The following is a 72,089-nucleotide window of genomic DNA, read 5'->3' on the forward strand; positions in this document are numbered from 1 at the left end:
TTTCATAGTTTAATCTATTGTGAGTGTGTGTAGGGTGGTGGGGTGGCAATGATGGCAGAGAGTATTGTTAACTATAATGACACAGGATAAACAGTCAGTTAGGTACAAAGTGCTACTATGGAATGATATACAGCAGTTATGAGAATGAAATGTATTCATGGAAAAATCTCCAGGCAAATTGTTTAAGACAGTGGTTCCCAAAGTATGGTCCCTGGACTAGCAGCTTCAGCTCACCTGAGAGCTTTTTAGAAATGAGAATTCTCAAGTTCCACCCCAGACCTACTGAATCAGAAATCCTGGAGGTGGAAACAAGAAAATCGTGTTTCAAGAATTCCCCTAGGTATTTCTGATGCACACTAACGTTTGAGAACCACTGGTTTAGAAAAAAAAAAAAAACAAACAAGTTGCAGAATGAAATGTACAGCATGATAGTTTTTATATTAAAAAAACACTATATGAGATATACACAAGGTCTGTCCGGAAAGTATCAAGCCATGGTTAATACAATGAGAATGGTTTGTGCAACATTGATGTAACCTGGCAGCCAAGGAGAGTGGACTGGAATGCACATGCATGAACAATGACAACTTCACTGTACTAGTCAGTGGGGCGCTAGACGCCATTGAGTACACATACTGCATGGCAGTCACATTCAAAATGACTGAGCTAGTAGAGCAACAGATCTGCATCAAATTTTGCGTTAAGCTTGAACATTCCTCCATGGAAACTATTCAGATGATTCAGAAGGCTTTCAGGGACGATGCAATGGGTGCAGTGCAAATAAAAGTGTGGCACAAATGTTTCAAAGATGATCGAGAATCTGTTGGAAGTGATCCAAGTTCTGGAAGGTCTGCAACAAGCAGAACACCTGAGAATGTTGAAGGTGTAACAGGTTAGGTTAGGAGATGCTGGGAGAACTGTGTGAGGTCCCAACATGCCTGATTTGAAGGGGACTGAGGAGTCATTGTCCTGTGTATAGTGTTTCTTGTATCTTGTATCATGTTCAATAAATGTCTCTATTTTTCCTAGTACATGGCTGGATACTTTCTGGACAGACCTGGTATATTATATATATATATTTATATACATATATATATATATATACACACACACACACATATATGTCTGCATATACATAGAGGAAGTCTGAAAGGAGATATAGCAAGCTAATAGGGGTTACCTCTGGAGAGGGGATTAGGATTGCAGGGCAAGAGGGTAGGCAAGTGCTCTAGAAACACAAAGGACAAAAACATTAAATCTTCCCAGAGGAGGCAGCCTTTGAACTGGGCTTTGGGGCTGGCCCAGTCCTTGCTCTCCATCCATCCCTACGGCTCTCCTATGTCTAGAACATAGCTCAAATTCTCATATTCTTGTCCTTCCAAATGAAGGAGGCATCTCTAGAGAAGTTGCAATTTGGTTTCTGAAAGAGAAAGGTGGACCACCCACCTTCCCCCAAACCTTAAGCCTCAGAGAAAGTACTAAGCTGAGATCCTGAATTGAAGAGTGAAAGGTCCTGGAAAGAAAATGTGACTGCCTTTCCAACAGAGAGAAACTGCCCTCCACCTCGTGTTTTAACAGTGATGTTGATCTGAGCAACATATTAGGGAGGATGAAAATGATGAAGCAAAGATCATTATTGATTCACCCTGAGCCAGGCTCATTCAAATTCAAGATGGAAAAGCCCTGGAGAGCCATCCATGTCCTTGTCTTCCAGTGTCCAGTGACAAACCATTTTGGGAAAAAAGCCATGCCCTTTAGAAGGCCAAGCCTGCATTCTATTGACCTACTCTCTTTCGCAGTCTGTTTTGGATCTTTTTATCTGATGAGACTGGTGGGAGGTGACAGGGGAGAAATAACAATGGTAAGATTCACCCAGAGCCCCTAGCATGAACATGGCCTTTTCAAGTTATAAAGACAAATAACTCTCTAAGCAGCATTCTGGGGAGTTTGTTTCCAGTAAAGTGAATCTGAGGAGAGAAAAAAATAGTCACATTAACCTCTGACATAGCTTTCCAGGCAAAAGCTTTTATGACTAAGGGCCAATAATATGATGGCAGGAAGAAGCCCTATAGAATGGGCCAGGTTGCCCTATATAATCAAGAGGGGTAAAGAAACTAACAGGCTAGGGAAGTATCCCTGTCATTAATGATCACTACCTGACAGCCTGGATACTGGAGGGGTAGGCTGATGTGTCCCAGACATAACTGACTTGATAGGCTGTGGAGGAATGGGCAAGTCCAAAGTTTCTGCTGATTTTTGAAAAGTCTTAGTTGGAGAATCAACACTCATTATGCTAGGCTGTTTGACTTTGGGCAGTTTGACTTTGACTCCAGGGTTGTTTGGGCTAAAAGAGCTTCCAGAGCTTTTGATATAACAAGAAGTAGCTTTGGATTAACAGAGAACATTAGGACTTGGGGACAGAAAGGTTCTCTCTGAAAGAGAATTTCTTTGATTTAGGCTAAGAATTTTACTTTGTTTTGAGTATTATATAGGACCCTTGCTCTCTGCTGAAGCATATTGAAGCTTATAGCTGAACTCAGAGAACTAATTATCACTCAAATGAGTTGCATTGATATGGAGATGCTAGAAGAATTCCATCTATTTTTTTGAGATAGAGGCTTTTATCATGCTAAAAATTTTTCAAAAAATGTTTATTGGATACCAACCATGTGCACAGCACTATGTTGAGTGTCATAACAAACACAATAAAACACATGCCAAAACACACTCTCAAGGAGGTTACAGTACAATTAGGGAGGGACAGTGGAGGATGAGTTCAGTTGGCATGCATGAAAAGTTAACATTACAATAGTATAAGAGCAATTTATGATTTAATGCCAAATAGTGACACAAACAAAAAATCAGATTAGTGATAGAAAAAAATCTTTGTTAATTGGACAAGTCAGAAAAGTTTTGAAGAGAAGGTAGGAAATTGTGCAGACTTAATAAGTAAAAAGTATCTTGGGCTTTTTGGGCATGTGTGTATGTTTGTGTGTGTGTGTTTGAGAGGCTTTCAGTGGAACTAAGCCTTAAGTGATGGCCACTGGTGATTGATCTAGGACAAAATTACAGTGTAAAAAGTTGTTTTTCCCACTTTCTCATCTGACCCCTGTCCCTAGGGAGTGTAATACTGCTCAAGTTGCCTAGGAGATAAGGAATATCACCCAAGTTGCTCTCCTCTGCTTAATCGAATTTACTTGTTCTGTGTCATATTTTCTCAAGGTCTGCCTTCCCCTCAGAAATGAATTACAGTTAAGATGATAATGATTCAAAATGATTTAGCATGATCTACTAGACTGAACTGTTTAATTTCACAAAAACCTAGTGGGATAAGTTCTATTCTTCCTACTTAACAGATGAGTAAACTGAGAGAGGCAAAGTAAATTGGACAATTCAAATGAAGGCACTGGGATTGGTGTTAAGGTTTGTCATATGATATTATTATTCCAATAATTTATACAACTTGAAAAATTGCATACATGTAAAGATTTATAATTCCCTTTCAAATTAAAGATTCAGGTAATAACAGTGAAAATGCCAAAGTAGAAAATTCCAAGGGTCCATCCCTCCACAAAAGAGTGAATAAATGAGCGCAAACTCTCATTTACTTTATTGGAAGTCTGGAAACTAATTAAAGATTTATAGCAACCAGGTCAATGTTTAACCAAGATAAAGGTGTCTGAATATTGAAAAGAGAGCATTGTGACATTTTTACCCACAGTCTGACCCCTAAGCTAACTTAACTGAAACTTTAATTGTCACACACAATAAAGAATATAGACTTTAAAAATTAATTTAGAAAAGTCACTAAACAAATAAACAAAAGTAGACCTACCATTAGATCCAGCAGCCCCTGACTTCTCCCACAGGGGAAAGGGAGAGTAAAGTGCTCATTCAATATCCCACCTTTTAGGGTACTAGCTGAGAGACCTGTTTCTGTCCTGCCTCCCCAGGGTACTGCGGGAAATGGCATAGTTTAAATGCCTGGGGCAGTTAAGAGCAACGAAAAGGGGCAAGTGGGTTATTGCAGGCAGCATGGCTCTACAAGATTGGAAGAAGAAACACAACTGTTGTGATTTTTATTGTTATGATTTCTTTCTCATTTGGTCTTGAGGTCTCTCTGTCAAGAGTGGCCATAAGCCAAGATAGCCAATCTCTAGAAGAGTCCTGACTAAGGAGAAGCTAGGTTCAAGTATGTCAGTCAGAAAAGACACAATGAGGAGGTGAAACACAATTGCATGAAACAGAAGAAATTTATTACTCACAAGTGTCAGAGAGGTTAGAGTACTGCTGTGAGGCAGATGGGAAATCTAGAGGCAGCAGGAAGCTCAATTAGCGGGTGGGAAGCAGGAGGAAGAGAGAGGACCTGTGGGGCTATGCTTTTATTAAGGTCCATGGGCATTATTACTTAAGCTTTCCCATGAGGGTTCTGAATTGAGTGGTTTAAAGAAAACACAAGTGAAGGGGGGACCTTGTTTGCATGACTCTGGTTTTGACCATTAGGTTTTATCATGGTCAGCAGCTATGGCAATGTGCTAAATTTTGGGTCAGTGAGATGAGGAACAAGCAGACTATATCACAAACAACCATATAGGGAGAGGAAAGGAAGTAATAAAGATTAGAGCAGAAATAAACAAAAAGAATAGAAAAATAGAAAAAAATTCAACAAAACTATAAGCTGGATTTTTTAAAAGAAAATTTAAAAAACTAACTAAGAAAGAAGACTCAAATAAAATCAGAAATAAAAGAAGAGGTATCACAATACTGTATTGTTCACTTAAAAATTTCAGGAGGGTAGGTCTCATGTTATGTGTTTTTACCACAATAAAAGGGGGGAGCATGAAGAAATTTTTGGAGATGATATATATATTTATTACCTTGATTGTGGTGATGATTTGATGGGTGTATGCATATGTCCACACTCATCAAATAGTATACATTAAATATTTGCAGTTTTTGTGTATCAATTAGACCTCAATAAATATGTTTAAAAAACCCAAAACTAACATCATACTTAATTATGAAAGACTAAAAGCTTTTACCCTAAAATCAGGAACAACATAAGAATGTCTGCTCTCACCACTCCTATTCAATATTATACTAGAGGTTCTAGCCAGAGCAATTAGGCACAAAAAAGATAAAACTCATCCAAATTAGAAAGAAAGATGTAAAACCATCTCTATTTGCAGATTACATGATCTAATATCTGGAAAACCCTAAAAAGTCCATACACAAAAAAACTATTAGATCTAATAAATGAATTCATCAAAGTCTCAGGATACAAGATAAATATACAAAAATCAGTTGTTTCTCAATACACTAGGAACAAACATACTGAAAAGTAAATTAAGAAAATTATTTTATTTATAAAAACATCAAAAAGAATAAAATACTTAGAAATAAATTTAACCAAAGAGGTGCAAGATTTACACTGAACATTGCAAAATATTGTTGAAAGAAATTAAAGAATACCTAAATAAATGGAAAGACATTTCATGGGCATGTACTAGAACACTTAATATTGTTAAGATGGTAATACTACTCAACTGAGTCTAAAGATTCAATATAATATTCTAACTGCCTTTTTGCAAAGATGGATAAGCAGATCCTAAAATTCATATTGAATTGCCAGAGACTCCAAATAACCAAAACAGTCTTGGAAAAGAAAACTTGGAGAACTCACACTTTCATATTTCAAACTTACTATAAACTACAGTAATCAAAACACTGTGGTATTGGCATAAGGAAAGCTATATAGGTCTTCATAATAGAATTGAGAGTCCAGAAATAAACCCATACATCTATTGCCAATTGATTTACAACAATGGTACCAAGATCCTTCAATGGGGAAAGAAGTGTCTTTTCAACAAATGGCACTAGGACAATTGAATATTCACATGCCAAAAAATGAAGTTGGACCCTTACTTCACATAATACTTATTAGTCATGGTTCTCCAGAGAAACAGAACTACTATGATGTATACATGTGTAGATAGAAAGAGATTTATTATAAAGAGTTGGGTCATGAGATTATGGAAGCTGACAAATTCCAAGATCTGCAGGGTGAGTTAGCAATCTGGAGACCCAAGATGGTGATGGTGTAGTTGCAGTCTGAGTCTGAAAACTTGAGAACCAGGAGAATAGATAGTGTAGGTCCATTCTGAAAGCTGAAAGGCTCTAGACCCAGGAAGAGCCAATGTTTCAGTTAGAGTCTAAAGGCAGGTAAAAGCCTATGCCCCAGTTTGAAGGCAGTCAGGCAGGATGAATTCTCTCTCATTCAGGGGAGGGTCAGTATGTTTTTTCTATTTGAGTCTTCAACCGATTGGATGAGATCCACTCACATTAGAGGGGGCAATCTGCTTTACTCAGTTTACTGATTTAAATGTTAATCTCATCCAAAAACACCCCCATGTAAACACCCAGAATAATGTTTGACCAAATATCTGGGCACTCTGTGGCTAAGTCAAATTGACTCATAAAATTAACCATCACACTATATAAAAATTAAATCAAAATAGATCAAAGATTTAAATGTAAGAACTAAAATGATAAAACTCTTAGAAGAAAATAAGTATAAATATCTGTGACCTTGGATTTGGCAATGAACTCTTTAATATGACACCAAAATCATAAGCAACAAAATTAAAAAAACTCGATAAATGGGATTTCATCAAAATTAAAAACTTTTGGTCATCAAAGGAGATTATCAAGAAAGTTAAAAGACAACCCATAGAATGTGAAAAATATTTACAAATCACATATGCAATAAAGATCTAGTATCCAGAATACATAAAAGCATGCTTACAACTCAACCACAAAAATGTAAACAACCCAATTTAAAACTGGGCAAAGGATTTGAGTAGACATTTGAGTAGACATTGGAAGATACACTAATGGCCAATAAGCACCTAACATCATTAGTCATTTGGGAAATGCAAAGCAAAACCACAATAAGATACCATTTCACACCCACTAGGATGGCTACAATTTTAAAAAACAAAATTAACAAGTGTTAGTGAGGATGTGGAGAAATTGGAACTCTCGTACATTGCTGGTGGAAATATAAAATGATATAGTCACTATGGAAAACAGTTGGATAATTCCTCAAAATGTTAAACACACATCGCCAAGTGATGGAAAAAAATGTTAAACATACAATTACCACACAACCCAGCAATTCCACTCTTAAGTATATACCCAAGAGAAATGAAAACATATGTCCACACAAAAATCTGTGTATGACTCTTCATAGCGACATTGTTTTAATAGCCAAAAAGTAGAAACAACCCAATGTCCATCAATTGATGAATGAATAAACAAAATGTCCATGCAATGAAATACTATTTAACCATAAAAAGAAATGAAGTACTGACATATGCTACAACATCGATGAACCTTAAAACCATTATGCTAAGTGAAAGAGGCCAGACACAAAAAGCTACATATTGTATGATTCCATTTATATAAAATGTCCAGAATAGGCGAGTCCATAGGTAGTGATAGCAGACTGGTGGTTGCCAGGGGCTTGTGGAAGTGGAAAAAAGGAGTGACTGCTTAGTTGCATGGATTTTTTTATAAGTGATCAAAATATTATGGAATTAGATAGTGTTGGTGAATGTACAACATGTGAATTGTATACTTTAATATGGATAAAATGGAGAATTTTATGTTATATAAATATTACCTCAATTTAAAAATTCAGATAATTCTTATAGTCATACAGTCAAGTTAGTAGACTTTCTAGGGGAGCTTATAAAATATGGAGAGGGTGGATCATCATCCACAAGGCATGTCAATAATCTAGGACAGGCGTTGGCAATCTGCAACCTACAGCCCAAATCTCACCAGTGGCCTGTTTTCACAAGGCCTATAAGCCAAAATTGCTTTTTTTTATATGTTTTTAAAAGTGGTTAAAAGCAACAAGATCAAAGAAGGCTATGGGACAGAGACCTTTTAAGGGCAACAAAGCCTGAAATATTTACTATTTGCACTTTACTGGAAAAGATTATTGGCACTTACCTATGGCGATGATGAACAATAAGCCCTTACACTTACAGTGTACATTTCAGTTTACAAGGCACATACATCCATTTTTCTCTCAGCTGACTTTCAAAACAACCTTGTGAGGTAGATGAGGTGTTATTCCTCTATATGGTGGGTGTAGCGGCCCGATTATAGAACGGAGGATGAACACAGACACACAAAGACGGTGCAAGACTGCAGTGCCGAAAAGCACCAGTCACTTTATTTTTATACTCCTTTTGTCCAGCAGCTACTTTCTGGTACGTGACTATCTTTAGAGTCCTGAGGTGATATGTTCCATTTCTTATGGAAATTGCTCAAGGAAGGTAGACATTTGCATGTTAACCTTTGGACCTCATTACTGCGTGCAGGACAATGAGACATGCCTTGGCTTGCATGCAGGACCTAAGGCCCTTGGCTATTTTCCATAGGGAACAGTTTGTCTGTTCAATAGGCCATTCACCTTTAGCTCCAGGGAGCATTCAGCAGTCAATAGGCTGCGTCCCGGCCCTATTGACTTCTGGCGTCAAGGAGTGTTCTGGACCTATTGACCTTTGGACCCAAGAAGCACATACAGCTTCGCTGACTCTGGGCTCAAGCCAATTCTTGCCCAGGGATGGTCCCTACAGTGGGAGGGGGTACTTGGCGAGGTTAAGCCACTCATACCCTTGCTCTATCACTTGATAGAACTCAGATGGTCTGAATGTTATTCTGTGTTTTACGCCTGCAGCCCACTGCCTCACCCAACAACTACAGGCTCTGTGAAAATGCAATATGTTTTCGACTTAACAGATCAACCCAAGGTTCAAAAAAAGGCCAAGAGAGCTTTCGCTAACTCTTGCTGGGATCTCTCTTTCAGCTTTATATCTCCTCTGGCAATGGTCATATATTTTTCTAAATGAAATGCCACCCATATTGAAAGGCTCAGGAACTGTCATGCCAAAATCTTTCAAGTGCCATAGAGTTGGACAGTTTGCTATATTTCAAGCACATCAGGGAAAACAATATAATAAAAATTGACTCGTTTGTGATATGTCCCTTTATAGAAGCTGTGACATTCACTCCTTCTCCTAATATCCTGCAACTGATCTTCAGCTTCAGCTGTCTTCTGGACAGCATATCATTCAGTGGATATTCTGTCTTCCCACCAATTTACCAGGTGTCTTATTTCCCCAGCCTGAGGGAGCTCTGCAATACATGTGTTGGAAGGAGGCAGGTTGCAATTGATACAATTATTTCCTAATATCCCTTCAGTCTGGCCTTTGGTGCATAAGAAAAGTCCCTTGGCACCTGAATGGCCAATCAGCAGCTTCAAAGATTGGCTCCTCACCTTGAGGTCATTGTTCTCTCCCTCCACCCTCCATCACACATGGGCCTGGATTAGTACAATTTCATGCACCCCTCATACCTGATTTGTAATCTTCTCCAATTTTGGAGGATAGTCTTATATGAAGGGGAAGGAGCACTGCATGCACTGTTGATTCAGGTGCTCAAGGGCTATGAAGTAAATGGCTGCTCCTACCGGAGTCACTGTAATAGAATTGTGGGGGATTTATAATTATATCCTTCCATACAATTCAGTTAATTAATCAGCTCTTCCCACACACTACCATTAGGTTCCTCTCATTAGGTAGGCCATTTTACTCACAGTATGGAGCTCCTCCATTCAGTTTTCTTCCTGCCCTTTTCTTGGGGCTCCTTTTTGCTCAGGGACTAGCATAACCTCTCCCCAGGTACTCATTTTAAAATTTCAGGTCTTTCCCTTCTTTAGGGCCCCAGATAGATGCCAAATTACCGGTTAAGGTTCTTGTGTTTATAATTTAATCTACATGGCCAAACACCCCTGATTTTTAAGAAGCAACGTCAATTCTGCAGCCTGACATTTCAATTGCATCCATAGACTGTATGTTAGCGTAATTTTGTGCACCTGTTAGGGGAAAGAATTTAAAACCCTTTCCTCACTTTCACTACTGAGCCCTGATCTCCTTGCCTGTAACTCTCTGGATTCTATGAGTCCTTTGGGGACAAACTATTAATAGCCCCCTTTTTCTACCTAGACAGCCCTAATACCTTGGAATTTTTGTTTTCTTCTTTTACATGCAAAAACCTTGTCTTATCAGCATCACTAGTACACCTGGCAGCCCATTACATTAGATTCCTGGCAGTTTAGATCATCCATCTGGACCTCCTCCTTATTGTCTTCTAAATCTCCTTTTTCTTTCTGGGCTCAACTCCCCATGTTTACAGTTCCTAGGCTATGAGTCCTAGTCCTAGGTCTGTCTTCCTCATCCCTGGTCCTGCCTCTGTGGGGGGCTTGAGATTGAAATGGCCTCCATGATTTTGCCCTCTCAAAATTCTCCCAGATTGGTGATGTTGTTCTGTCTTGCTCAGGCTTCAGCAAAAAATAGTCTTCTTGGTTTGCTGTAAGCAAAAAGCATAACTCCTGACAGAGTATTCCAGTGGGACTCTATTCACATATTTGTCCTAAGATTTATTTAAGGAAAATTCCACATACAGAACCTCATAGGGCACACAGATTATGATATGGTAGAATTGTAATTTCACCTATTTTGCTACAAATCCCATACCTCGCAGAGAGGAGCTGAGAATGAGACCAGGTTGCTGTGTGGTTTCTCTGCAGTGATTTATCAAGAAGGGAAAGTAGATGCTCTGTGGACTACTTCCTGCTTAGCCCTTTTCTCTTCCAAACTTCTGAGTCTTAGGGAATTTAGGTGTGGTTTTCAGCACAGATTATTGACCACTAGAAGTGAGCTGAAAGCTAATTATACCTTAATAACAAAAGCTTATTCTAGGCCATTTTGTGTACTACTCTTCTTCCCTCCTCATCTTCCAAGTATACAACTGGGATGAATTCTGCATTCTTTAGTTTAAAAGTCTCCTTTTAAAGAGATACCATTTCCATGACCTGCTCCCACCATCTATAAACTAACTTTCTGGAGGATATATTGGAACCTTAATTTGGTTTTCCACTCTCTGTGTATCAGTGTATCATTAGACTGGGTGCTGCCGGAGTAGCAGAGTTCAGTGATAGCTTTAAGCTTTGTGTTGCTGATGGGAATCTTGGTTTCTATGTTTAATTATCCTGTGACAGGCTAGTGATCTTTTTAAAATGTAAATCAAAACATCACTCTCCTACTGAAAACCCTCCAGTGGCTTTCCATTGTACTTTGAAGAAATTTCAAACAACTTTCCATGGCTTACAAAGTCCTACAGGAGCTGGCCTCTGCCCACCTTTCTGATGTCATCTTGCACCATGCCCCCAGCACTCACATATTCTTCAGCTCCATAGAACTTTCTGTTTTTATAACCACTTATTTCTACCTCGGAAACTTTGCACCTGCTATTCCTTCTGCCTGGCACATTCTTTCCCCAGATCCTTGCATAGTTGGCTCCCTCTCATCAGATACCAGATCAAATGTCACTCTCTCGAAAAGGCTTTCCCTGAACACTCAATCCAAAAGAAAATAACTTTTTCTTCAATTCACTCACTTTCATGTCACCTTGTTTTATTTTCTTCACAATAGTTGCCACAATTGAGAAATGATTTTAAGCGTCTATAGGCATATCGTCTGTCCTCCCCAAGTAAAATATAAGTTCCATGAAAGTAAAGGTCTTGTGTATCTTGCTCACTGCTGTGTCCCCAGTGCTGGGCACACAGTAGGTGATCAATGAATACTTGCTGAATTAATGAATGGATGACACATGACATTAGTTCCTAGCTCACTGTCAACTTTGTTAAATGTCTCAAGACTATGGTTTTTGAAATATAACAGTTCCTGAATGTTTGGCTATAAGACTTTGGATAGTTCATTTATTCAAGCATTTACTGAGGGTCAGGCACTATGCTAAATTCTGGTAATATAAAAATAAATAAGACTATAGCCTCTGTCCTCAAGAACGTATAGTTTAGTGGGGAAAATGGACATATACATGTTGTAGTACAGTGGAATAAGGGCTATAATAGCAGTTTAAATTGTGTTGTGGTAACACTAAGGAGAAGAGGTCCATCTCTTTGGTGTTGCAGTAGAGATGGTGGTGGTTCAAGGAAGGAGTCTTAGAGGAAGTGATAGATATTTGAGCTGAATCTTGAAGAATGAATGAGTTCATTGGGAAATGGGCACAGGAAGACATTCTAGCATTGTGGAATATGGGAAAGAGAGAGCATGGACTATTCTGGGGATGGTAAGTTGGAGGGTGTGCTGCAACACAGAGCGATTGTGGAAGATTAAGCTGGCAGAAATCTGTTGAGTTGAAAGTAGTTCCCATCTCAACAGGAAGGGGACAGCTGTATGGTGCTCCCTATATACACTTTATCCCCTCCCACAAAAAGTAAATAAAGTTCCCAGCTGAGAGTCAAACTAGTAAAATCCACATGCAGGGGATATGGTTAGACATCAAGGGAAATTAAATGTGACACTGGAAATTTTGGGAACTCTCAAAACTCTGCTCAAGGTGATCCAGGACAAATCTTAAGGAGGCAAAACTGAAATGCAATTGCAATTTTGTGAGTGGAAACCAAATTAATTGTATTATACACTGCTTGGAGTGAATAGAAGGTAGTTGGCCAGCTAGACGCAAAGAAATGACAGTTACCAGCCAAGCTCCGTCCAGGAGAATGATCTTGGCCAAGTGAACCCAACATTATGGGTATCTTGGCACAGCTGGCCCTGTAGTTGATGAGAGTGCTTCCAGTTGTCTAAGCTGAAAGACCATTCTTAAGATCAAGTAACTCTCTTTGTTCTGATTTTATGCTCACCAAGCAATCTTTTGATAATTTATTTGGCTCCCCACACAACTTGCTTGCAGGGAAAGAATGCACTGATCTGCCTACTCAAGCATTTTGGCCTGCTTAACAATTGTATTTCTCATCGTAAATTAATAAATTGGCATCCTGGCAAATATATATATTAATATATATACTTCTTTTCTGGTTTTTATATATATATATATATATATATAATCAGAATGCCAATATATATATGGAGGATAGACAGATATAAATATATAAATATAAATGTTTTAAAAATTCTCTATATATCAAACAGGCATATGAGCCTGCTGAAGTTGACTTTGCCTTATTGAATTTACTCAGTCCAGACTCTGGTCTTTATTTAGCCTTGCAGCTCAGAAAGCTAGTTTTGTCTCTGCACTGAGAATCCAGCCATCTCCTGTAAGGTTTTTGGAAGCAACCAACTGGCATTGCCCAGGTGACAGAGGCCTCTGCATCGCTGTGTCCTGCACTCCGAAGTTTACTAAGGGGATAGCATTAATTCTTCTGTGTTTGTTTTCAAATGTGCCATCCATATTGAGGAGTTCAATTTGAGGGAGAATGAGAATTGCTGTAAAAAGATGTGTGGACAGAACATATTCTTGTTTCATTTCATTTTTTTTTTTTTTTTTACTTTCGGTTCCCCAAATCAGACCCTGAGAAAGGATCTGGACAAAGGTGGTTTACTAGAGAGGTGATCTCAGGAAGCAAAGAAGGAAATGAGGAAAGTGAGACAAAGAAGGGAGAAAAGTTTCTAATGACTGTGTTAATAAGCAGGTGACTGTGTGGGCAGCTGGGACTCAGTCCTTCTGTGGACTCTGAGAAACTGTGTGGAACAGTCTTAGAATAGTCCCACTGGAAGATGGAGAGTCTGTGGTATTTATCCATGGACTTCCATCCCCATTGGTGGAAGGCTAGCTGCAGTGGCATTCACGATCCTGCACTTTCAGGTTGCACCTGGCTGTAGAAAAGCAAGCTTCTGCTGTACCTGAGAAAGCCCTCAGGCAAAGAAGAGAGACAGAGCCAGTTGAGGTGGGAACCTATCAGGTTGCTGGAAACTGCAGGAGCAGGTGAAATCAGTGGGCCAGGAGAACATAGGGGGTGGGGCATCAACAGCATTCATAGACCTTGAGACCCCAATAGACAAATGAGCAAAGGACATGAACCAACAAAATGTACACAAAAACTAAAAATGGCCAACAATTATATTTTTAAACATTTAACTTTGGTAGTAATCAAAGAACTGGAAATAAAAATGAGATGCTATCTTTTATGCCCATCGAATTAGCAAAGCCTATTACTTCAATTAATAAAAAACCATGTATTCGATTAGGGTACACGCTCATTCACTGCAGGTAAGATTGGAAGTTGGTACAACTTTTCTGAGAAATAATTTTTCAGCATAACAAGCCATCAAATCATGTTTTCAAATATTCAATGGCACTGAATGCTCGTTATATAATACTTAAAAGCATAATACAGAACTATACATACAGTATGATCCCAATTAGTTTTTTCAATTCAAAGATGATATAGATTGTAAGACACTGGTTTAATAATAGCTTTGAGAGAAAGAAACACTACATGTAATATGCCTACATTTTATTCTGCTGATAGTTACATGCATATCCCTATGATTATACACCATTTCTTCTTCAATAACACTGGCAAAAGTAGAGTCTAAGCTTTCTTCACATTTTAGAGTCTAAAGATTCTTCTGAATTACTTTTGACCATTGGCAGTGATTCAGACTACTATGGTGACATGGCTGCATTTCATAGCCCCAGCTTGTGATGATGTGACAAGATTAAAGCATGTAGAATAATCCTGGGGGTTCATCCACATTTCCTATTTGGTTAAACTCATGGTTCATATTTTTTTCTTTTCTTTGTCTTGCAATTCAATTACATTAGCTAGAAATCAATCAGTTTCTCCTGAAAGTCACCCAGAAGCTTTTGATAGATAGATGTTCAGTGCCTGAGTGATAGTTCCTCACAGTACATGAAATGGTCACACCAACCTTTCCTAGCTTTGAAAATTTTATGATCTATTCAAAGAGATTTGGCAATTTCTACTGCCTTTAATTGCATTGTCTAGCATGTGACAGGCAATCTTCTGCAGACACAATAATTTTTCATTTCAATGATGCATCATAGTGTAATTTTTAGAAGATGTTTTAAGTGACAATTAGGGGGAAAGCCAAATTTAAGTTAAAAATTTAACCATGCATGGTCCTACCAGTGCAAGTAACTCAATTGAAGTGAGAATCAGATGTATAGATACCCTCTTAGTTCAGCTAAGTCTGCACACACATGAGCTATGACAGCAATATCACAGTAGATTCCTCTGTCTGGCAATTTGAAAGTCACTTTCACATTCATTACAAGAGGCATCCTGATTTCAGAAATGAAGAATATGTGTGTTAGAATGCAAGAAAATGATATGAAATATGTATACATATGTGTGTACATACACACACAGAGAAAAGACTAAAAGGAAATGCACCACAATGCCTAGCAGGTTGTGTATATTTTTGCTTATCTTCGGTTTCTAAATGTCTGCAATAAACTTTAATGCCGTTAAATTGTGTAAAATAATATATTTTAAAAAGGACTGGTCTTTGTATTTCGCAGGCTGTTGCTCTCTATTGGGAGAAAAGAGGTTGAAACAGAGAAAAACAAACTTGAATCTGAGTCGGTTGGATACTTGGAGGACCATAGTAATCTTTGGTGGCCCAACAGAACATAAAACGAAGTACTCTCAACTCAGAGATTACTGAAAGGTGAAGAAATAAATCAGAAACTCCAAGACTACATCTGTCATTCTAGTCCAGTGTCTGATTTGTCACACAATTTTGACAAGTCGCTATCTCTTATATTTGTTTTCTCACCTATAAATGAGAGAATGCCTTCTACCCTTCCTCTTCCTGGTAATGGCAGGAATGGGGTTTAAAACATAAGCAAAAAACATTGGTCAAATACTTCACAATCTTGATTGTACCCCCATAAGCAACTCAAATATCTTAGGAGGATCTCACCGTAAAATTTCTTCAGGGTGTGTGTGTGTGTGTGTGTGTGTGTGTGTGTGTTTAGTGCGAGAGGGAGAGGCAGATAGTGAGAAGACAGCCATGGCGCTCACAGGCTGTTTCTGGGGCTCGAGGGAAATGCCAGGGCTTGTGTAATTTGTCACTGGGCACAGGCAAATGAATTCTATACTGATAGTCCTTGGGGACATTATCCAACTGCAACAACTTAATTTCAGCTAATTAATGTGGCCCCAGTTGCCTTCTACCTGTTCATGGGGAGAAGTGTCTGGGGAATTTTCTCTACGTCACACACTCCTGCTAAATCTTACTCCCAGGCCTGACTCCAGAAGCAAAGTGGGTGGCAGGAAGATGAGGCTATCAGTGAGGAGCTCGGGCTACAGGCAGCAGAACTGCAGTGTGATGTGATGTGAAGTAGCAGAGCTCATAGCACCTCACCCAGTGCGGCCTGCAGGAAATATGTGTTGGAGAGTTGCAATACCTTTGTTCATTTAATCTTCCCAATAGCCCAAGGTAGTACACACTGGGGTTTGGAGGGGCCTGGACTGCTTGGTTTATGTCTAGCACAGAATAAACAATCGAAAAGCAGTAGCTGCTATTATTCTCATCACCATCATCATCACCGCAGCCACAGAAAGGGCCCGCTAATCCAAACCTCTTCCATTTCCCTGTCCAGGCAGGATTTCCACCATCACCCCCATCCTCCCGTCTGCACTGTCCTTCTCTGGGGCACTAAAATTACTCCTTGAGCTAAAACAGTGAAGACCTATTATGATACAGGTGTTTTGGGGGAGATGAACTGCCTCAAGCCTTTCTCATCCATCAGTAACTTTCCAGAATAAGGGCAGCTGGGGTGGGGGTCTGGAGAACTGTGTGACTGCAGAAGGAGGGGCTGGGAGATGAGGTTACTGGGGTCTGAGCCTCATAATGTTGCCTCAGATAAGACCAACCTGTACTATAGAAAGCAGGGCAGTGGTGGGGACTGAACCAAGACTGCAACCCAGGCTGGCTCACTGGCCAGGCCCGTAGGGATCAGGGCCGGGGAAGAGGAAAGCAATGTAAGGCAGGAGAAGCCTCACACTTCAGCCTCAAAGCCAAGAGACCCCAGCTTTTGCGAGGGAGAGTTGATCCAGACTGCTAGAAGGAATATAATTTTCCTTTTCCTGGGCTCTCCAACATCATGAGGGGAGGCCCAAGGAAGTGTGTATGTACGACTGGGTGGGGAGGGAGGCTGAGACTCACTAGCAGCAAGCTGGACGCTGTTTTGGACAAGCCGGCAGGGCACAATAATTGATTGCCTTCTTGCTGCAAAATCAAAATGGCTTTTGATGTTCAGCCATTCATTGCCATAACTGGAATAATAACGCAATTCATTTTAGCTGCAGCCCTGCAAATGGATAGCTTTAATAATGGCTAATTTGGGATGATGAATGTGCCATTTGGGGGTGACATTAGTGCTGAATAAGGAGAAGGGCGTGCAAGAGACAAAGGGAGGAAAGGATGAGCTATACAAGACTAGCCATGTTTACTAACTTCTAAGGCTGCCAGCCCTTCAATTCCACTCCAGGAGTATTGATTTAGCATGTACCTACTCCCTACCTAGCACTGGGCTGAGGGTCGGGGAAGATTCTGAAGAGAAATATAATTAGGGTGACCATATGTCCTGGTTTCCCAGGGACAGTCCTGGTTTATGATGCAACCTGATGCAATTATTAATACCACTTCTGTCTCACTCTCAAAAGTGTCTTCATTTGGATGATAAGTTATATTGTCATTCTGTGTTGATCACTCTCTGCTTTTCATGAGAACACAGCTTTTCTGGGAAGACAAATCTTATTTATGCACAAGGAGCAATTAAAGCACATCAGGAGACAGTGTGTAACCAATAGATGAACCAAATAAGCTCAAGCACACAAATCAATGCTTATAATTCCAAAATTGGTGACAGGTATGGATTTAAATAGATTGAAGAGAACTTTCATATGCATAGAAATAAACCCCAATATGCTAACTCACTTGATCTTCACAACAACCCTAATGTTACCCCCCATCTTATAGATGAGAAACCAGAGGCCCAAAGAAAAGAGTTACTTGCTCAAGGTCACAGAGCTAATAAGTGATGGAGTCAGGATTTGAATCCAGGACTGTCATAACTTAAAGCCAACTATATTTCTCCTCTAGAACAGATATTAGTTCTGCCTGGAGTGATCAAGGAAGTCAATGGAGGAACTGAACTGTTTCCAAGGAATGAATCTACAAGTAAAAGTGATTAGAGTTAACAGCTGGGTGCAGTGGCTCATGCCAATAATCCCAGCACCTTGGGAGGCCAAGGCAGAAGGATCACTTGATCCCAGAGTTCGAGGCTATGATCGTGCCACTGCACTCCAGCCTAGGTGACAGTGTGATAACCTGTCTTTAAAAAAAAATTGAATAAAGTTTAAAAAATGAAAGATGTAAAGTTGAGAAAAGACAGTAAAGAAATTAAGTGAGGTGGGGTTAATCAGGGATGATTTGCAAAGGAGGTAGGTGGGTTTATGCACTAGTTTTGAAACACTGATGAATATGGATTAACAGATCAAAGAAAGGGCTTTCACATGTGTAGGAATGATAAATTCTGAAATCAGGGGGCTATTTCCTGGAAATGGTCAAGTGGATGGGGATAAAGTGGATAAGGTAAACAGGAGATGACAATCATTTGTAAGGGTTTATTTCTTAAACACGGTGGTAAATGAATGGGTGTTCATCATACTATTCTGTATACTTTCTATACCTCAATATTTCGTAATAAAATATTTTTAAAAGAGAGAGAGATTGGTCTTTCCAGATGGGGGAAATGCAGCAAGTGGGACACAGAAGCAGGGACAACACACGTCTATTCTGGAGATGTTTCAACCAGCACCCTCATGTCTGGATGGAGCACTCAGAGACTTCCACAAAGCGATCCGCTGCCATTGCTCCCTCCCTAAGCAGAGTGCATTTTGAAAGCCGTCTTAGGCCCTCACTCTTATTTGACTCAAGGCTCAGGACCTCTAGAAATGCCCATTTCCTGCCTTCTTCTAAGATGTGCTCCTGTGGTCTGTCCATCTTGCTTGCTGTCGGACACCAAATGCTGCCCTAAGTATCAGCACGTTTGCTACTTGTGGGATTCGGTGTTTAAACAAAAGCTTTGTGCCCTCCCAAGTGATTGGTCCCCTGACTGGCAGCTGAGGTCCGGGGCCCCCTCCCAGGCCCTCTCCAGCTGCCCATGGCAGGGGCAACCCTGAGGGGCCAAGTGAGCTGCCGAGGTTCAGGGCTTGGCCTCCCCAGGCCTTGCGGCCAGTGCACAACAATAAACAAAAGCAGCAAATGAATCCACGCAAATCCCATCACTGTGGCTGCACAGGGCCATAAAAAGGCCATAACTCGAGGTCCCATGTGCGTCACCAGCAAACGGGGTTTCAGCAGCAGCTGGCACGTTGTGAAGGAGGATCCCAGTGAATAGATCCTGTCAGTTGGCGCAGCCTGGGTGCCAGGTGTGACACCCCGGGTTTTGCTGCAAAATGAGGTGCAGGGAAGTGCTTCGGCAGGGTGTGGTGGAGCCCTCCGAGAACCGCAGCGTGCCTCTGTCTGGGGCCAGAACTTTAGGCCTCCAGGCCAGCCTCGCCCTGGGCCAGGGCCTTGGGTCTGAGGCGCTGCACAGTCTACATTATCTTTTTTATTTCAAGTTGTCCCTTCTCCTGGTCCAGGCTGAGTTCCCTTAGCCGCTCCCCCAGGCACGTGGAGGAGCCACAGAGGCGCCTGGCATTTCCTCCTGGTCAGCTAACCTGCGACAGGTAGCTCTAATTGTTTGACACATGCACATAAACATTACCATGCAGGGCGCTCCAGGGTGTGTGCGCATGTGTGCGTGTGCGTGTGCGTGTGTGTGTGTGTGTGTGTGTGTGTGTGCACGTGCATGTGTTCTGTTTCTCCTAGCATCTTTTGACCCATTCTTTCAGGTCACTTGTCCCAAGTTCCTGGTTGGATGTGATGGAGAGAGCCTAGGAGGTATCCGGGTGGGAGGGCAGCCAGGTGTGGTAGGAAGGCTGAGTCAGGAGGCACAGATTCCTGTCCTGACTTCTCCACTGAATCAGCCTGTGACCTTGGGGAAGGGGCACAGGCCTGTTCCCAGGGAAGCAGACTCTGAGCAGAGCTTTGTGGGCAGGAGGTTGAAAGGGGGGCCCTCTCAGCACCAACACCGGAGGGCAGTGGAGACAGCAGGACTGGGCGGAGGAGGAAGTGGAACTGCGACACAGCCACCACAAAGGGATCCCATGGGAAGCTCAGAGTTGTCCTGAATTGTGACAACAAGGCAGACATGTATGCTCCTGCATCGAGCAGTCTTTGGATGCTGCTCACCACCTGGGAAGGGTGCAGCACCCTACGCATGGCGGCTCTCTTCAGGCAAAGGCAATTCCCAGACACGGACTCAGCTTTGCACTGTTGGCCACCAGCATTCCCCACAGCTGGGGAAATGGAGCTCGGGTGCTAAAGGGGAGGGGTGGAGCCGGGCAGGGCCCCACAGCATCCAATTCAGCAAGTTACTTCCCCTCTCTGGGTCCCAGTTTTCTCACCTGTAAGAGGAGTGACTAGGATGAGCTCTAGGATCCCTTCCAGCTGCAGGGCTGGGATCCCCCCAGCCACCCTCTGCGCCTACCACCACCCCCTTCCTCTTAAGCTACGCCTAGTTCAGCGTCCTGCCCTTCTGAAATGTTTGCAATGACTCCTCATTGACTACGACACAGTACAAACTCCTGAAGGGACTTCAGCCTCCTTCCTCGTGACTTACCCACGGCGAACATGGTGTTTCTGTCTCACTCTCCCCTCCGTTCCTCTGCTCTTGCAATAAGGATGTGTCTGTTATGCACTCATGAGCAGGGTATAGCGGAAAGCGCTTTGGAACCAGACCTGGGTTGGAATCCAGGTCCAGCTCTCATGAACTATGTGACATTAGGCAGGTCACTTCAGCTCTCTGAGGCTATTTCCTCATCTGAGGAAAAAATGTAGTTATTGATGTCTTCTTCCTGTGGTTGCTGTGAGAAGTAAACGAGATAACGTGGGTCAAGTGCCCAGTGCAAAGCTCACTAGAGCTTGATCAGTGTTAGTTCTCTTCCCTCCTCCCTTTGTTGAAATAGCTGAACCTGAACATCATCACCCCATAACTCTGGGGCTGGGCCTGGCAATCTGTGTGTTGCCCCAGGTGATTGTGACGCTGGCTCAGGTTTGAGAACCGCAGCGGATCGGGGCTCATCTTGGACCCAGTGCTCTGGGGTCCCCTCCACTACCCTCTCCCCACCCGAGAAGAGGGAGGCGTGACAGCAGGAGCCAGACGACTCCAGAAGAGGTTGAGCTTTTGCCAGGAGGCCTTGGGAGTGACCTGTGCTCTTTGGCAACTATAGGAGCCCTGGAGCAGGTGGCTGAGTTCTGCCTGGGGCCTGGCCTCACTGAACTAGAACCTCCCCCAGGTCACGGGGTGCAGTCCCTGCCTCTGCGTGAGGCCTCCCAGCACCAGAGACCCCTGAGCTTCAAGCCTACTCAGTGCAGCCCCTAAAGCAGTGGTTCGCAAAGTGTGGATCTCAACAGCACCAGCACCCCCTGGGAACATACTAGAAACACAAATTCTCAGGCCCCACACCAGACCTGCTACAGGTGATTCTGATACAGACTCAAGCTGGAGAACCACTGGCCTAGACTTTGCAAACTAGTTTAACTTCATCTGCTTTTTAAACTTTCCCATCCTCTAGCTACTTCTTCCTTACTACCCAGAAGATAAAAAAGGAAGACAAAAGCATGTTGATGGAAGGACATATAAAGCCACGTTTCCTAAGTAGAGGAAACGCCCTTTCCACTTCGCTGTTTGCATTTATCTGTTCTGAGCAGTCATTTCGAATGGGACCTGTGGCTGGTCTCTCTTGATTTGCACTCAATACCAATTTCTCCAGTGGTTGGTGCTACTGGTAAAAGCTTCAGCCCACAAAACAGAGCATTCATAATTTAATATAAACAAGCATTGTGAACAGAGATTTAAGCCAGCCACTGGTTTAAATTTCATTGCAGCCACTGGCTTGGTGCATTTTACAGCTCTGATTTCAGTTCCAGTCGTGAAGACTCAGGAAAGGCCAACAGATTTCTGAACATAAACAAAGGAAACAAGGGGCAGAGGTGGGGGAGGTCTGCTCCCAACTGGCAGATCAATTAGAGATCTAAATAGATCTAGGGAGTGTTAAAAGAAAAACCTTAGACAAATTATATTTAAGAGAGTTTAACTGAGGAAAGAGTAATTTACAAATCGGGTGCTCCCCCCTCAACCAGAACAGGTTCAGAGAGACTCCGGTGCTGCCACATGGTTGAGGAAGATTTATGGACAGAAAAAGGAAAGCGAGATACAGAAAATGGAGGTGAGGTACAGAGACAGCCGAATTGGTTACATCTACAGCTGCATTTGCCTTATTTGAACAGGTTTGCACAGTTGGCTGCCTGTGATTGGCCGAAACTCGGTGATCGGCAGGAGAGTAGGTTAAGAGTCTGTTGACACATCCACTTAGGTCACAGTTCAGCACGTATGGAGAGCCCTTTAGGCCGAACTTAAAATATGTAAAGAGGCAGCTTTAGGCTAACTTAATTTAACAGGAGCTAACTTAGGCCATTTTATAGCGAGGGGGACCGGGGACTGTGCTAGGACATGACTGAGCTGTGGAGCCCTCACTGGGGAAGGAAGGGCTGGGGCACAACAGGGCTGGCTGAGGGCCTGCACGGGGGAAACTGGACACAGGGGGCTCTGTGGGAGAAGCCCAGGGAGCACAGCGGGGAGTGGGGGGGGTTCAGGCCTAAGGGCTGAGGGTGTGGACTGCTAAAGGACTTCCCTTCCCAGCCAGGGCAGGGTGGGGGTGGGGGTGAGGGGTGCGGGGGTGGGCAAAGGCTTGCCCTGAAAACAGAGGCAAGAGACTTGCTGCCAGTCCCAGGAACAAAGTGTTAAATGAGAGTCTCCTCCACCCCACTCCCAGGGCCCTTGCACCCCAACCAGCCCTGCCTGGGGCTCCTTCCCTCTGCCCAGCAGACAGGGGCCAAGCCGGGCTCCAGACTGCGTTCCTCCAGCTCAATGGCAAGTGCAAGACCTCCCTAAGGAAAGCCTCTCTCCCGCTTGGGTTTTGTTCGTTTTTAAAGGAACTCTCCCTTTCTCTTCCTAGGGTCTCAGTAGGGGCCCAAGTGGAGCTGTCCTGGGGCCTCGGGCCTTGGCTCAGCACAGAGCACGTGGGCTCAGTGGTTTCTGTTTCCCATCTTGTCACGTCTGGGCAGCTGCCTCCTGGCTCCTGCCTGACAAGGATCTCAGAGCATCTCAGGGGGAAGGAGAGGGAAGCTCCAGCCACCCCGAGGCATGAGTGAAGGGAGGGGGGTTGTTGCCGTGGGGGGAGGTGTGCCCCAGACCAGGCAGCAGCCTGCTATTAGCACACCAAAAGCTGGCTGTCCCTGGGAATCCCTTCTCTTGGCGCCAGCCGGCCCAGGTGCCAGCCTTCGGCAGTGAGTCAGGATGTGTTCTCTGGGTATGTGGCGTTCAGAGGGCAGAAGGCGCTTGTCTAACCTACACACAAAGGACTAGATGAGTAGCTTGTTAGTGCACACCGGCCGCAGAGCTCATCCCAAGCGTGCGCGCTCATGCGTGTGTGTGTGTGTGTGTGTGTGTGTGTGTGTGTGTGTGTGTGTTGGTGATGGGAGAGTGGGGGCACTTACATGGTATGATCTCACGGTACTTCTTTCTTTTAAAGTTTTATACAGTTTAATAAGTAGTTCTTTTGATGATTGCAGACATGTAAGGCTATTTGGTGGCATTCAGAAACATCACAGTAATGGTGGTTTTCCCAACTGGTATGTAGTCTTCAGTAAGAAGTTACTTGTATGAAACTGCTATCAAACCAGTAAGATGGCATTTATACATCCATCATTTTCAGGATTGTTGTTAACCTGGGCATATTTCCCTCAGATAACCTTGCCCCCTTGGGTCACAAGGCCCAACTCGCTCACGTTGACCTCAATGACAGTACCTTTGATAACAACGCCCAAAGTTGTATATAATGAGGATGAAGTATTCTTCTTTACACCAAGTATTCATAGGCAAAAGGGAGCTTTCAGTTCAGGATGTGTTACATGGGCCTTCTTGAAACGTAAGCCCATGGGCCTAGTGAATCTTTCATATTTAGGTGGTTTTCTTTATAAAGCCATCTCCAACAAAGCAGACTTTAGTAAACATCCTCTTCCATGCCTTTTTCTCTCTCTTTCCTGTTTGAATAACTTTTAATACTTCTGTTTCTCCCTGGGCACAAACTTTGGGCAGAGGGACTTCCCATTTTCCCACTTTGTCTTTTAGTTTTTGTTTAATCATACTGGAAAGTACTTTGGCTCGGGACTGTCCCTCTCTGTCCAGCAGATAGGTAGGTACTGCTCCCCGTGGCGTTTTTCATCATTCTTTTGTTTGGTGTTTCTCTTTTCGTGCATCTTGATAGTCTTTTTCATTTGTATTTTCTCAGCATGGCACTGCTTATGGTAGAGCTTAGCCTTCAGATCAATCATCTTCTTTGCCTTCTTCAACCATTCATGAGCCTCTCGACTTTCCTTTTTTCTCTTTTTCTCGTGGTAATCCAAATGCTACCCATAGAGTTTACGGTGTAATTCAATATATTCATTTTGTGGCATGGTGACGGCTGCAACCTCCCAGGCATGAAGAAGCTCTCAATCTTCCTCAGGGTACTTCAAAGTAGTTCAGAACGCTAAAACTCCCACACTGGAGTCTATCCTTTGGATTAAGGCATTGAGAATTTAAAGTAGTAGCAATTTCCCAAACTTCCCAGCAAGAATTAGTAAATGAGGTCAGTAGATGGGTTCTCCCCCCTCAACCCCCAACTCCACACATGGAATAGAACCTTAGCAAGAGTTCCTTGTCTGGGCACGGTGGCTCATGCCTATAATCCCAGCATTTTTGGAGCCAGAGTTGGGAATATTGCTTGAGGCCAGGAGTTTGAGATCAACGTGGGCTCCACAACATTTTTTTTTAATTTCAGAGTGTTACAGGGGTACAGATGTTTTGGTACAGAACTGCTTTTATACAGTTTAAAGTTTTAAGTGTGCCCATCACCCAGATAGTGTACATTGTACCCGTTACGAATGATTTCACCCATCCCTTCCTCCCCGCTCCCACCTGCTTGATTACCGTCGGGTTTTACTTCCATATGTGCACATGAGTGCTGATCAGTTAGTTCTGGGTGTGGCAGTGCTCGACTATAGTCCTAGCTACTTGGGAGGCTGAGGCAGGAGGATCACTTGAGCCTGGGAGGTCAAGGTCACAGTGAACTATGACCGTGCCACTGCACTCCAGCCTGGGTGACAGAGCAAGACTCTGTCTCTATGAAAAATTTAAAAAATAAAAATTCCTCTGCGTGAACACATTCTTGAGATAAAAGCTAAATGTGGAGAATGGGCTGTGGCCTAGACCAGGTAGATCTGGAAGAGGGAGGCAAATCAGAAGGTTCCATGGGGTGGATATAAGGAGTGTGGTGCACCAAGGCAGGGAGGAAGCATGGGCAAGTGAGCCGGGGTGGGGGAGGAAGGCTGTTAAAGGCAAGCCTTTCTCCGTGGTGTAGTGGGAAGGGCATGGGCCAGCTCTCCAAGGGCCTAAATTCTAGCTTGGCTGCTCCACATAAGGGCTCTCTGATTTGGCATAAGAACTTTCTGGGCTTTGGTTTCTTCATCTGTTGGGTGAGGATAGCAATCCCTGTACTATCTGCCTCACAGAGTTGTTGTGAGGCTCAGATGAAAAAAATATGAATAACAAAACTTTATGTAGACTACGCAATGCAGTATGAATTTATTTTGCAGTCTTGCCCAGGGCTAGCTCTTACTGAAAGTGAGTTTATGAAAATAAGCAATTCCAGATTGTAAAATATGAGACTAAGTGTGAATTTCTTGCTTGGTTTTTAATAGGCATGAGCCAGGTCTATTAGTATTCCTGGGTCTGAGGTTCTAGAATTCTCCAGCTTTACTTCCTGATAGCCTCTTTCTTCTGTAGCCAGGTCCTAGCACTGTTTCCAGGTCCCGGTGGCAATTTGAAATGCTTTCAGTGGAGGGCTCAGACTCGATCTTTGCAGGAACTTACATGCCCATCCGCACCCGCATCCTTCCTGCCACAGCCCCTTCCTAAAGACCTCTTCTTTGCCTTTAGCATGTGACCTTGCCCACATTCTCAGCCTAATTGTTCAAAGGTTTTCTGGAAAACTGGAAGGCTAACTCCTTTGAGTCACTGAGTAGCACACCTCCAGGGGACACTGTTTACATCATAGACCACAGTGTGAATGGCACCCCCTTGATTTGTGCAACACAATCTCCCTGCTTGCCGCATCTAGTCACTTCCTTAGCCCAGCCTGTCCTTTCTTTGACTCACTAACTTCTACTTCTTCTTCTGGACTGAGCTCTTGCATCTTCTCCTCCTTCTGGGAAGCCTGCTCTAGCCCCCAGGGCCAGCTGAGATGGCTGTCCTCTGCTTGCACAGCTCCCTGTGCCTCCCCCTGCCATAGCACTGGTCCTACTATACTGTCATGGCCTGACTACTTGTCTTCCTCTGCCACTAGACGGTATGCTCTTTGAGGGCAAGAACGATGCCTCGTCTCTGTTCCTACCCCTTGTCCCTGGCCGGTCAGTAGTAGGCACTGAGGAAACAGTCGCTAAATGAACTGGGACTCTGGGACATTGGGAATTGTACAGCTAGAGAACTTGGGGAGTGCAACCATGACTTCCCTGCCTCACACCCAAAGGACACTGTGCTTATTTAATTACTTGGGGGAGGGGGTGGGTCAAACAGATGTTATAACAGCTCACTTAGCAAAGGACAGTGATTAGGGTTTTCTTTTATTAACTAAATAGGCAGCACCCATGTGGAATATTAAAAGCCAGATGGCACAACTTTTATTTTGTGTATATCTGGAAGGGAAGCACAAAGTGCCAGCATTGTCCTGTTTAACCTTAAGTCCAGTCTCAAAGAATACTCTCTACCCACTTCTGGGTTGAGGCAAATGCATGAAGTTACACAGGGCCTTGTTCACGTACCCAGGGAGACTAAGCCTGCTTTGCTCCACGCCCATTTCCCTCCTACCCATATTGGTAGAAAGTAAAAGAAAAGATGAAAGTTGGAGTCGGTGATGGGCTGAATTGTGTGCCCCTAAAATTCATATGTTGAAGCCCTAATCCCCAGGACTTCAGAATGTGACTGTATATGGAGATAGGGCCTTTAAAGAGATAATTAAGTTAAAATGAGGCCCTTAGAGTGAGCCCTAATCCAATCTGACTGTTGTCTCTTATAATGAGGGAATTTGGCCACATGAGAGACAGCAGGAACAGGCAGGTACAGAGAGATGACTCTGTGAAGAGGCAGCAAGAGGGCAGCCACTTACAAACCAAGTAGAGAGGCCTCAGAGGAAACCAACCCTGCCAGCACCACAATCTTGGACATCTACCCTCCAGAACTACCAGAAAATAAATGTCTGTTGTTTAAGCCAGCCAGTCTGTAATATTTTGTTATGGCAGCCCAGCAAACTGAGACAGGGCCCATTCATAGGTAAACCTTGGACTCCAGTTCAGCCTTGGGATGCCTGGGGTAACCTCAGACACATCCCTTGAGCCTGGGTCATCTGGGTCTTAAACATGGAGTTTCACCAGAGTTGTGCTTCTCCTCCCACCCTCACCCCAGGCCCAGTGTTCATTTCTTCATAGTTGAGTTTGTTTGTCTTTTTCCTTCCTTCATTCACTCACCCAACAATTACTAAGGTGCTGCAAGGGATATAGCACACTGCCCTCAAGGAACTTAATGTCTTATAATGGGTACATATCTACCCTGTAAGGTTAGAGATGAACTAGGTGTGTGGCATCACTTCTAGCTGGGGTGATTGGACTGGTTAGTGAAGCGGGAGAAACAGTCTGTATTAAAAAAGGATCCAAGACTCACAGTACAATATGGTATAGCAGTTAAGAGCTTAGACTCTGAAAATCAGGCTGCCTAGATATTGCAGTTAAGAGGATAGACTCTGAAGCTAAATTGTCTGGGTTCAAATATGATACTTCTTATTAGCTATGTGACCTTGGCAAGTTACTAAACCTCTCTGTTCCTCAGTTCCCCCATCTGTAAAATGGGGCTAAATCATAATACCTGTCTCATAGGATGATATTAAGATGAGTTAATGCACACAAAACTCTTAGAACAATGTTCAGCACATAGTAATCACTACATAAATTTTACTGTTAATAGTATTTAGGGACAGAAGACCTGGGTTTCAGCCTGTCACTTACTAGCTATGTATCCTAGGGCAAATAAGCTCTGCCCCAGCTGAGCACCTTTTTCTATGTAACAAAGTGCTTGGGAGGATAAAGTGAGATAATCATTTAAGGGTATTGAAAACTGGGGGGGGGTATTTTTATTGTTATTGAGTTGAAGCTTGAAGAATGGTGGAGATTTAATATGAAAGCTACTATTTTCTGAGCACTTAAACATAGGCAAGGAGCCAGTTTATGTGTGTATACTAGAAGCAGAGGAGGCAGATAGTCCCTCTTCTAGCTCCCTGGCTCCTAGAGCACAGGCACATGCCATATGCTTGGCCAACGTGATGTTCCTTCCCAGGACTTTGAATGTTAAAGGAGTAACAGAAAGACAGAAGGGAGTCAGGAGTCTAGGGACGGTGCCAGTGACATGGTAGCATCAGCATTGGCATTTGACCTAGACTGACCCTGAGGTGGGGGCTAGTTGAGGTCACCCTGTCCAACCTCCCCTGGTCCCTGACCATTCTCTGAACTGGATAGCCAGTCTTTCAGTTGATTCTGTGAGCAGTCTTCTTACCCTTTCTATAAATTCCTCTCTGAACACAGCTCAAGTTGGTTTTTGTTGTTTGTAATAATGAGCACTGAATAATATATTTTTTACAATTTTATTCTTCTCCCAACACCCTGGTATTGGGTTTATCCTTATTTACTGATGAAGAAACTGAAGCTTAGGAGGGCAACATAACTTGCCTAAAATCGCACTGATTGTAAATGCAAGGGCCTGGACTTGACTCTGAGTATGGACTTGCCAGTACTTACCACTGCAGTATTCTGAGGAGAGAGATTGGTGAAGAGCACTCTAGATGGAAGTCAAGCCCAGATGTAGGACAGCAGGAAGGAAATTCAGAGAATTGTGAGTTTCCAAATAGGCAAGAATAAAAGGTTCATGCTGGGGATGGTAAGAAACAATTGGAAAGAGGGCTCAGGATCAGCAGTGTGGACTTGATTTGTTTGGACATCACGGTGCCACTAAAGACTTTGGGCTTTAGGAGGCAACTATGTTAGCCAGCGTGGGAGGTGACAGGAACTCAACTGGCAAAGGAAGAGAGAAATTTTGTAGAAAGAAAGAGCAAGTTTTGACTAATTAATGATAATTAGCGAGGAAGAGTCTGCTCGCTGAAAGGCTGTTGACACCCTTGACAGAAATGGGCAAGCCTGGCCTGGGAGTGGTTTGGGGGTGACAGGAAAATGGAGAAACAGTCTGTACAGGGGGAAGGGTATTCTTTCTGCTTCTACTAGGATTGGGCTTCCTTGAGACAACGCCACACTGTCCTAATTTCTAGCCTTTCAGCCCCTCATTTCAAAGTCATTGCCATTTGTTTTTTCTCTATGGGGTTTAAAAGACAAGGCCCATGGGATAGGTTGATAGGACTCTGGCTTCATTCTGGGAGCTTCACCATAACCCACAGATGCGTGAAGCAACGGCTTGTTTCAAAAGTGGAATCTTAGCCAACTGGAGGCAGTCACATCTCCAGGCCCCCACAGTCTGGTTATGGTTATTAATAACTGATGGTTCCCCATCTCTAGTTCCAGCAGCCCAGCAGGACCTCATCCTCTTACAGTCTGCTGCCCTTTTGCTACAGCTGTCAGCAGTGACCCAGCTGACAGTCCTTTAGCCTCCATTTCCAGCTATCTCCAGGGCTTCTTGTGCGCGGTCCTTAACACAGCTCTGCCAGATTTTGTGATTCTAGGAGAGGGGAACCGGGAATGCGCCAGGTCCCAGCCCTCTGCCTAGTTTCTCTGAGTTAGATCAGAGTAAAGTTGATTTCAACCCAGTGTGGCATGCACGCACTCTCTCTCTCTCTCTCTCTCTCTCTCTCTCTCTCTCTCTCTCTCTCTTCTCTCTCTGTCTCTCTTTCTCTCTCCCTCCCATCTTCACTATCTTCCCTTCCTCTTCATCTCACTGGCCTGCCTATTATTGCCTCAGCTTCCTTTCTTCCTCCTTCTTTCATGCATTTGACAAAATTACACCCTCACTGTGTGCCAGGACATGTGCTAGGTGTTAGAAATACATAGATGTGCAATATACGTAACCTAAACATTTGTACTGCCATAACATGCTGAAATTTTAAAAATTTTAAGTTTAAAATTTAAAGAAAGAAATACATAGACGAATAAGACACAGGCTCTTCCCTCTAGAGAGTTCAAAAATTTATGGGGAAAGATATGCAATGGTAGAAAGCAGACCAGGATGTCATGAGAACCTGCAGAACTGCCTTATTCAGATTGAAAACAGGAGAGGACAGGGAAAGTTTCCTGAAGGAAGTTGTACCTGAGCAGAATCTGAATTATTCTGCAGAGGTTCTGTGGGAAAAGGACTGGGAGGAGGGTGTCGCAAGCAGAGGGGTTCAGCATAAGCAAAAGTGTAGAGGTGACAAGCATCATGCTATGTGAAGGGAACAAGCAATGTGGTGATGTTGGGATGTAAAATGAAAGGCAAATTGTGGGAGCTGATGAGCTGGAGCGGAAGGAAAAGCAGGGCCTTGGATGGTATTTTAAGATCTAAATCTTTATTCAGTAGACAACAGAGGGTCATTGCAAGATCTAAAACAAGGGTGAAGAATGGTCGCGTATGGTTTTAGAAATACAAATCACTCTCTCGGCAATGTGGGAGATGGGTTATAGAGGGACGTGACCAGAAAAAGGGAATCCAGTCGGGAGGCTGCTGCTGCATCCAAGTGAAAGATGATGGTGGCTTAAACTGGAGCAGTGAGTATGGAAAGGAGAGGACTAGATTAAGGCAAAATTCGGCAGAACTTTGGGATTGATTGGATATGGATATGTGTGAAGGAGACATCAACAATGACACCCAGATCTTTAGCCCGGGTAGCTGTGTAGATAGTAATAATAATAGCAGTAATAAAAATAGTAATAGGAATAGCAGTGCCATCAGCTGTGATAGAGAATTCAGGAGGCAGTGCTAGTTTAGTGGAAAATGGAGAATTCCCTTATTAGGCATGTTGAGCTGACAGTGCTTATGGAGCATACAAGAGAAGATACCTAGTAGGCATTTTGAATAGTTTAAAGCTCTGGGGAGGATCTGTGCTAGAGATTTAGATTTGAGATGATACTGGGGATATTAGTCATAGCCTGTCATGATCACACCATTTCTAAGGGAACTTGCTGTATCTGCTGACTACTGTCCAAGTGGCCATGGTTTGTTCTACATGATCCATCCTACCTACTCCCCCCACCTGCCTTGGCTGCAGCCAATGGAACCTAGTAGGCCCCTGATCCAAGGGCAGCCAATCTGTAAATTGACCAGAGCCTGATGACGTAGATCTGGTGAAAAAGATGAGCTGGGCTACTTAGAATCCCTCTCTCGGGATTTTGAACTAAGAGCTACAGAGACTCTAGGCCACTTGACACTGGGAGTCAAAGCTGGAAGATTGGTAAAAAATTGGGACGTGGCAAGCTAAAGCCATTTGACACTGAAATAAGAATGGGATGGAAACAATGGGTAAGCAGAGGATGTTGGATAGTAGAAAGAGAAGAATGAAGAAGACATTGGAGGAAAAAATACAAGAGAGAGTCAAAGAAAGTGAGCACATGGCCTAAGAAAAGGACAAAGGGACTGTCCCATTCTTGAAGCTGCTTCACTATCTGATAACGTTCCCATCTCAGTCAGTGTAGCCTCACATTAAAGCCCAGCCATTTGAGGATAATTTGAGGGAGAGTGTTTTTATTTCCAACCAAAAGAGGAGTTACCAGCATGAGATCACTCAGGAAGAAACTATCACGTGATAAAAGCAGTGGGCTAAGGACAGCATGGGGGAATACTAACAGTGAATGGGTAAGTAGAGGAAGAGGAGACCACACACATACAGACGGATGGACATAGGGTACTACTACCAAGACAACAGGGGGCCATGGACACCAAGAGATCTGGCTTTTTTTTTTTTTTTTTTTTTGAGACAGAGTCTCACTCTGTTGCCCGGACTAGAGTGAGTGTCGTGGCGTCAGCCTAGCTCACAGCAACCTCAAACTCCTGGGCTTAAGTGATCCTCCTGCCTCAGCCTCCCGGGACTACAGGCATGTGCCGCGGTACCTGGCTAGTTTTTTCTATATATATTTTTAGCTGTCCATATAATTGCTTTCTATTTTTTTTTAGTAGAGACGGGGACTCACTCTTGCTCAGGCTGGTCTCGAACTCCTGAGCTCAAACAATCCACCCGCCTCAGCCTCCCAGAGTGCTAGGATTACAGGCATGAGCCACCGCGCCCAGCCCTGCTTTTTTTTTCTTTAAAGAGAAAGTGATCAGAAGGGTCAAGAAAAACAGAGAACTCTGATAAGGACTGAGTAGTGCCCACTGGTTTGGGAATTAGTAGGTAACTGGTGATTTTAATGATGATGTTTAGCAGAGTGGTAGGGGAGAGGCAGAAGGCAGACTGCAGTTGGTTGAGACGTGAATGTAAAGTGAGACTGCAGAGTGAGCCAATGTAGAATACTCTTCCGAGAACATTAGAGAAGATGAAGAGGAGACTGAACATTATTAGCTAGAGGGGACCAAGATCCAAAAGAGGTTTTGCTTTGCTTTTGCTTTGCTGTATTTCCTGTTGTTTTTTTTTTATAAGAAAGGCTTGAATTTTTAGGCTGAGAGGAAGAACACAGTTGAGAGAGGGGGAGAGAGAGAGAGGGAGAGAAGTTATAAGGGGGGAGGAGAGGGAGAGAGAGAGAGAGAAAGAGGGAGAGAGAGAGGGAGAGAGTGAGACAGAAGGAGAGAGGTTATGAGAGAGGAGAGAGAGAGGACATAAGGGAGAGAAGGGTTGTCTGAGAAAGGGCCTGGAGGGAGCAGGAGGCCATAAGTCAAGACCCAGCTAAAGGTGTTGGCCTTAAACAGAAAGAGGGCACCTCACCTTCCGAAACTAGAGGAAAGGAGAGGAGGGATATGGGTAAAGATGAGATTATAGTTGGTGGGAGTGGGAAGATAGATCTATCCTGATGGCCTCCATTTTCTCCATGAAGTAAGAGGCAAAGTTTTCTGCCAAGAGTGAGGGAAGCAGGGTCAAGTAAGGAGCTTGAGGAGAGAAATAAAAAGTTTGGAAAAGTCCTTAAGGGGACTGTGAGAGGGACTGGACCAAGGAGAGGTGACAGGATTGATGAGTGGGGCTATGAGCCCAGCTGAAGTTGCAGAGTAGAAATTTGTAGGGGCAGCGGTCTCCATCTATGGTGGTGGGATTTGTGTCCACTAGGGCTTAGCTGTTCAAATAAATGTAGGGGCAGAGAAGGTAGTGTGCAATCCCACAGCTGGGGCTTGGGTGGGTGGATGTGGCAGAAGGATAGGGTGCCAGCAAAAGGAGGGGGAAGCTGAGCAGGGGTTTGGGTGATTAGCCATGGGGTCCTGCTTGGTAGGGAAGGAAGGGAGGCCAGGAAGGGACTATAAGGCTAGGAGAATGGAAGATTGTGAGTCTGAAGGGCTCTGTGAGGTAGAAGCGTGGGTGTCAGAGGGCTGGGAGAGGTGAAACAGCCTGGCATGTCCCAGGAACTGTTCATAGTCCTCTTGGGATAATAGTGAAAACCCAGAGGGCAAGGAAGCAGGAGCAATAAGCAGGGCTTGATCAGGGAAGCCTTATGTGCCACTATTTAAGTTGGATGTTGCAGAAGAGGCAGAAGCATCACAAGCTCAGAGAGGCAGTTTTATAAAGTGGCTCATGGGAAGAAAGAGACCTCCGGAGCCCTGCAGGGTCTTTCTCTGAATTCTTGTACTCTTCTTCTGATGAGTTTTAAGGTTACTTCCCAATTCTAAAAGTCAGTGGTGCAAATCCTCCCTTCCTCCTCCCTATATAAAATCCAGGTAGCAGCAAAGTTCAATCCATTCTTATCCCAGGGAGAGCCATCTGTTTTGCATAGTTGAAAGAACTCAAGTTGGGAGTCTGGAGCCTTGGATTCTAGTCCCAGGTCTACCACCAACCAGCTGTACATATCTCCATATCTCTGGGCTTCCTTTTCATTATGTATAATGAGGGGGAAATATTACCTGTTCTATCAATATTTCCTAAGGTTGTTAGGGTGAAATGAAGTAGCAGATGAAATCTGCTCTGCAGAGTTAAAAGTGTATGGTGAGCAGAATGGGTCTGGCCAGGTTTGCCTTATGTCCTTCTACATCTTGTGACAGCAGAGTCTACCTCCTATTTCCTTCCCTCATTGCCAGTCCCCACGTGGCTACAAGTTGCCCCAGAAGTCAGGCTGGCCCTGGTGGAAGCTGAAGGAACAGTCTCAGCAGCTCTGTCTGGGATGATGAGCTGAGAAATCAAAGGCTCTTTCTTTGCCAAGGAGAGGGTTTTCTTTGCTTTTTTCCTCCTCTCCAATAAATCTGTCTGCTTCCGCCATTCCATGACGAGGCTGATTGGCCTTGCCCTTGGGACGTGCCAGCTCAGCATGGGAGAGGGAGATGCTGCAAGATTTGATGCCTCCTTTTTCAATACATGTTTAATTCATTGCTGCAAAGACTTGGGTAAGTAAAACACTAAGCTCCCTCTGACTGGGCATCCTGAAGAGAGAGATTCCAACAGCTTTTAAAGGAAATGTCAAACTGTTAAGAGTTCAGGCTTCAAGCAGCTTAATGCTTTATAATGTTTTGGAGTGAATGTCTCATGGATTCTTATTGCCTGGGTTACTTAGAATTGAAAATAACTGATTGGTTAGTCAATCTGATAAACACAAGACAACCATAGTCAACTCTGGAGAAAGGTGAATCCATGTTACTCATTGCTTTATAGCTTCTTCCCCACCAAACCTTTTACCCAAGTTACTAATCAATCAGTATAAATCATGCACGAATTGTATGCTCAGCTCTTGTGCAGAGCAAGAAAACAGAATATGTTTTCCATAGTGTCGTGGGCTGAATTTTGTCCCCCCCCAACATATTCATATGTTGAAACTCCAACTGCTAGTACCTCAGAATGCAACTAATAGGGATTTTAAAGAGGTGATTAAGTTAAAATGGGGTGACTGAGATGGGCCCTAATGCAATATGACTAGTGTCCTTATAAGAAGAGATTAGGACACAGGCAGAGAGAGACACCAGACATACATGCACAGAGATGACCATGTAAAGACACAGGGAGAAGGTGGCCATCTGCAAGCCAAGGAGAAAGGTCTCCGAAGAAACCAACCCTGCTGATACCTCGATCTCAGACTTCTAGATTCCAGAACTGCTAGGAGATACATTTCTATTGTTTAAGCCACCCAGCCTGTGGTATTTTGTTGTGGCAGCCCCAGCAAACTCATACATATACTTCTGTGGAGCTTATAGAAAGATGGAAAAAACCCACACACATGTAACACTTTACTTATGCTAGTAATATCTGGGAGGGTATATAGACTTGACCAAGAAGTCTTTTCTATCACCAATCAATCACCATTAAAATATGGAGCTCAAAGAATATAAAAAATTCCTTGACTTTTCCAAAACTTCAGGTCCCACCAGGCCACGCATAGGGTCCCTGGAAAGGATATGGGATCCTTATCTCTATAGTTTCTCTTTCTCTTCTCCTCTCCCACATACTCCTGGGTCTTTTGCTAGCCTGCTTCTCAGCCCTCCAGGTTCCTGACTCTATCCGGGAAAGGCAGTGTGAGATCCTTTAGGTCCTATGGGTTACTTAAAGAGGCTTCATGTCCATAGTTCTTAGACTTCACAACCACCTGGAGTGCCAAATGAAAATGCGAATTCAAAGACCTTACCATTAACAATTCAGGTTCAGTAGGTCTGGGCAGGGCCTAGAAATTTGCACTTAAATTTTTTTACTATGAGATATACATACAAAAGAGTGTATATCATACATATGTATAACTTAAAGCTGCAGTCCCCAATCCCTGGGCCACAGCCCGGTACCAGTCCATGGCCTGTTAGGAAATGGGCCGCACATCCACACCCCTCCTCACCCACAACACCCCACCCCACCCCAGGTCCATGGAAAAATTGTCTTACATAAAACCAGTGCCTGGTGCCAAAGGTCGGAGACCCCTGATTTAAAGAATAATAATGGAACACTCATGTGCCAACACTGAGCTTAAGAAATATAACATTTTTCTGTATACCCCTATGGAGTCGATTCCCCTCTTCCTCAAAGAGGTAACAACTTTACTGAATTTTACACGAATTACTTCTTCGCTTTTCTTTATATATACGATTTTTCCCACATATATATGATTATATCTCTGACCAAAAAACCCTGTTTAGCTTGCTTGTTTTTAGACTTCATATAACAGTGTCATACTGTTTATATTCTTTAGCAACTTTCTTTTATTATTCAACTTTGGTTTTTTGTTGTTTTTTTTTTTTTTTTTTTGAGACAGGGTCTCACTCTGTTGCCCTGGCTAGAGTGCAGTGGCATCATCATAGCTCACTGCAACCTCAAACTCCTGGGCTCAAGCCATCCTCCTGCCTCAACCTCCTGAATAGCTAGGACTACAAGAATGTGTCACCATGCCCAGCTAATTTTTTCTACTTTTAGTAGAGACAGTGTCTTGCTCTTGCTCAGGCTGGTCTTGAATTCCTGGCCTCAAGCAATCGTCCTGCCTCCCCCTCCCAAAGCGTTAGGATTACTAGTGTGCACCACTGTGCCCAGCCTGAACTTTGTTTTTGAGATCCATTCCTGTTGATGCATTTAGCTGTAGTTTACTTATTTTCACTGCTATAAAGTATTCCATTGCATAAATATACCACAATTTATTCATCCATTCTCTTGTTCACAGTCATTTGGGTTGTTTCTAGCTTTTGTTTTGCTATTACAAATAATACTTAACTTTCCATAAACTTTCTTTTATATGTCTCTTGGCTTACAGAAATCTTCATTTTCACCCAGCTTCCTAGATTGAGCCTGATGTAAATGGTCCAAGAAACAACGTCTTTGGTCCTTAACATTCTACAGAGTGATACATGTACAACATAAACCTCTCTCGCTAGTGTTGACTTCATCTTGAAGCATGACTCCAGTGCTTTATTTCGGAAGGGAAAAAGCCCTCTGAATCCTTACTTTTACTTATGAAATCCCACTCCTAGTAAAAACGTGAGGTGCAAGAAAAGAAGGTGGGATGGGGGGAGTGGAAAGAAACTTCCGTATGCAGTATGTACGCATTAGAGAAGAAGCCCATATGTTACAAGTGTTCAACTATGTAGTACACATTAATAGTGTCCAGATACTTATGTATGCGTATTCAGAAACAGTAATCAAGTGTAGTCACATAATATATGTCAACTTATTCATTCCATATAATTAAAAACTCAAGGTAGACTGAAATAGTTAGAAAAGGCTTCCAGAAGGAAGTGGGGCATGAATTTGGCCTTGAAGGATAGGCAAGTTAGAAATTGGGACAAGAAATGGAGAAGGTGTCAGCTAATAGCTAGAATTTCCTTGAGAGAGAGAAAGCTGGAGGAGCTATAATGCAAATCAGAAATGTAAATGGCCAGACTAGGGTGGAGGTGGGGTATTAAAAACTGCAAATCCAGCCTGAAAAAGGCATGGCAAATCTAGTTCAATTTTAGGAAAGCACTGAGATCCCAGGGGGATCCTATCTGGGGAACTAAGAAAGAGAGCAAAGGTTTAGATGTACAGGGTAGAGATCATGAAAACAGCAGAATCAGGGAACTTTGTAGAAAATAAAGCATGAAGAAGTGGTCATTAGGGTCAAGGATCCAGGAGAACAGGGCAGCCAGAAATAAGGAAGAAAATAATTCAACTCCAGTATAGGGTTCCTCACAGGTGTCAAAGACTTCTCCCTGTTCTTCTAGATATTAAGGAATTTATATAATACCATCTCTCTTCTACATATAACTCCCTATACCATCCACCTCCATTCTCAGCTGAAGGTCTCACTTTCTACCTCACTGAGAAAAAAGAGAATTAATGAATGGGAGCTTCCTAACTTTCTCATTTCTCCTACTCTTCTCCCCTCAACTTATTATGCTCCACCCCCTGTTGGTCTTCTGTATTTGCACTATGTGCTTTCTAGCCTCAGAACACTTTCATTTGCAGTTCCCTTTGCCTGAAGCATTCTTTTATTGGGTTCTTCATATGTCTGGATCCTTTTCCACCCTTAAGACTTGAATCAGTAGTACCTCCTTGTAGAGGTGTTTCCTGACTACCCTATGTAGTTTTTTCTATTACTTTCGATCAGGTTTTCTTCAATGGTATTGTCACAATGTCTAAGCCCATGAGATCAAAAACCTTGTCTTTTTTATTTGCCATTGTATCCGAGCACTTAGCATAGCTCCTGGCAGTATGCTTGTCACTGGGCTTAATAGATACTCAATAACTATTTGTTGAAATTATAAATCAATATATGGAAGTTATCTGAATTCCCTCTTGATGATTGAGAGGGGAGGAGGAAAGTACTAGGGAATGAGTGAAGTTGGATGCACCCAGCAGGGCTTCCAGTCCAGAGCTAGAGCCAGAGCTGGGGTCCTGAAGGGACAGCTGGAGGAAATGCTGCACATACGCACTTGAGCCAAGACTTTGGGGAAGAGTGGAACCACTAGATGGCAAAAGGCAGATTGTAAAAGAATACAGAGCCAAGAGTCAAAGGCACTCCAACTGGAAAAGGAGTGAGTGGGCTGAGAGCAAATGAAAAGGGATCTAGACAACAGTGAAAAGCATTAATGGAGAGAGGGAGAAGTTGCTGCCTAACAATAAGCAAAAGGATTGAGAGATGCAGGTGCTGACAGTTGCAAGTCAGGCTGCATGGACAGAAATGATAAGGACCAATGGGGCATAGGTGGAGCACTAACAGTGTCTGCAACAGGAAGCAATGTGCAAGAAGGAAGCCAGGATTTGGTCAGGGCAAAGTGGAGAGACCATTCTGTAAGAGAGTGAGAGTGAAGGACCTAAGGTACTTTAGAATGGGCATTTAAAAATTATTTAATTCAACCTTTACTTCAGTATGCAAGTTTCTTAACACCTGATCATGCTCAAACCATATTCAAATCTCCCTGGTTATCCCAGAAATGTCCTTTACAGCTAGTTTGTCCAAATTAGGATCCAGCCCCAAATCATATATGTGTCTTATTATGTCCCTTAAACCTCTTGAACTTGAGAACACTCTTTTTCTATTTCACATTATATTGACTCATTGAGGAAATCAGGCCAGCTGTTCTGAAGAATGTCCTGCTTTTTGGATTTGTCTAAGTGCTTATTTGTGGTGTTATTCGGTTTGTTCCTCAATCTCCTGTATTTACTGGAGCATAGATGTTAGACCTAAAGGTTTGATACAATTCAAGTTAAATATCTTTGGCTAGAATCCATCTATGTGGCATTGCATCACATACAGCAGAACATCAGAGGACACATAATATCTGGTTGCCCCACTGTTAGTAGTACTACAGTTGACCATTGGATCTACATGATGGCAGCCAGAGCCACCGTGTAGTTAAGTTTCCCTCCTGATGACTAGAAAATAGTCTGTGTGCTGTTACTTTGGCATCATACAAATGTGTAGCTCCCCACCAAGTATTCACCTAATAGTCTTAATTCCACTTGATAATTCTTTTCTGAATCAGTGAATTCATGACAGGCTTAAAAATGATTTTTTAATTCTGTTACTCCGTCTATATTTACACTCTAGCATTGTTCAGAAAAGTAGAACTTACCTTGTTTAACCAGGGAAGCCTAGTGCAGTGAGTAAGAGCATGGACTTTGGAGCCAAACTGTGTGGATTCAAATCCTGGTCCTGCCTCTTGCTAGCTGTGTGACTAAGTCACTTAACTTCTCCATGCCTCAATTTCCTTATCTGTAAAATGTAGTTGTTTGTAGAAGTAAATGAGGTAATGTTAGTAAAGCAATCAGAATGAGGCCTGGTGCATGGTAAGCGCTATGTAAGTGTTAAATAAATAAAAAGTAAAACTATGGCTATTTGATTATACTGAAATATAGTTCGTACTGGAAAGGCAGGATAAATGCTTAATTCTTTCTCTTTAATTACCAATTCTCAAAGTAAGGATTTGGTTTAATAGCTGCCACAAGGGGTGACAAATAAGCGGAAAGAACATTAAAGGCTCAGGGAAAGATTTGGGAGGGAGCAGAGCTGGGAGATGAGCCCAGAATGAGGACACACAGAGCAGCATGAGGCTGGGAGAAGGAGAGCACTGGAAATAGCTTCCCCGGCCTTTTTTTCTCCATTTTACAGAGCCTCCGTCAAAATCACACTGGGCGGGAGAAACTAAAGGAAATAGGAAACAGCTCTTGTTTAAAGGATAGGTGCTTGGCATTCACACAAATCTGCAAAACACGTTAATATTTTCTCTTTATTTGCTGTCACGATACTACTATTGCACTGTTTTAATATAGTATATTATAGTATAGATTTGTAGTATATTATATATACTATAAAATCATAATGGAAGTTTTAAAAGTCACAAAACAAAACTTGGGATGAAATCACACAAAAGTTATTCAAGCCCTATCCTCTTGATTTGTTAAATAAAATATTGAGCCTACATTTGGGTTTTCACTTACAAATGTCCCTAGGCAGTGCCAGCTTCGTGGGCACGGAGCCCTGTGCAGTGGGGGCCCCACGCTCAGAAGGGCACACTTGGCTTAATGCTCTGCTGTCTTGAAATTCTTAATAATTTTTAAGCAGATAATAGTAACAATTTTTGTTATATGTTATTCAGAACATAACATAATTTATATATTTATTTATAATAATTTATGTGTTTATATTTATAACATAATAATAGTAACATAATTTGCACTGGATCCTGCAAATTATGCAGGTGGTCTTCTTCCTAGGGCCTCTCTGGGCCCCTGCTCCTAAGCCCAAACCAGGCTGCTAACCTGTGCCCCGAAGTGCAGTGGCAGGTAGCTATCCCCTTGCATTTCTAAGCTCTCACCTTAACTCTTCTTTGGGTGCTCTAAGCCTTGCTCTTCTTACTGATGACTTTCTGATTTGGTTGCCGGCTTTGCTAGCTCCAGTCTCCGCCCCCTTCCTGGGATTCTGGTTCCTCTTCTGAACCATTGATGGAAAGCATAGCTCTGTGTGGGTGGCGCTCCTTCCCCCACCCCCAAGAATACACTTTCACCAAAGCTGTGAGGATTGTCTGTCTTGTTCTCTTCCCCCTCAGTCTGAGCATCCTCTGTAGTGCTTGTTGCTTGTTACTGAAATAAGACACAAGGCCAAGAAAAGAAAAGAAGCTGTCCAGGCTCTACCCTGCGAGCATTTTATCAGTGTGTGGACAAGCTTAGCTCTGAGGCTCTAGGACAGTTAAAGAAAGGTGGGGGCTGGGCTGCAAGAGAAGGGAAGCAAAAGGAGGAAGCTCTGAAGAGGATAAGATTACCCAGTGTCCTCCCCACCCCCAATAGGAGCTACGCCCATCTCAATCTCTATGCCAAACAGCAAACAGATGCCCGGCTAATTCTAAAAGAGCTCCAGGGAAGGCCAGACATGGAGTTTTTAATTATATAAGATTTAAGATCTTCTGCCCATTTCCAGTTCATTTGCCATCACCAAACACCTTTCCATAGATGATCAATATCACCTTTTTAAAAAAATTTCAGTAGATTTAGGGGGTACAAGTGTTTTTTGTTACGTAGATGAATTATATCATGCTAAAGTCAGGGCTTTCAGTGTACCTGTCACCAGAATAGTGTACATTGTACCTGATAGGTAGATTTTTATCCCTCGCCCCCTTCCCACCCTCCCCCTTCTTAGTTTCCAATGTCATTACACCACTTTATGACCAAATATACCCCTCGTTTAGCTCCCACTTGTAAGTGAGAACCATGTGGTGTTTGTTTTTCCATTCCTGAGATACTTCTCTTAGGCTAATGGTCTCCAGTTCCATCAAAGTTGCTGCACTTTTTAACACACTAAACTCTAATCTTCATTCTTTCCCCATCCATTGCCCCCTACCCTGTATTTAATATACACGTATTCCTGCTCCAACTCTGCTGTAACTGCATACATCAGCGTTCTCTTATTTGGATGAATCTTTATGTTTAAGATGATGCCTTTTGCCCTTCCTCCTTTGTTCACTCTTTTTCCTTACCTTGAAAAGAAAGAAGTTTTTATTAATGTGAACTAAAATAAAATTTTAGGCTCACCCCCTCACACACACACACACACACACACACACACACACACACACACACACACACACACGCTGACTGAATGGACCCCCTCGTGGCCAAAGGAATACCCTAAAACTGAATTGCCTGTCAGGAGGGGGGAGGTCAGACGTGCCTCAACATGCCCCTCTCCCTTCTTGGGGACATCCTTTGTAACCCACTAACAAGCCGAAGGGTATGCAAGACACACCTGGAGGTCCTCAATTTACACAACAAATCTCTGTCCGGTGGCTTCTCTCTGATAAACAGCGACTATGTTAAAACATTCCCAGCCTTTAGACGAAGCTTCATGTCTTTAACCAATTACAAGCCAAAGAATCTTTAAACCCACCTGTAACCTGCAAGCCCCCGCTTCGAGACAGCCCACCTTTTCAGGCCAAACCAATGTATGATTCCCCCGTATTGATTTATGACTTTACCTGTAACCCCTGTCTCCCTGAAATGTACAAAACCAAACTGTAACCCACCCACAGCGAGTCCACTTGCTCAAGGCCTCTTGGGCGTGGCTCCGGGTCATGATCCTCAAATTTGGCTCAGAATAATTCTCTCTAAAATTATTTTACAGAGTTTGGCTTTTTTCCATTGACATCAGGGTTAGGATAATCCCCAATAGTGTATTTTGTTTGTTCATTTTCTTTGAGTAAAAGGATGATTGCATAATGGTAAAAAAAAAAAAAAAAGTAACAGTAGCAGCAGTAGTAGTAATATTGAGTGCCCCCTATGGGCAAGCACTGTCCATGTACTGCTTATTCAAATGACAACCCTTTGATTTGGGTTTTATTGTCCCATTTTACAGACAAGGAAACTGAGGCTCAAAAATCAAAGGAACTTGCCCAAAGAAGTTACCTTTTAAGTGACAGAACTGAGCTACTAATGCCACTCTGTTGACACCAAGGCTTGGTCAACACAATTGCCCTAGTATCCTGTCTGTATGAAGAAAGAGCCCAGAGCATCCTCTTTTGTTTTCACAAGGCCTCATAGCTGGGGAGCCACAGCATTCCCACTCTTTATTTGCATTCACACGCCGGGTGCTGGGGCACGCTCCACCCCCTGCGCACTCTTCCATCATGTTATGTATTAGCTTTCACTAGCTGCTTGTTATGTAAGATGCTCCACATGACACCTCTGCTTTGCCCTCATTCTTACATCCACTGAAGCCTCTTAAAGATCTCTTAAATGTCCTCATCCCCTCATCCATCAATTTCTATTTTATAGGCCTAACCCTCCTTTGCTGTTTCTCTGTATGTCACTTTCTTGGCCTTCCCTTTTAGGTCTTCACCCTTTCTCTTCCCCACTACGTCTTCTTTGTCATGCTCTTTCCACAGGTCACCCTTTCCCACTACTGTATATCCTGCTTTCAGTGACACGGGCTCCTCCTCTTCATTTTTTCAATGTTGACAGAAGGAATGTGAAGCCTACCCCCCCCCTTTCTGGTATCTTACTTTGAAACACAAAAGCATTAAATTGTAAATCAATTCTGCATTGATCAAGGCTGGCTACCAGCCCCACTGTCTGACTGCAACCTCTGAATGCTGAAACTATGAGTTTTCTTCTGTGCTGGCTCTATTGTTGCACAAGGCCAAGAAAAGGTCCTCATCGACGAAGCTGCACACCCTGTTGGCAGGAGTCAGGCAGAAAAGCTGGCAGCCGAAACTTGCTCGGTTCTATCTTTCTTTTCTAGTGATAACTTTAACCTCCCTAATTTGCCTCCTTTTTTATTTCCCTCCTATTGCATCTCATTCTTCTCCCAAGTGGTCATAGGATTCTTATCCTTCTCATTTACATTTTTTCTCCTTTCCTCTTATTCTGCTTTCTTGTCTCTTTGGTTTGATTTGACTCTTATCTCAGTCTATTTGGATTATTCTTTTAATAGCTTTAAAAAATTTCAACATGCACTTATTGAGTACCTACTATGTGATAACTACTGAGCTAAGTGCTCTTTCTGCCCCCAAGGAGTTCAATATGTCAGTGTGCTTTAAACACTTGTGTTACCCCAGGGAGGAAGGGAGAGGATGATTAAACAAACCAGCCTGTTAGTTTGTTGGTCATTCATACATACACGGAATTCAGAAAAATGTACAAAATGACTTTTACTGCCAGTTTTAATCACACACTCCAACCAATATGAGTCAATAGGGAATGTAGGTTTTTGTGGCCCCTCACTCTGCCACTCGTTCTCAAGGGGCACAAAACCTTTGTTCTAGATTCTCAGGGCCAAGAGCGAGATGAAGAAGAGGCAGGGGAGGTTCTTTGTGTCCCCCATGGCCTCTGGCAACTTCCTTTCCTGATTGTATAGTCAATCACTGTGACCCTTTCAGTTCCACCCAGTTCCAATGAATTGGAGTAGAGATGGGAGAAGCCCCTCCAATTCTGTGGGTGGAGGGGACAGGGAAAGAAGAGGTCTTGACCAAAGACTGGCCTCAGGGTGGGATAGCTATGAGAAAAGTAGACATTCCACACTGCTAATATTGATATTCTCTTAGCATGCCTTGGTGGATTATTATGCTAAAGCAGCCTCTGTTCCTTTACCTGCCTTGATTTATAGTAGCAAAACCCCTTCCTAGTATTATTGCTTGAATTTTTGCCAGGCCTTGGTTGGGGAAGTAGTGAGAAAAGAGAAAAGAAATAGATTTGCTCTCCTTCAGTTATCGGCAGTGTGATGTGCTCTGCATGGGCATGGTGAGCACACTCCTTGTCTCTCAGGGTCCCCCTTTTTATCCTGACATTTTGCATCCATTTGTTTGACGTATATTTCTTTTTTCTGACTTCTTCACATCTCCACTTAGAGGACTACTAGGCATCTCAAACTTAATAGGCCCCAAACAAAATTCGTGATGTCCCCAGGCCCCAATCCTGTGCCTCTCCCATTCTTCCCCATTTCAATAGATGTCATCTTGATTCACCTAGTTGCTCAGGCCAAAACCGTTGGAGTCCTCTTTGGCCCTCTCTCACATTCCATGTCCAATCCATAAGCAAATTCTATTAGCTTTAGCTGGTTTTGCCTTTAAAATATATACCGAATCCATCTACTTTTCACTGCCTGCCTTGCTCCCACTCTAGCTGACACCATCATCTCTCACTCGAACTAATGCAGTAGTCTCCTCTCTGGTCCCCTTGCTTCCACTCTCATCTCCTATAGGCCATACTCTACACAGCAGCTGGAGGGATGCTTTTAAAAGGTAAATCTGGACAGACACGGTGGCTCACACCTATAATCCCAGCACTTTGGGAGGCCAAGGTGGGAAGATTACTTGAGGCCAGGAGTTCAAGACCAGCCTGAGCAAGAGGGACACTGTGTCTTTGCAAAACTTATAAAACTTAGCCGGGCATGGTGGCACACGCCTATAGTCCCAGCTACTCTGGAAGCTAAGGCAGGAGGATCACTTGAGCCCAGGAGTTGGAGGTTGCAGTGAGCTATGATGACACCACTGCACCCTAGCCCAGGCAACAGAGTGAGACCCTGTTTCAAAAAAAAAAAAAAAAGATAAATCTGATATTGTCAATCCCTGGATCAAAATGCTGTAATGCCTTTCCATCACAATTAGACAAAATACAACGATCTTAGCCCAGCCTCCAAGGCTTTCTGCAATTTGGCCCTTGGCTACCTCTCTGGCCTAATTTCCTATCCCTATTCCTTTGCTTACCTCATTTCACTGGCCTACCTTGCTGTTTTCAAACATGTCAAGCACCTCAAGGCCTGTGCACTCTCTGTCCCTTTAGCCTATAATATTTTCCCCTCAAATATCCACATGACCCATATCCTCACTTCATTCAGGTCTGTGCCCTCCACAGAAGGCCTTCCCAAACCATACTGCCTAAAACACCACCTGTGCTCCATTACTTTCCATCTTATTAACCTGCTCTATCTTGCTTTATAACACTTGTGAACACTATTCTATTGTTAGGCACACTAAAAGCCCTGATTTAAGCATTATACAAGGTATCCATGTAATAAAACCATATATACCCCCTTAGTATTTTAAAATTTAAGAAAAACACTTATGAGATTATATTATACATGTAATTATTTGTTTGCAATCTATTTCTTATTAGAATGTAAGCTTCATGTAGACAGAAGTGTGGTCTGTTTTATTCATTTGTATATTCTCAGCTCTTAGAACAATGTTTGGCACATAGCAAGAACTCAACAAATATTTGTTAAATGAATAAATGGTGGCTGGGCCCAATGGCTCACACCCATAATCCCAGCACTCTGGGTGGCCGAGGAGGGAGGATTGCTTGAGTTCAGGAGTTCAAGACCAGCCTGAGCAAGAGTGAGACCCTGTCTCTACTAAAAATAGAAAAATTAGCCGGGCATCGTGGCATGTGCCTGTAGTCCCAGCTACTCAGGAGGCTGAGGCAAGAGTATTGCTTGAGCCCAGGAGTCTGAAGTTGCAGTGAGCTACAATGATGCTGCACCTCTACCCAGGGCAACAGAGCGAGACTCTGTCTCAAAAAAAAAAAAAAAGAAAGAAAGAAAGAAAAAAAAGAAAAAGAAAAAGAATAAATGGTTATGTGGATGGGGTCCAACTTGGCAGCTTAAACTGTGTTCACCTTAAGATTCACAGGCATCTTATGTCTATCTGGAGTGTCTAGGAGGCAGGTCCACTAAAGAACTATTTATTTAGGAGCCAAAGGGGCCTCTCAGGAAAGATCTCATCCTAATGGAAGAAAAAAAATGGACATATAAGAAGTTCCTCCTAGACCTCAGGGTTGAAGGAGAGAGGGCAGACATTGAGTATAACTCTCAGGTCATAATTAGTCAGGACATTTAAAAATAAGAAATAACAGAAACTTAAAAAAGAAAAACTAGCTAAAGAAAGAAAACACTGTATTGGTGTAAAAGGCTAGGAAGGAGAATGGGATGTTCAAAGGACCCAAGGTTAGGGACAACATGGTCAGAACTCTCTGTGTCTATGTTTCATCTCTGCTCCTCCCTGCATCTCTTTTCCCATTTGTCTCATTGTCTCCTGATGTAGATTGGTCTCCATATTTTAGGAAACATGGCTCCCAGCAGCCGCAGGTTAGCAAAGAGAATTTCTATATCCCAGAGTCCACAGATCTATCCCAGGAAACAATTCTGATTGGCCTTCCTTGGTAATGTGCCCATCATTTGGTCCAATCACTGTTGCTAGGAGAATGGATCTTCTGTGATTGGCTAGGTCTAGTTCACATACATACCCTTAGGGTCAGGAGTAGAGTCTATAATCAATTAAAAGGGAGTGGGAAAGCTTGCTGGGAAGACCAAAAACAAATGAGTAAAACAAAACAATACTCATATACTGATGGGAACTTGGGTTGTTTCCACATCTTTGCAATTGTGAATTGTGCTGCTGTAAACATTTGAGTGCAGATGTCTTTTTTATAGAATGTCCTTTTTCCCTTTGGGTAGATGTCCAGTAATGAGATTGCTGGATCAAATGGTAGGTCTACTTTTAGTTCTTTGAGTTATCTCCATAGAGGTTGTACTAGTTTGCAGTCCTACCAGCAGTGTATGAGTGTTCCTATCTCTCTGCACCCACACCAACATTTGTTGTTTTGGGACTTTTTGATAAAAGCCATTCTCCCTGGAGTTAAGTGATATCTCCTTGTGGTTTTGATTTGCATTTCCCTGTTGTCGAGCATTTTTTCATGTTTCTTGACCTTTAGTCTATCTTCTTTTGAAAAGTTTCTGTTCATGTCCTTTGCCCACTTTTTAATAGGGTTGTTTGATTTTTTTCTTGCTGATTTTCCTGAGTTCTACATAGATTCTAGTTATCAGCCCTTTATCAGATGTATAGCATGCAAATGTTTTCTCCCATCCTGTAGGTTGTGTATCCACTCCAATGATAGTTTCCTTGGCTGTGCAGAAGCCTTTTAATAAAATGTGGTATATGTATACCATGGAGTATTACTCAGCCATAAAAAAATGGTGAACTACCTCTTGTATTACCCTGGATGGAGCTGGAGCCCATTCTTCTAAGTGAAGTAGGACAAGAATGGAAAAAGAAACACCACATGTACTCACCATTAAATTGGTAGTAATTGATCAACACTAATGTGCACATATGGAAGTAACATTCATCGGGTATCAGTCAAGTGGGAGAGGGAGGAGGGGATGCATATATTCACATCTAATGGGTGCAGTGCTCACTGTCTGGGGATGGACACACTTGTAGCTCTGACTCAGGTGGTGCAAAGACAATTTATGTAACCAAAGCGTTTGTATGCCCATAATACTGTGAAATTTTAAAAAACGAAAAAAAAAACCTGCCAGAGGATAATACCCTGGTTATCTTCTGATGCAGTTCCCAGATCTCATACCTGCGTCTGAAGTAGAGAGAGCTTTGTAAGAGTAAGTACCAATTTAAAGGACCGTCTCACTAAAAGCTCTGCGTGGCATTGAGTACACAAGGCCACATCAGAAGCATTGGCCTTAGTAGTTTCAGGTGGGAGGGAAGCAGCTTTGTGGCAATAATAGCAGCAGCAGCAGCAGCCTCCTCAATGCATCGATGCCTTAGTTATGGGCATCAGAAGCCTTGGCGGCAGATTATCTCTCCAGGGAGTTAGAGAAGGAACCAAGGAAATGGGGGAAGCCACTGGGGAGGTGAAAGGATTCTGTTAATGAACCTGTGGGACAGACCTCTGAGAGAGTCGCAGAAATAGTTGAGTTGGTGGAAGATTTTGAATGGGGGCAAATACAGGCAGGGGCAGAAACAGAGAAATTCCTTTTCGTGATTATATTGTGAACTTGATTTTCTTTTCAGCCTGTTTCCCAGCACACGAGGACATTCACTGACCACAGAAATGCAAGGAACAGGGGCAATAAATTACCCAGTGCTGCCTGTAGCCCAGAGGGGCTAGCACTGTGCTGAATTCACAAACAGCTGTGAAACTCTGCCTCTCTCTGGGAAGCTTGAAAACAGGGCAGAGGGCAGATAGGATCATCAGGATCAGCTCGGCGCAGCCTGGCCAAGCTATAATGTGGCTGCACCTAGCCCTTCTGATTCAGGAAATACTTTTCCCACTCTGATTTTATCTCCACCTATTTCCCTCCTCCTGGCTTGAAGCCCAGCCACAGAGTAACACCACCATTAGACCGGGTTTCTCTTGACACTGCCTTCTGCGTGGTTTGAACCTCTGCAGCCTCACTCTTGCCTGTCTACTCAGACTCCAGACCTTGTCGGTGTCCTCCTGTTTTGCTTTACACTCTGGATTCAGACCTTGGCTTCACCCTTATAACTCACTGTAACTAGCTCCCTGGTCATTCGTTCTAGCTTTTCTATTCACCCACTGGTCCGGCCTGGCTGTGAGTCCTGGCTTGCGTTGTTTGGCAGCCACCCATGACCTAGCATTGACAGCGTCCTTCCACCTTGCTCCTCTTGTCACTTGAATTGCTTTCTCTTCCCACCCTGAGAATATAAAGATGCTGCTCACGTTGATACATAATGTCTTCATATTTCAGCAGCTTGTCTGGCTGAAGGAAACTTCATAACCTCCTCTGGCAATTCATTCCACTGTCTAATCACCCTGATAGTCAAAGTTCTTCCTTCTGTCATACCATTTAGTAGAAGCCTGAGTGCTGCTGAACAATAATCATTCTAAATGTCACCCACCCAGGAGAGATGAGAACAATGATCCTCGGGGTATGCACTACTTGGAATGTGCCCAGAATGTAGAAACACCTGTTTGGAATGGAGACAGTGGCACCCTGAACATATGTCATTGATAGGCCCAGGGATCTATCATAGTCACTCCCAGAGCTTATTGGGATAAAAGGAGGAACCAATGGGGTCACTTTGTGGCTCCTGGGCAATTGAAGTTCCTGAGGAAGAAACTCTCAAACTGAAGGCGGAGGAAGGCAACCTTCTATGGCTGGATGGAGGCAGTGAGACTGCCCAATTAATGCGGCTTGTAAGTGCCCAATCCAACGCCTGGCAATATAAATCCATATTCATTCTTTTTCACTTCTCTCCATCTTGACTGTCACTGCCCCCTGCCCAAGTCCAGGCACCCTACTCTTCCTGGCTGGACTACTACAATAGCTCCTAACTGATTCTGTGCCATCGCTCTTGCTTCTTCTGTTCTATTTTCCTCACAGCAGTGAGGAAAGATCACAGAGTGATCTTTCAGAAATGTAAATCAAATCATGTCACTCTCCTGCTTAAAACCCTTCAAAAGCTTCTCATTTCACTTTGACTAAAATCCAAACTCCTTACCGTGGCTTATAAGGTTCTACAGGAGCTGGCCTCTGCCCACCTCTTAGACCTTTCTTGGGGCTACTATCCCCTTTGTTTTCTATGTTCCAGACACATTGAATTTATTTCATTTCCTCCTACATGCTAATCTCTTCCTTTTCTCAAGTGTCTTTGCACGTGTGTTTTCCTCTGCCTGAAATACTCTTTCCTAGGCTTTCTCAAAGCTGGATCCTTCTCAATTTTTAGTTCTCAGCTAAAATGTCACTCCTTTAGAGAGGCTTTCCTTGCCTACACTTGCCAAAGAAGTTCTTTCCCATCCTGTTTATTTTCTTCTTTAGCCCTTATCACAATTATAATTATGTTATGTCTATTATTTATTCAATTTCAATCCTCCTTACAAGAATGTAAGTTCTAACAGATCAATGTCATGCTATCCTCAGCCCTAGCATAGTACTTGACACATAATAGGCATTCAATAAATATATACTGAATTAATGTTTTTAATAGTAAATACTCAGTACATAATTTTTGATTGAATGAATGGGTAAAAAATGGAGGATATCCCATGGACATTAAAAAGAAAATAAAGGAACATTATCAACAACTCTGTGCCTACCAATTCGATAACGTAGTTGAAATGGACCAATTCCTTGTAAGACATATCAATCAAAACCCACACAAGAAAAAAATAGGTAATCTGAGTAGGCATATATCTATTAGATAAATAGAATCAATAGTTAGTAACCTTCCAAAACAGAAAGCACCAGGCCCAGATAGATTCACTGGTAAATTATACCACTTTAGGAAGAAATGATACCAATTCTCTACAATCTACTCTGGAAAATAGAAGCAGAGGAAACACTTCCTAACTCATCCTGTGAGGCCAGCATTACTCTAATATTAAATCCAGACAAGCACATTACAAGAAAGGAAAACTACAAACCCATATCTCTCATTAATATAGATGCAAACATTCTTAATAAAATATTATAGCAAGTCAAATCCAACAATGTAGAAAAAGAACAACACACTATGAGTAAGTGGGATTTATTCTAGGTATACAAGACTGGTTCAACATTCAAAAATCAATTAATGTAATCCATTACATCAACAGGCTAAAGAAAAATTATGTGATTATATCAATCGATTCACAAAAAGCATTTGACAAAATCTAATGCTCATTCATGATAAAAATTCCTAGCAAACTAAGAATAGAGGAGAAATCCCTCAACTTGCTAAAGAACATCTACAAAAAACCCTGCAGCTAACATCATACCTAATGGTGAAAAACTAGATGTTTCCCCCTAAGATTGGAAAAAAATAAGAAAATACCCTCTCACCACTCCTATTCAACATCATACCAAAGTCATAAGTAATGCAATAAGATAAGAAAAGAAAAGAAAAGGTATGCAAATTGGGAAGGAAGAAATAAAACTGTCCTTGTTTGCAGATAACATCATTGTCCATATAGAAAATCCCAAAGAATCAACCAAAAACCTCCTGGAACTAATAAGCAATTATAGCAAAGTTGCAGGATAAAGGTTGATATACAGAAGTCAATTGTTTTATACACTTGCAATGAATAATTGGAAATTGAAACAGAAAACATGACATCATTTACAATAGCACCCAAAAAGTAACATATTAGATATAAATCTAACAAAGTATGTACAAAATCTATCTGAAGAAAACAATAAAACTGTGATGAAAGAATTCAAAGAAGATCTAAATAAAAGGTGAGATAGTCCATATTTGTTGATAAGAAGGCTCAATGTTTTTAAGATGTCAGTTCTTCCCAACTTGATCTATAGAGTCAACTCAATTCAAATCAAAATCCTAGAGAGTTACTGTGTGGATATTGACAAACTGATTCTAAAGTTTATATAGGAAAGTATAAGACCTGGAATTAGCTAACATAATATTGAAGAAGAACAACAACATCAAAGTCAAAGGATTGACACTATCCAACTTCAAGATTTACAATAATCAAGAGAGAGTGATATTGGTGAAAAAATAAACAAATAGATCAATAGAACAGAGTAGAGCACCCAGAAATAGACTCACCCAAATATAGCCAATTGAACTTTGACAAAAGATAAAGGTAATTTGATGGAGATAGTCTTTCAAATGAACAAATGGCACTGCAATAATTGAACACCCACAAGCAAAAATAAATAAATAAATTTAAAAAGCCTGGTATGGTGGCTCACAGCTCAAGCCTGTAATCCTAGCACTCTGGGAGACTGAGAAGGGAGAATTGCTTGAGGTCAGGTGTTCAAGACCAGCCTGACCAAGAGAAAGACCCCTGTCTCTATTAAAAATAGAAAAATTAGCTGTTCATCATGGCGCATGCCTGTAGTTCCAGGCTGAGGCAGGAAGATCACTTTGGCCCAGCCGTTGGAGGTTGCATAGAGCTATGATGATGCCACTGCACTCTAGCCCAGGCAACCGAGCGAGACTCTGTCTCAAAAAAAAAAAAAAAAAAAAAAGTCAACCACAAAAAAATCCCCTAGGCCTTTCACAAAAATGACCTTACACCTTTAACAAAAATTAACTCAAAATGGATCATAAAGCACAAATGCAAAACTGAAAAACTTCTAGAAGATAACATAAGAGAAAATCTAGATGACCTTGGGTTTGGTGATGACTGTTTAGATACAACACCAAAAGCATGGTCCATGAAAGAAAAAATAGTAAATTGATCTTCATTAAAATTTGAAACTTCTCTGTGAAAAATACTATTAAGAGAATTAAAAGGTTGGGAGAAAATATTTGCAAAACACATATCTGATAAAGAACTATTATCCAAATAAACAAAGAACTCTTAAAACTCAACAACGAGAAAACAACTCAATTAGGGAACGTGTTAAAGATCTGAACAGACACCTTACCAAAGGAGATATACAGATGATAAATTAGCATATGAAAAGATGCTCAACATCATATGTCATTAAGGAATTGCTAATTCAAAAAACAACGAGGTGCCACTACATACCTATTAGAATGGCTAAAATCCAAAACACTGACGTCAGTGTCAGCAATGATGTGGATCAGCAGAAACTCTCATCCATTGCTGGTGGGCATACAAAATGGTACAGCCACTTTGGAAGGCAGCTTGGCAGTTTCTCACAAAGCTAAACTTAGTCTTACCATATGATCCAGAAACCATGTTTCTTAGTATTTTCCAAATGAGTTAAAAACTTATGTCCATACAAAAACCTACACATAAATGTTTATGGCAACTTTACTCATAATTGCCCAAACTTGGAAGCAACCAAGATATCCTTCAATAGGTGAATCAATAAACAAACTGTGGTACATCCATACAATGGAATATTATTCAGCAAAAAAAGAAATGAGCTACCAAGCAATGAAAATATGTGGAGGAAACTTAAATGCACATCCCTAAATGGAAGAAGCCAATCTGAAAAGACTGTATAATTCCAACTCTATTACATTCCAGGAAAGACAAAACTATAGAAATAGGGGAAAGATCAGTGGGTGCCAGGGGCTAGGAGGGCTGGGGAGGCATGAATACGTGAAGCACTGGAGATTTTTAAGGCAGTAAAGCTATTCTGTACAATACTGTAATGGCAGATACACGACATTATGCATTTGTCAAACCCCATAGAACTGTATAATACAAAGAGTGAACCCTAACATAAACTATAGTCTTTAGTTTATAATAATGTCTCATTATTGGTTCATCAACTGCAGCTAGTGTACCACACTATTTCAAGACGTTAATAATAGGGGAAACTGTGAGGAGGGAGAGGGGGTATACGGGAACTCTCTGTGGTCTCTGCTCAATTTTTCTGTAAACTTAAAATGGCTCTAAAAGTAGTCTATTGATTTTAAAAAGTGGAGAGCATGTGTAAGAAACAGTTCTAAAAGGTACAAGTGAGAAGACAGAAGCTCCTGGCATTGCATGGGAGATGGAGGTTGATAGCTAAAGGAACGGGTAGGCTCTGCAAGAGCTACAAAATTTCTCTTTTCACTAAAACCTGCAGTACATCCTGGGCTCTGCCACTAGTCTTAACCCCACTCGCATTTCAGGCTTTACACAGCAGCTACATGCCATTGGGCCAATCTCCGACAGGTATAGGAACTCCTCTGCCCCTCACAACTTCTCCTCTTTCTCCCACTAAAGTCCTACCAAACTGTTATATAACAGTTTGAATCAGTCCATTGAAGGAATTTCCCCCATAATAATTCCATTTTTATAGCCTTCTATGGTTTGAACATTTGTGTCCCTATCAAAATTCATATTGGGACATAAACCCCAATGTGATAGTAGTAAGAGCTGGGGTCTTTAGGGGATGATTAAGTCATGAGGGCAAAGCCCTCATGAATGGGATTAGCCACCTTATAATAGGGATGGAAGGAACTAGCTACACCCTTTTTGTCCTTCTGCCTTCCAACATGTGAGAACAGAGTTCAAGGTGCCATCTTAGAAACAGAGTTAGAGCCCTCACTAGACACTGAACTTGCCAGCACCTTGTTCTTGGACTGCTCAGTCTCGGTAACTATGACCAATAAATTTATGCTCTTTATAAATTACCCAGTCTGTGGTATTTTGTTACAGCAGCACAAACAGACTAAGACATGGCACCATCAAAAGAAAGGAAGGGAGGAAGGAATGAAAGAGGTGAAGAAAGAAGGAAGGAAGGAAGGAAGGAAGGAAGGAAGGGAGGGAGGGAGGGAGGGAGGGAGGGAGGAAGGAAGGAAGGATGGAAGGCAGGCAGACAACTAATGAAGAACTAGAATTCATTTTACAGCTAACTTTTCGGTGGAGTACATCCAACACATCAAAATGTGGCATATTTGCATGTCTCTTGATTCATTCTTTAACATGCACAAGTGAAGTTTGCTTAATGTTAAGCATAAACAAAAGCATCTTTAGAAAATATCGTACTGAATAAAAACCTTTGCTTGCTTTGCCAACACAGCTTCAAGACAAAGCTCCTACCTTCTCCCCCTTTCAACCAGTGTCCCCCCAAACCGAACCTCACCTATATAGGCATTATGGAACTGCCACAGACAGTGAAGAGACAACTCTTCACTGACTATAAAGGAAGAAAGTTGTCCCTACAGTGGCTTGTGAGGGTAGGGGACGGGAGAGGGATTGAGGTGGCAATTGCCCTACTGCCCAATGGACTTAATGTCATTTATTCTTTTTTTTTTTTTTGAGACAGAGTCTCACTCTGTTGCTTGGGCTAGAGTGCTGTGGTGTCAGCCTAGCTCACAGCACATTTATTCTTTACTCAGCAGGAACTACAATTCCCCTCAGTATTGAACTTTACACAGCAGGGATCTCTCCTGTGTCCCAAGATGTCCAGAATCTACTCAGAGCAACCTGGGAAAGTGCTGCAAGATCCCAGCTCTTCCCAGAAAGCAAAGCAGGACTGAAACCAAGGCTCACCCTGTGCTGAGCTACTTGCCAGGCTTGCAGACAAAGACCTGGATTAGTTCCAACCCCTGTGGTGCTGAATCTGGAACTAATGTTTCTTAAAATGTGGTTAGAGGATTTGCAACCTCAGTATCACTTGGGATGCTTGTAAAAAAATGCAGATTCCTGGATTCTGCCCCAGACCTAGTGAATCAGAGGGGTAGTAGTGGCTGAGAGAGGTATAAGGAATCTGCATATGAAACAAGCTCTCCAGTGACTGATGCTCAGTCAAGTTTGAGGAAGACTCTGGGAGTGAAGGTTAAGCTGTAGGTTTTCAAGGGCAGTGGAGGCAGGAATCCAGGCTGGCCTGGCCTCCCTGTCCTTCTTCATCAACTCTAAGACCAGGCCTGTTTACAGCACCCAGAGACTTACTAAATGCCCTAAAAGAACTAGATTGTCCTTTATTTCTAAGACTTGCCCTGTTTTGACTGTCAGGAGATGAAATATTCCTCCCTCTGAGTTTGATCTAGTACTGTACCACCTCTACGAACAGTTGGCACCCCGTCTGCGCCCCCCCACACACACACACCTAGTTCAGACTGGGTCCTTTTTGCTCTCCAAGCAAAATCCTGGCACACCCATCAATGGGTCGGCAGAGGCTCCCTCCCCCTGTATGTCAGCAGGCAGCCCAATTCCGGAACCTGCTTGGTGGGCTCATGCTAGGAAGAATTTCTCATGAAGCCACTGGTACTGCCTGGGACCACCCCTCCCCACCCTTGCCCTTCAAGCCCCAGGTGATGGCATTTCAGTGGTGGAAGACACAGTCCCTGTCTAGTTTCTCTCAGATTTTGAAGTCTGTAAAGTGGTGTGGATTCCCTCAGGCTATAAGACAGTTCATAAACATAAGATGTTATTATCTCACTATTAAATAAACAGTACAACAATTAGGTTTTATTTGAAAAAAATGAATCAGCTTCCTTCATGCTGCTGGAAGTTCTCAAACAAGGTGCCAAACTTCATTTTTAGGGGCTGTTGAATAAACAGCTCACTCAGCTGCGTTTCTCCTAGCAGAGCCTTCCAGCTTTGCAATTCCAGTCACCTCCTCAATTCTGGTAGAGCCTAGGCGGCCAAAAGCAGTCAGTCTCCTCCTTGTACCTGAGAGAGTCGAAAGCTCTGGCACAGGAATTTCCTTGCCAGTTCAGAGGTTGCAGGCAGCTTCGGGTTGGCATAGTCCTGAGTCATTCTTGGTAGAAACATCAGAACATAACAGATGCTTCCTGGATCACTTTCACAGTCTCTTTAACCCGGGCCTCTTGTCTCTAATGGTCAGGGCTACCATGTAGGGTTGGGCAGATTGTTCAATGCATAACACCCAGCTGAGGAAGTGAGTAAGAGCTGAAACTTTACCTGAGCTCCACTTGCCAAGCAAAGCACCCTGTGAGGGTTTGCATCTGCCTAGGGGAAGGGATACCCTTTTCCTCATTCACAAAAAGAAGTGTTTCTAATTCTAATTAAAGACATGTATATAATTCTAATGTGCATTGGCTGGCTGTGGCCTTGATGAAAGGGTGTGTGTCGTGAGAGGACAGGGCACAACCTCCATGGCAAAATAATATGGTGGAGGGGAAGTAGAGACCTGCTGTAACGTGAAATAGCCGTGCAACCCAAGTAGTCCACTCATGCATATCTCCAGGCCTCCATTTTGTCTTCTGGAAATGGGGAAGTTGGAGTAGTTGATTTTGGAAGAGGGCTGCTGAGATGCATAACTCCAGGGGGCACTATTGCTCCTGAAGGAACTCGAGGTCTAAACTGACTCTATAGGCCTGACTGGATGATGGTAGGGCTAACTGCTCCCCTGTTAATGTGTTTAAGCCAAATGCTGCTCCTCTGAAGGTTCTCTCTCACATCTAGAGGCCAGTTTGCCCAGCTCGCCACCTTCTTGTACACAGTACTCACCCTGTCTATACTCCCACCGTATAGTCAGTTGTGCTGTGCATAAACTCATAATATCCCCACTTGTTTATCTCCCTTATTAGACCATAACCTCCCCGAAGGCAGGGTAGGCTCGTTTTCTTATCCATCGTTGCATATTAGCCCCTCTTCCCATCCCCCAAACTCTCCATACTGAGTCTTTGTGGCTTCTCTATCCAATCAGAGGCTGTTAAACTGGTTTGATCCCTCCCTCCCTCTCTTAAAATCTAACTCTGAAGGAAAAGGTTGGGGTGGAGGTGGGGGTTACCTGGGAGACCACTAGGAATCATCTATTCCCCATCTAGTCCCCTCTTTGGCTCCAGGAGGTCCTCTACTGATGCCCCTTAACTACAGAGGTGGAAGGAGAGAGAGATTAGCTGATATCTGAAGTCGCTTCTGTTTCTTGCTTCCTATGAAAACATCCTAGTTGCCCTTAGTAACCAGCTATGCATAAAATTATGAATGCATCTAACCCCTTTAAAAAGGTATTTATACATACTTTCAGTTTACACTAACTCTTGAGGATAATGAATTCCATACATTTGTTTGCTGTTGCATAAAATCACATTGATTTGTGTGTGTTTTTTTTTCTAAACATACCTCTTTTCAATGCCTCAAGTGGGCTCTGATAGAGTTTGCTAGATTTCTTGTCCACATCTGCATTCACTGTCTCTATGGGCCTTCCCCAGCTCTATTGTTTCTCCCTACATACAGCATTTTGAGGCAGGTGTTCTTTGTACAAGAGGAGAAATAGGTCCTTACAGAACAAGCCCAGTGTTTGGTTGACTGCCTTGACCACAGTGGTAGGTGGCTATCTGGCTTTTAAAAAATCCTCTATGGCAGAGTGTTGTTCTCTGCCCTTTGTAGTCATCCCTCACCAACTTCTTCCCTCTCAGCCAGTATTGAAGTGGGTTTTGAAAAGTGGGAAACATATCCCCAGACTATCTAGACAACTCTCCTAGATCTTGGAAGGGTCTGTAGCTGCATTCTAAGAACACTCAACTCTTGAGGAGGTAGCATCTTCTCCTGGGATTCTAGAGAAGCACGGAGCCCAGGGCATAGCAACAAGACCATCCACCAATCAGAAAAGATTTCCAATTAGAATACATACAATTGGCAAACCTACTACAAGGAACAAAGAGTGCTCTGCAGAAAAGAGAACCAGGCTGGTATACAGAAGACTTATGCCTGCTGGTGGGCAATACTGTTGGATTGCTGGGTACCTCTCTATTACCTCTGTTTTTCCATATTTCTTATGGGAAAGCATGAGAATAAATGATACAGCAAAAACAAACAGCTATTTATAATCCCTACCTCTTTTTAAAGAGGGTGGCTACTGGCACATTGGAAGAAAGGTTCTTAATTCCGTTCAGGCCTTGATGGATTGACCTGCTAGATGCTTTATCTAATAGAGTGAGAAGAAATTGTAGGAGTGATAGGAACACAATCTAAGTTGGAGGATGGTAAAATGAGCAGGGGAAGAAGAATCTAAGGAGCTGGCAGAGGCTAAAGAACTCCATGCTGTCACACCTCCCTGGCATCCTCCCAAAACATCAGTAAAGTGTATCCAGATTTGCTTAACACTGCGTACGAGCAGATTTCTTTCAGAAATCAAAGAGGGACTAAGTTTGTGTCTGGTGACCCAAGGGAAACACAACCAGCACATGCAGATGCAGAAGCCAGAAGCAGAGCAGGAAGCAGAGGAAAAGAAGCCCACTAGAATGACTCCCCTTCCAGCACACTGAGCTGCCCCTTGTGGCCCTCGGTGTCCTTTCCTGCCAAGAGACTATAGTCAGGCCTATCCACTTGATCAGATATCCCTAACCTGAAATCTTTGGGAAGAGAATGCCTGGGGTTGCCTTCCCTTTCCTTCCAGAAGACTCTCCTGCCCCTCCCCTCCCATACACACACACCTGGAGCTCTGTTTAAAGAGAGAATGCATAGGGCAGAAGATCCTGTAATTCCCTTTCTCTTGCACAAAGGTGCACACTGGCCTTAATTCACTCAACTAAGGGAAGCCACTTAAGGGATTTTGTTTTGTCATAAGAAAATGAAATAAACAAAAACAAAATAAAATAAATGAAAATCTGCAAGCTGAGGTAACATGCAGATTTGGCTATGATAATTTTTTTAAATGCCACCTCGTAAGCTCCCAGAACCTTTCAATAAAGCCCATGCACCTTTCAGATTTTGAGGCACCTCTCCCCTGAATCCATCCTTTCACCTACAGATTTGGCTAGTCCTGGTGTGTGTTGGGGGAGGGGTGAGGGTGCAGGACAGATGGATCAGTATTTATGAGGAGACCTCCATCCTGCCCCCGCCCCCAGAACAAACAGGCCACGGCACAGCAGCCAAAACTGATGTTGCACTGAGCTTAAGACCCGAGCTCAGTGCTCCTGCTGGCCTCTCCTTTCTTGGATGCCCTGAATCAGGTGCACCAGCAGCATTTCTTCATGCCAGGGCAGAGATGTTAAAATTAAGTAGTGAGGCCATGCCTGTCACAGAAATCCAAAGGGAAGGACAGCAACAGCTTCAGCTGCCTGCCCGCCCCCTCCTGGCTTGCATTCTCCATCTGCCTCTCATCCACCCCCACAGGCTTTCCCCAGAATCCCGAACTGAGACGGATGCTGCCACCCCCACACCTGGCCTCTGACAATCCACTGTTTCTCTATCTAAGCTGGCCAGTTGTGGACAAATCCCTCAGTTCAGCAGAGATAAGGTTGGAATTAGAAGGCAAATGCAAATGCATAGAAATGGAGGAGTTGACAACACAGGCATGTTTAGCCGAATCCACAAAAATCCATTCAGAGCTTATAGGTCACCCAGCTGCAGTTCCTTTTCCTCATTAAAACCTTCCTTTGCACAAAGGGTGACTGCTAGGCCAAGCCACTCAGATTTCCAGCCCAAAAGACTCTTGAGTTTGTGCAGCAGTAATTGCGTAAGGAAGGGAGGCTGCCCACACAGAAAAGCGATAAGGACATATATATACATGATCCCTAATCGAATATGTCAACTGCCACCATAACTGAGCCATCGTACCTTGTGATATTAATGGCACCAGCTGAACTGAGAAATATTTTTCATTCTGACAGTTAACGACCCAGTTGACTCGATAGGTTTGGCTCTGTCCCCCATCCTGTGTGCAGTCTGATTTGCCCTTGGATTGGCTGATGCATGGACGTGGTCAGGGCTCCTTGGCCAGCTTTTGGTTTTGAGCTTTACCTCTGTGGCAGGTTTAATCTGCTCAGAGAGGGTTTGTTTTTGGCTTTTGAAACAACCATATTCCTCTCCTCTGGGAATTATGGATTGTTTCAGAAACAGGTGTTTCAAAGAAAGCTCTTATTAGATCTGGACTTGAGCCACTCCTGGAACTATTTGTTTCATGTGGTCCATCACTCTGCTTGCTGCCACCTACACAGATAGAAAACCTCGCCTAGGACTGAAATCTGCAGGCCCCCTGCCCATCATCCAAAGTGTTATATCGTATCTTCTGGAAACTGATGTCTAGTGATGATTGCAAAATTGAGGCATGTATGCAAAATGCATAAATGCTCTTGGCCTGCAGAAAATATCCATCCTAGAGCTCTGGGCTGATCTGGGCCTGAAGAAGGTACTGGCTGTAATCTGCCTACATTAGGGAAATCCAACATATAGCCATGACTCAAAAATGAGCTACGCAGAGCTGACAGCTGTCAGCAAATTTTGGTATGTAAACAACTCACGATCATAGAGAAAGACGAAAACCAAAGTAAGTCTTTTCGGGTTATCTCCTGGGAAACTGGCAGACAGATGTGTCTCCAAAATCTACCTTCAATCCCTCATGTAAATTAGGCAATGGCAGAACTGGTCAGCAGGGAGGACAGTGTTGCATAATGGTTAGAAGGTTGGGCTTGCTGTGAGACTGCCTGGGTTCAAATCTCACTTGAAGCATTTACCAAGGTTTCTTTTTGGAAATCAAAGAAGGGAGTGCAGTTGTGTCTCTCTAACTTACTTAAACTCTCTGAGTCTCCATTTTCCCATTGGTAAAGTGGAGGTAGTAATAGTACCCATTGGGAGTGTCAAATAAGATAATTCATTTAAATATGTAGCATAGTTCCTGGCACAATGTGAGAGTTCAATAAACACTAGTTGTTATTGTTTACAAAGTTCAGTGAACCCCTGAATCCATAGTAGATTTTGGCTTCTGCTCCTAATGCCAAAGAATGTGACTCTTTAGGCCTCCAGAATCCAAATATAAACTGTAATCTCCCACCATGGAAACACAGTGCCCAATCATAGGGGGCTGGATTTTCAAATTAGATCTGGGGATGTATTAATGAGTATTCTCCAGAAAAACAGAACCAGTAGGGTATGGATAATGGATGATAGATAATAGATAGATATAAATACAGATATAAGTATAGATATAGAAAGAAATGTATTATAAGTACTTAGCTCACACAATTATGGAAGCTGAGAAGTCCCAAGATCTGCATTCAGTAAACTGCAGACCCAGGAGAGCTAATGGTGTAGTTCCAGTCTGAAAAATGACAGGCTCAAGACTCAAGAAGAGCCAATGTTTCAGTTCAAGCCCGAAGACAAGAAAAGACCAATGTCCCAGTTCAAGCAGTCACACAGGAGGAGATTCCTCTTGCTCATAGTAGGGTCTGTCCTTTTATTCTATTCAGGCCTTCAATTGATTGGATGAGGACCACCCACAATAGGGAGGGAAATCTGCTTTACTTTTACTCAGTCTACCAAGTCAAATGTTACTCTCATTCAGACACTTCTCCACAGACACACCCAGAATAAGGCTTGACCAGATGTCTGGACTCTCCCGTGGCCCAGTCAAATTGACACATTAAAATTAACCATCACAGGGGCCATATGCTAAACCCTCACTAGCCAAACAAAGTATGGTCTGTGGACCAGCAGCACAGTCATCTCCGGGGCTTGGGAGCTGGTTAGAAATGCAGAATCTCGGGCCCCATCCCAGAACTTTTGAATCAGAATCTGCATTTTAACAAGATCCCCAGGTGATTCATATGAACCTTGAAGCTTGAGAAGTGCTGAGATAAAATACTAAAAGCTATGATTCTCAAAGGTTCCTGAAGAACCAGTAGTATTAGCATAGGTGATTATAAGCTTCTTATAAATGCAGATTCATGGGCCTTGCTGACAGGGTGTTCACAACAGGTGGAGAAGGAATTCTCACACAGAGTTTAGGATAGAGAGAAGTACAAAGTTTATTTATTTCTCTGAGAGAGAGAGAGAGAAGGAGGGAGTGGCCATGACACATACAGGAAGGAAGGAAGTGCTAGGCAGATGAGGGAAAGTTGCTTGGAGTTTTAAAGGGTAGAAATGGCTTTTTTTTTCCTCTGCTTAGTAGACTGATAACAGAAGTGGCAGCAAAGCTGTTGCGAGTGGTCTTTATTTTCTCTCTTTTCTCTGTGAGGCTGGCTTATCAGAGTCCTTGGAATCTGGTGCTGGTGAGAACTGAAGTGGAATGCTTGTACACCTGCTGTCTGCTTAGGGTTCTTCAAGGCTGAGAAAACAAAACTTTTAGAGATAATGAGTTAGGCCACAAGTGTTTTTAATTAAAAAAAGGCAGTTGTGCTGTGAGTTTATTTCTTTTACCTTCTGTTTGATAGTTTATTTTCCTCTGTTAGGTTATGAGTAAGGGCCACTTTTCACCTACCTCAACTTACTTGAATAAGAATCTATGGGAATGAGGCCTAGGAAACTGTCTTCTAACAAGCATGAAAAAGGTTGAGAAACACTGTGTTACAACTAGATTCCCTTCTCTGTAAGGGTCAAATCAGCTGAGGCCTAAACAATGGGACATTCTCTCAAACCAATAATTTGGTTTTCTTAAGGGAACAGATTTGCCTCCACCATTCTTCTCCTGTCTGAGCTCTTTCATGCTTTTGACCTTGTTGCTGGTCACTTATTTGGGGGCATTCTGCCAGGAGGTCCAGCTGGGTGTCCCAGATGGTCCAACTTTCCAACAGACTCTAACCTCTACAGCCATCATTCCCACCTCCCAGAAATGACAGTCCCTGCAAGGGATTTCTGATTTGGCCAAGGGAAGATATTAGAGTCAATACTGAAGGAAGAAAAGTATCTGATATGGACACTGGGTGGGAGCTAAGAGGATTCTGAGATCCTCTTACCTACAACTCAATATAAATTGTGTCCCCAAACACACACACACACACACACACACACACACACACACACACACACACACAAATCGAATGGATTGATTGTGGCCCTGGGCCCTCCCACACATATTCAGGTATAATCATAATCCCATCATCCTGTCTCTTGCCTTTTTGGAGAAGGGACTAATTTGAGTGACCTGAAAAAGCCTGGATCTGGGATTACCTTTTTATTGGCCCATAAATGATACAGAACTTGGCAAGACTGAGAATTTTTCAAGGACATTGTCATTTTAAGTATATAATATATTGCTGTTGTTTGTAGGAAATTGCTTAGAAATTACCTTGATATATTTTTGACAACTGGTGTCTGTAAATGTGTGTATGTATATACAGGTGTGTATATGTATTCATGTGTGCATATTTCTTTTAAAATATTCATAATTTGTATCATGAGTTTGTTTCTCTTGTTATGCACTCTCTGTAGTCCCTGGTAATTGTGAAAATCAAATATTAATAGTAATCTTAAAGCCACTGCTAGGCTTTGAATAAGTAGGAGGGGGAAATTAGAAGTGGTATGTCCCCAAAGTTTGTGACAAATGCACCCCAAGTGTGGGGAGATCTCAGGGACTCCAAGAAGATGGATAATCCCTTTGCCTATAGGTTTTGATCCCTACTAAGTGCAAACACTCCTAGACTTTTACTCTTTAGTTATCAATCACACCTAAATCTCAGAATGGATACATAAATCCATTAAATCAACAAATATTTTTTTCTTTTTTTTCTAAGCCTCTATAATCACATGATTCAACAAATATTTTTTGAGCTTTGTGCCAGGCACATGGTTAAAGGAGAATATGGAAATACAAGAGGGAAAAAGATTAAGAGAGAATCCCAGAGAGGAACTGGGATAAGGGAAAAGGAGGGACTGTGTTCCTAGGCTCATTCTTGCCTGGAATGCTCATTCATTAATTCATTCATTCAATAAGTATTTTTTGAGTACCTACTATTTGTGAGACACTAGACACTAGGCACTAGGTAAAGAGCAATGAACATGAACAAAAGAGAAGAAAATCTCTGTCCTCTCGGATCTTAAATGACAGTGAGAGATACAGTGAAAATGTATATTAGACTATTATAAACGCTATGGAAAAAATAAAGCAGGATATGGGGATAGAGATGTAGAGATGTCAGGAGTTGCAGCTGTAAATGGGGAAGGGGCAGAGAAGGCCTCTCTCAGCATGTGGCATTTGAGCTGATTCACAGGAGGTGAGAGAGTGAGCTGTGTGAATAGTTGCGGGGAGAACTTCAAAAGCAGAGGGGCATGGCGAAGGTCCTGAGCTGGGACTGACTCTGGTTGGCATGTCTACAGAACAGCGCAGAAGCCATGTGACCGCACAGAGTGAGCAAGGGAGAGAGCAGCAGGAGGTGGGATCAGAGAGGGAAGGGCAGAGCAACAGATCAGATCCTGAGGACCCTGGCAGGCCATTGGCAGGACTTAGGCTTTTACTCAGAGTGAGGCAGGAAGCTGTTGGAGGGCTGTGAACAATGAAAGAATCTGAGTTTATCAGACTATTTCTCTAAATTTAAAAAAGTGTGACTGGATGCTGTGGCTCATGCCTGTAATCTCAACACTTTGGGATGCTGAGGCGAGGCAGGAGGATTACTTGAGCCCAGGAGTTCGTGGTTGCAGTGAGCTATGATTGTACCACTGCACTCTAGCCTGCGCAGCAGAGTAAAACTCTGTCTTTAAAAAAAAATTATATATGTATATATGTGTGATCAAAAAAATCCAACAGTACGCAAAAATATGAACTGAAAAGAAAAACTCTCCTTTCCATTGTTCCATCTATCTGCACCAGAACTTTTCTCCAAAGATAAACAGTATTTCCAGTATCTTGAATAACCTTCAAGAAAAGAAAATATATATGTATATGCAATATATATGGAGAGAGATGGAGACAGAGAAGCATAATTCCTTTTTTATTTACACAAATGAACTCATACTTTTTATACAGTTCATAGCTTAGAGATTTGGTCCATAGAAATGTATCTCATCTCATTCTTTTTAATAGCTACACAACTACAGTGCATAAGTATATCATAATTTATTGAACTAATTCTGTATTGATGGATATTTAGGTTGTAGGGATTTTTTTCTTATTATAAACAGTGTTGCAATGAATATCCTAATAAATGCCCCTTTGAGCACAATAATAGCAGCTAATGTTTATTGAGTGCTTACTATGTGCTAGGGACCGTGCTAAGCACTTTACATGCCTTATTTTATCCTTACAACAACTCTATGAGGTAAGTATTATTATCCTCATCTTGCAGTTGAGGAAACTGAGGCTTAAGGAGGTTGAGGAATTTTCCTAAGGTCACAAAGCTAAGTTGTAGAGAAGTAACTTCAATGTAAACACTCTCACTCCAAAGCCGATAGTCTTAACCACTATGCAATATATAAATAAGTAGAATTGCTAGGTCAGAGGACACATACACAAAAAATTAGAGTAGCTAAATTACCTATTCCCCTATACCCTCATGAACACTGGATGTTATCAATCTTTTTAAATATTTATGAGATCAGTTGGCAAAAAAAATAGCATCTTGCTGTTTTGATTTGCATTATTTGTTTACATTTGCTCATTTGTTTTTAGGTTATTGGTGTTTTTCTTGCTGATTTGCTTCAGCTCTTTGGAAATTAAGGAAATTAGTCCTTGGTCATAAGTGTTGCAAATATCTTGTTGTCGTTTGTCATTTGTCTTTTGACTTTGTTTTTGTGGGTTTTTTATTGTTTTTTTCTTTTGTTTTTGCTGTGGAGAGGTTTTAATTTTTTATGTAGTCACATTTATCAACTTTCTATGTTTTTGAATCAGTGACCTGCTTAAATAGGGCTTCCCCTTTCCAAGATTATACATATTTAGATTCTCTCATATTTTCTTTTAGTACTCTTAAGGTTTCATTTTTCACATTAAAATGTTTGATTTATCTGTAATTAATTTTGGTGTAAAAAATAAATTAGAGAATTCAGCTAGCCTATCGTCCAAATATAGTTTTTAATAATTCATCTTTCCCCCATTGATTTGAAATGCCATATTTAAAATATACCAATTTCCCAATCAAAATATACTGAATTAAGGATTGCTAATAGACATTAATCTGTTTTTTTTTAGAACCCAACTGTTTTAATATAGCACCGGACACATTTTAATATCTGATAGGCCTTATTCCTCTTCAATGCTGTTTTTTCAGAATTTTCATGGCTCTTTATTCATCCTTTTCCCCTCGGGTTTCAGCCTCCTCTTTTGTCTTCTCTCCCCCACCGAGAACAGCATCTATTCCCTTAGCTTATTCATACCATCTGGGTTTTGTTCATTAGTCCAACAAATATTTACTGAGCCTTTCCAATTGACAGAAACTGTGTTAGGAACTAGAGCTATAACAATGAATAAGGACACAGTCTTTGTCCTTACAAAACTCACAGCCCACTGGGAGATATCTCTATCTAAAGTCAACAAGTAACTACAATACAATGTAGTTAATGCATTTCCTGAGAGATGCTTAAGTACTATGGATTTCCGACAAAAAAGTAACTAACTTAGACTTGAGAGAATAGGAAAACCTGGAGGAGGTGATACATGAGCTAACCCTTGAAGGACTAATAGGACTAAGCTTGGTGAGGGGGAAAGAAATGGGAGGGTGTTCCACGGAAAGTGAGCCTCTTGTGCAAAAGATCAGAAACATAATGAGTTCAACAAATCACAAGGAGTAGTTAGCTGTGGCTAGAGTGTAGGGTGTGTGGGAAGTGTTGGGGTGGGGTGAGAGATGTGCCATATGCAGGAGCTGGTCACATGTAGAGGGTCTTGAATGCTGTGCTAAGTAGGCTGGACTCCATCCAGTAGGCAATAAGACCCCATTGATGTGTTTTAAGGAGAGGAACGACATGATCATATTCTCATTTTAGAATGATCACTCTAGTTTCAGAGTGGAGAATGAGTGGGAAAAGAGAAAACAAGGGGACAGGGAGATGAGTTAGGAGGCTTGCACAGTAAAGTAACCCAGATGAGAAGTGATGGTCTGGAGTAGAGTAGTGACTATGGAGGTGAAGAGAAGTAGATGGCTTTAAGAGATATGAAGAAGTTAGAATTGACATGAAGTAATGCTTGGTTGGACTTGAGTGGTGAGAAGGAGGCATGAAGAATGCTTCCTAGATTCACTGAGCTAGGATTGGAATGGCCTTGAGAGGAATGTGAAAAGACAGTGAGTACTAAGGAGTTCCCAGTGTTAATGAACCTGTTCCTTCCTCTTCTCACATCAAATCGATCTATCCTGTGTCCCAGGCCCTCAAGAGCTCTGTCCTCCCTTTCTAATGTACTCTAGGGTGTTACAAGCTAGTTATTAGTACCCTACACAGGGAGCATTTTCATTTGGCAGCTACCTTTAAGGTTTTCATCTATAAAAATGATTCTAATAATGGGAGTTTCAGGCAGGCCAACTGGGGAGGAGATTTTTAGCAGAAGCGTTTCAAATTATATCATAGTCCCCAGTCTGCTCCCCAAAACAGGTCCTAGTCCTGTGCTCTCCCAAAGGCAGGTCTGGTGTCAGTGTAAGGTGGAGGGAGGAGAACTGTGGACCTTAGACTGGTCAGACACTGGCCCAGACATCAGCCAAAATAGGTCACATGCCTAACTGGAACAATCTGTCTACCCTGGTCTGGTCTCCTGCATGTCAGGCTCCCTCCTCCCCAAAAGGAATGTGACCTTAGGGTTCTGGAACAAACAGTCCTGGGAGACAGGGAGCTGTTAGATGAGTCCATCGTTGAGCCCTTGAAACCAAGCACAGCATTTACTGCGGAAAGAAAACTGGCATTCTGGATTCCAAAGGAGGGGGGAAGAGCAGCCTGACATCAGAGGAGAGGGATTCGCGTTGTCATGGCAACCATAAGAGTTATACTGTATTGTTTGTACCCAGAATTTAAGAGATTATCCTTGGGCTAAAAAAAAAAGTGTCACCCCTTCCACTTCAACATCACCATCTCAGGACACCCGCCACCTTCCTGTGCGGAATTTTTATTTGCTCATTCGTTATATGTCACTTAGGTATTTATTGATTTACTAATCTGCTTTCTTCCATTTTTTCTCCTTCTTTCCTTCCTTCCCTGCATCTGACCAGCACAGCCAGAAGGGGCCATTTGTCTTCCCACAGATGGTGCCAGTAAATCAAACTTCTGGCTGGTAGAAACTGGGGCCCTGGAAAACCTCCCAAGTTGGGAGGTGTCCTTCCCACGCTTTAGGGCTGCTTCTGGTCTGCCCTAAGAGAGCCGGGGGAAGGGAGGGCCTCTGGGAAAAGGCTCTCTGTCCAACAAGGTGGCAGAAAATCAGGCATTCATGGAACTGCAGAGGTCATTTTCCCAGCCCAAACCTGTATTGGGTTATGGGGTAACCTTAGCGTCATTATGAGATTGCATAGTTTTGGTCTACGGTTACAAGGCAGGGAGCTCACTCTAATTATAACCTTGAAGGTTTCAGAGGAGTATTGGAGATTTAGAAAATGAGGAAATACCTTCTTTGAATCTTTACACAAGCAGGCAGCTGTTTCCTCATCACCGCATGTTTCTTCCCATGTCACAAAAGGGTAAACTGAGACAGGAACGATACACCCAGCCAGGTTAAAATAAAGTGAATCAAAGAAGGCTCTGGAAACAACACAGTGCTTATTAATTCCCTGGCTCCAGTTAACCCCTCCTCCCATCGATAACACTGACATCACCTAGTTTTTAATCCCAAGGCCTAATTGGCATCCTGTTTGTTAAGCTTTAAAAATCCTTTTCTTTCTCTCCCCTTTCTGGCTCAGTAACTCACACTTTGGAAATCTCTGGAGATTTTAATTTCCCGAAGAGCCTCTTGTCATCTCTTACAGTAAGTCTTTTCATTTCACCTCGTTTAAGTATATTGGCTGGTTTAAAGGCTTAATTGCGATGGAGAAGATTAAGTCCAAATTTAATAAGCATTAAGAGTAGAACAACATCCTTTATTTCTTCTGGCTTCAATAATCATTGCATTTGGCTTTTTATCTGAAATGGGAAAGTTCAGATGATCCAAACTGGGGAAAGTGGGTGGGCTAGAGAGAGAGAGAGGGCAAGAAGATGTTTAGCTGGCCTTTTCTAAAGTCTGGGATTTTTGCTGCTGCAGTGGCAGCAGACAAATTGTTGGAGGGTGATGGGTTTGGAAGTGATCCGGGAAGAATGCAAGATGAAGCAGGCAGTGAGGGAGGAAGGAGCGCCTCCAAGCTCTTCCCTAGTTTCCAAATGGGCTCTTTACTTTCCCCAGCACGATTGGCTTCAGGAACACTCTGGATTCTCCAAGTCTCCTGGCATGGGTGTAGACAAATCTTTTTTCCTGTTAGTACAGCTAACACCAGATTAGCATTTTTCAAAAAGAACTTGACTAGAAAATGAAGGGAAACACAAAACTAAAAAAAGAAAATTTAAATGCATAGAAATGAGCACAGATTCTAAGATAAAGTCTAGCCCCAGATTAACTCGACTGGCATAGACTACCATGCACCCACGTGTGCACACATACACACACCTGGTCCTTTCTCCTCCTCAACCCTATCTGTGGAACCCTGCCTCAAACCATCCCCCGCTTTCAGGCCTTGAGTGTTTTTCTCTTACGCATTGCAGCCTTGGCTCTCTCCTCTATTACCTCCCTTATCCTTGTTTTCTGATGAGCTCAATACATGTTTGTCTCTTCCTAGTGGACTGTAAAGCTCTGCAAAGGCAGGGACTAATCATAATCATCTTTGTACCCACAGTATCTGGCATGTGAAATCATCCACAAATGATTGTGGAACTGAAGGGCACCAGATCAGACCCTGGCAACCTAGAATCATGTCTATCCTTGGAAAGTAGCTTTTCTCAAAGCAGGGTTCTGAGAGCGGACAATGCTTTACACTCTAAGCTTAGGTCTGTTTGACCGCTTGTAAACAGTTTTGGCATTTAGAAGACTAGTACTGCCTTATAATAGTACAGGTCTCTGAGGTTTTTAAAACATGTTTCATACAATATCTCCTAACAACCTGATATTTGATTCTCCTAACAACCTTGTAAGGAAATGAGAGAGGTTAAATAACTAGCTGAAAGTTACAGAGCTTTTAATAGTAAAGGTAGAATTAGATCCAGGTCTTCTGATGCTTATTAATCCAGTAATCCTTCTAGTTTGATATAATGTATGAAAAAAGAGATATTTTTTGGTCGAGTCATCAGTAACCCCAGAGAACAATACTAATGCTTGCCTCCCACTATCCTCTCTGTCCTTCACCCACCCAATATTCCCTAGCCCAGGGAGAAAGTCCAATGATCATCCTGGGGTGAGCAAGTAGAAGAACCTTGCCAAATCAGATCCAAATGCCATGAGACCCAGAAATCTTATTTCTAGGAATATATCCTAGCAAATCCTCCCAATTCAAAATAACTTTTCAAAAAAGGTGTGCTATCCAAATAAAACACATCTGTGAGGAGAAATCAGCCAGTGGGTTGGCAGTTTGCTACCTCTGAAATAACTAGACAGCTGTGTAATAATGTATGCATAAGGGTGTTCATGACAGCTATGTTACAATGGGAAAATGTTGGAAACTACCTAACATCTAGCAATAGGGAAAGGGGGTTAAAAGAAATGAAGGCACATTCATGCTATAGACTGTTATGAAGTCAATAAAACCAATGATTTGATATACATTTATATTTATGGACATCAGAATGTATCCATGACACTGTAAAGCTTTTTAAAAAGCGAGGTACAAATCAGCATTATAGCATAACAGTACACTTCAGAAAACAGTCTGGAAGGATATTTTTAAAATGTTAACAGTAGTGGAATGTATGACCTTGAGATTGATGGAACAATAGGTGATCTTCATTTTTGCTTACATATATTTTTCTGCAATAAACATATATTACTTTTAACTTAAGAAAATATAGGGCCGGGCGCGGTGGCTCATGCCTGTAATCCTAGCACTCTGGGAGGCAGAGGCAGGTGGATCGCTAGAGGTCAGGAGTTCGAGACCAGCCTGAGCAAGAGCGAGACCCCGTCTCTACTAAAAAATAGAAAGAAATTAGC

The 72,089-nt window shown here is 42.5% G+C and overlaps 1 pseudogene; it reads right to left on the reverse strand.

Moving 5' to 3' along the window:
- Positions 1 to 23,777: 23,777 nt before the first annotated feature.
- On the reverse strand, positions 23,778 to 24,560 carry LOC123628292 (annotated as a pseudogene).
- Positions 24,561 to 72,089: the final 47,529 nt, after the last annotated feature.

This window comes from Lemur catta, chromosome X (genome assembly GCF_020740605.2).
Source record: "Lemur catta isolate mLemCat1 chromosome X, mLemCat1.pri, whole genome shotgun sequence".
NCBI lineage: Eukaryota > Metazoa > Chordata > Mammalia > Primates > Lemuridae > Lemur > Lemur catta.